Genomic DNA, 72089 nt, shown 5'->3' with positions numbered 1-72089 from the left:
ACATCCGTATGAACGAGCTCCAATTTCTCTAACTTAGGTGCATTCTCCGATTTCCCAAAAGTCACCTTCTTTTGCTTCCCATAGACACATGGTTCGCAAAACCCAAGTTCTACCTTCTTCAAATCTGGAATCCTCCCACTTGAAACAAGCATCTTCATACCCTTCTCACTCATATGCCCGAGTCTTCGGTGCCATAGAGTTGATTCGGACTCAACATTAACCGTAGCAACCACAGTGTCTTCATCAAACACTTCAACCATATAAAGAGTTCCCCTTTTATGTCCACGAGCCACTACACAACTACCCTTAACCACCTTCCATTGGCGGTTTTCAAAAGTAACCGCGTTACCTTCATCATCTAATTGACCAACCGAAATAAGTTTCCTTTTCAATTTAGGAATGTACCTTACGTTTTTCAAGATCCAATTAGAACCAAGAGTAGTCTTCAAAACAACATCTCCAATGCCCTCTATGTTGAGTTGCTTGTTGTCCGCCAATCTCACCTTGCCTTGATATGAACGAAAATTCTTGATAATGCTAAAAACGAACATATATTTCATAGCATTATTCCTCAAGAAAGACAAGCTTTTAGTTGCAATTGTTCTATTTACAAGTGATATTCGTTTAAATAATAAAAGGTGAAGACAAAAGACAGATTCGACGAATTGAAGACGCAAACGACCAAAAAGCTCAAAAGTACAAAAGACAATCAAAGAGGTTCCAATTATTGATAAGAAACGTCTCGAAATTACAAGAGTACAAGATTCAAAACGCAAAATACAAAATATAAAATTGTACGCAAGGACGTTCGAAAATCCGGAACCGGGACCAGAGTCAACTCTTAACGCTCGACGCAACGGACTAAAAATTACAAAGTAACTATGTATATAAATATAATATAATATATAATTAATTATATTAATTATATATATATTATATTTATATATAAAAAACCGTCGGCAGAGAAAACTCCAAGGACTGAGCTGTAAATACATCCTCCGCGACTCGCGGAGTTTGAAGGGGATTTTGCCGCGAGTCGCGGAGCCCCAAATTTCAACTCTGGCTATAAAGCAAACCGAATTCTGATCAAATTTCATATTCTAAATCTCTCTTCTCTCAATATATACGATATATATATATATATAATTTATATTTTAATTTTAATTTTAATTATAATTCTAATAATAAGGGTATGTTAGCGAATGTTGTAAGGGTGTAAGTCGAAATTCTGTCCGTGTAACGCTACGCTATTTTTAATCATTGTAAGTTATGTTCAACCTTTTTACATTAATGTCTCGTAGCTAAGTTATTATTATGCTTATTTAAAACGAAGTAATCATGATGTTGGGCTAATTACTAAAATTGGGTAATTGGGCTTTGTACCATAATTGGGGTTTGGACAAAAGAACGACACTTGTGGAAATTAGACTATGGGCTATTAATGGGCTTTATATTTGTTTAACTAAATGAAAGTTTGTTAATGTTAATATAAAGATTTACAATTGGGCGTCCCTATAGATTACCATATACACTCGATCGGACACGATGGGCGGGGTATTTATATGTACGAATAATCGTTCATTTAACCGGACACGGGAATGGATTAATAGCCACTAGAATAATTAAAACAGGGGTGAAATTACATTCAAGGGTAATTGGTGTAATTGTTAACAAAGTAGTAAAACCTTGGTTTACACGCAGTCGATAACCTGGTGTATTCATTAAACAAAGTATTAAAACCTTGTTACAATTCGAATCCCCAATTAGTTGGAATATTTAACTTCGGGTATAATAATAATTTGACGAGGACACTTGCACTTTATATTTATGACTAATGGACTGTTATGGACAAAAACCAGACGGACATATTAAATAATCCAGGACAAAGGACAATTAACCCATGGGCATAAAACTAAAATCAACACGTCAAACATCATGATTACGGAAGTTTAAATAAGCATAATTCTTTTATTTCATATTTAATTTCCTTTATTTTATATTTAATTGCACTTCTAATTATCGCACTTTTATTTATTGTTATTTAATCGCACTTTTAATTATCGTACTTTTTAATTATCGCAATTTTATTTTATCGCATTTTTATTATTCGCAATTTCATTATCGTTATTTACTTTACGCTTTAATTTAAGTCTTGTATTTATTTTATATTTTACATTAGGTTTTAACTGCGACTAAAATCTTAAAATCGACAAACCGGTCATTAAACGGTAAAAAACCCCCCTTTATAATAATAATATTACTTATATATATATTTGTATTTTTAATAAAAGTAAACTAATATAGCGTTGAGCTTTGTTTAAAGATTTCCCTGTGGAACGAACCGGACTTACTAAAAACTACACTACTGTACGATTAGGTACACTGCCTATAAGTGTTGTAGCAAGGTTTAAGTATATCCATTCTATAAATAAATAAATATCTTGTGTAAAATTGTATCGTATTTAATAGTTTTTCATAGTAAAATAATAACTATTTTATATACACCTCGCATAACGCCAAGTATTTTTGGCGCCGCTGTCGGGGAATTATCTTAAAAGCCGGAAGCGGAACGCTAATATAAAAAAAAAAAAAGATTTTTATTTTACTTTTATTAAAATTCGTTTTTGTAAAAATACGTTTTAAATATTCGAAAAATATAAAAAGAAAAACAAAAATATAAGCATTTTTAAGATTTTGTTAAATATTTAAGTTTTATAAGTTTCTTTATTTTTATTTTAGTTTATAAAAATATAAGTTTTAAAATCTTTTATTTATTTAAAAACAGAAAACAGAAAATAAAAAAAAAATATAAAGAAAAACGCGTAAAAATTATAACCTGTCAGCTGAATTCTGGAACCCCGCGACTCGCGGGGTTTGACGCTTTAATTGCCGCGACTCGCGGAGCCTTTCTGACAGGCGACAAAGAACCCTAAATCTGCATTAATTACGGGATTTAATTAATTATTATTATTATTTAAACCTAATTATTATTATTATTATTAGTTTTATTTTTACTTTTACTTTTTATTTATATATTTTAGTTAAATTAGTTTTATTAAATTGTAAAATTAGTAGTTTTATAAAATAAATAATATAAAAATAATATTTTTATAAAAATTGTACTTTTTACAACTTTTTGTATATTTTTATATTTTGTCCCTTTTTAATCGTTGTAGCGTAATATTTGTATTTTTAGCTCATATTTAATTTTAAACTTAGTTTTTGCTATAGTTATTTTTACTCCTAGATTTTTAGGCTTTGCCGTAGAATTCCTTAAGTGCTTTTTCTTTAGACTAAGATTTAGGTGCTTTAGAATTTTGCGACGCCTTTTTAAGTTTTAGTTTCTTTTTAAGTTATTTCCATTTGGAATTTAGTTTTTCCTTGTAAGCTTTAATATTTTTAGACACCTTTTACTATGTACCAATTATCATTCCAATTAATAATTTCAATTTGCGATTATAATTTTAAGTTAGTTGTAGTAATAAGGTTAGGTTAGTTAAGTATTTTTAAGTTTTTATAAGTTTCTTTTATTTTTCCGTCACCTTTTATTTTTCAACCATTTTTTCTTTTTCGACGAACTCTTTTTCTTTCTTATTTCTCGCTATTCTAGTTTTAGGACTTAGAATTTTTTTCTACTTCTTATCTAAATTTCTTAAAATTACGAAAATTTATTTTAAGTGGTTAAATTAATAGACATCAAAATTTTCTGGTTCGTAGTAATAGTTGGATTTGTACGTGGACCGGGTTATTGGAGCCAAACAGTCCTCAATTATATTGAGACCAAACGAATCCTGCCCCTCTGCTGCATCTTTTGGCTATTCGAAACGTGGGCAAAATCAGAAAAGTCTATTGATTGGATAACTTATTATAATTTTTCTTTCCTTTTAAAAACTAATAGGATATTCAGTGAATGCACCGAGCAAGACGTTCATCACCTTTTGTACGTTCACCACCTGTAACTAGATCAAGACATCGTTAAACAAATATAACTGCCGTTGATTTTTCTTTAGAATCGTCATCCAGTCAACCAAGTACTTCAGTTCAAATTTCCGATAATCCATTTTTTTAACCCAACCTCACAATTGAGAATCCGGAGAATATTCAGGAACGGTTCGTAGATCCTGAACCACTAAACTTTCCTCCGGAACCACCAATCATTCAAACAGAGATTGTTGAGGAACGAACCATTAAATCAGAATCATCTAGTGATACCGATTCAACAAATTCAATTATGGAGAATCTGGAACCTTTAAGTATGGAAGACCGAATGAGAGCTAAACGCACTGGCCAAGGTCACGCAATTACTCATCCAGACATTAATGCGCCAGATTATGAAATCAAAGGACAAATTCTACACATGGTGACTAATCAATGCCAATTTAGTGGTGCGCCGAAGGAAGATCCAAATGAACATCTACGTACCTTTAATAGGATCTGCACACTATTTAAAATACGAGAAGTGGAGGATGAACAGATATATCTCATGTTATTTCCCTGGACTTTAAAGGGAAAAGCCAAAGATTGGTTGGAATCGTTACCTGAAGGGGCGATCGATACATGGGATGTTTTAATTGACAAATTTCTTAAACAATTCTTTCCTGCATCTAAAGCCGTAAGACTTCAAGCAGAAATTGTTACGTTTACACAGAAACCAAATGAAACTCTATATGAGGCATGGACAAGATATGGAAAGTTATTAAGAGGATGTCCGCAACATGGTTTAGACACCTGTCAAATAGTACAAATATTCTACCGAGGATGCGACATCACTACAAGAAAAGACATAGATATAGCAGCTGGTGGTTCTATTATGAAGAAAACCGAAACTGATGCTTACAAAATTATTGATAATACTGCTTCCCACTCACATGAGTGGCACCAAGAAAAAGATATCATTAGATCATCTAAAGCAGCTAGAGCCGATTCTAGCCATGACTTAGATTCCATTTCCGCAAAGATAGATGATGTGGAAAGACGAATGGAAAAGATGACTAAGGATATTCACTCAATACGAATTAGTTGTGAGCAGTGTGGAGGACCACATTTGACAAAAGATTGTCTCAGTATTGAATTAACAATGGAACAAAGAGAGAATATTTCATACATAAACCAAAGGCCTGGAAATAATTATCAGAATAATTATCAACCGCCAAGACCGATTTACAATCAAAACCAGAATTATAACCGAAATATTCCATACAACAACCAACAAGGTCCTAGCAATCAACAAGTATCCAATAATACTTATAATCAGCAAAGACCGAATTTTCAAAACAAACCACCACAACAAACCGATGATAAAAAGCCGAATTTAGAAGATATGATGACAAAGCTAGTTGAAACTCAAACGCAGTTTTTCACATCTCAAAAACAAACAAATGAACAAAATGCTCAAGCATTTAGAAATCAACAAGCTTCTATTCAAAATCTGGAACAAGAAGTAAGTAACCTAGCAAGGTTAATAGGTGAAAGAAAACCGGGAAGTTTACCAAGCGATACAAATGCTAACCCCCGGAATGAAACAGCTAAAGCTATTACCACAAGAAGTGGTACAACACTTAAACCTCCTGAAATACCTGTAACTTCTGATGAAACTATTCCTACTCCACAAGAACCACAACCTGATCAAGATAAGGAAAAAGAACCGGTAGTTGAAAAGGTTAATGAAGATAACACAGTTAAGGATAAACCTTATGTTAAACCATATCAACCACCACTTCCTTACCCGAGTAAAATGAAGAAAGAAAAACTTGAAGCCGAGCAATCCAAATTCTTGGATATGTTTAAACAGATAAATGTAAATCTTCCTTTCATTGATGTGATTTCAGGAATGCCAAGATATGCTAAATTCTTGAAAGATCTAATCACGAATAGAAAGAAAATGGAAGAACTCTCGGCTGTTACTATGAATGCTAATTGTTCAGCAGTGCTGTTGAATAAGATACCAGAAAAATTATCTGATCCAGGAAGTTTCACAATTCCATGTTTTCTGGGTAGTCTTAGTTCAATAGAAGCATTGGCAGACTTAGGTGCTAGTATAAATCTAATGCCGTATTCACTATACGCTAAACTAGACCTTGGAGAATTGAAACCAACCAGATTAAGCATACAACTAGCCGATAGATCAATAAAATATCCTAGAGGGATAATGGAGAACATGCTAGTTAAAGTTGGTACTTTAGTATTTCCAGTAGATTTTGTTGTTCTGGACATGGAAGAAGATTCTCAAGTTCCTCTCATATTAGGAAGACCATTCTTAAACACGGCTAAAGCAATGATAGACGTGTTCGGTAAGAAACTGACCCTAAGTATAGAGGATGATAGTGTTACCTTTTCAGTTGATAGAGCTATGCAACAACCACAATCTGCAGATGATACATGTTATTATATTCAAACTATAGATGCACATGCAGAATTATTAGAAGAATTTCCAGAATTACAAGGAACAGGAGAATGTTCTTTAGGAGAAGGTAATGAACCAATTGATGAAGCTGAAATGTTAGCTACACTTATAGCTAATGGATAGAACCAACAACAGAAGAAATTCAAATGCTAAAAGAAGAAGACAGATATCGATATAAATCATCGATAGAAGAACCTCCGAAATTAGAGTTAAAGCCACTTCCAAACCATTTGGAATACGCTTATTTACATGGTGAATCTGAATTACCTGTAATAATATCGTCTTCTCTTACTGAAAATGAGAAATCACAACTCATTTCTGTGTTGAAAGCTCATAAACCAGCCATTGCATGGAAGATTCATGATATTAAAGGAATAAGTCCTTCGTATTGCACACATAAAATCCTTATGGAAGAAGGTCATAAAACGTATATGCAACGCCAACGAAGACTAAATCCTAATATGCAAGATGTAGTTAAGAAAGAGATTATTAAACTGCTAGATGCAGGTTTGATATATCCAATCTCTGATAGTCCATGGGTAAGCCCAGTTCAATGCGTGCCTAAGAAGGGTGGCATGACTGTCATTACAAATGAGAAAAATGAGCTTATTCCCACTAGGACTGTAACAGGATGGCGTGTATGTATTGATTATAGAAAATTAAATGACGCCACCAGAAAAGATCACTTTCCCTTACCTTTCATAGATCAAATGTTGGAAAGATTAGCCGGAAATAGTTACTATTGTTTTCTAGATGGATTTTCCGGATATTTTCAAATTCCAATAGCACCCGAGGACCAAGAGAAAACCACATTCACGTGCCCTTATGGTACTTTTGCTTACAAACGCATGCCATTTGGACTTTGTAACGCCCCTGCAACCTTTCAAAGGTGTATGATGGCAATTTTTCACGACATGATAGAAGAATGCATGGAAGTATTCATGGATGACTTTTCAGTCTTCGGTGATACATTTAAATCATGTCTAGTTAATCTGGAACGAATGCTAATTAGATGCGAAAAATCAAATCTAGTACTTAATTGGGAGAAATGCCATTTCATGGTTAAAGAAGGCATCGTTCTTGGACATAAAATTTCAAAGGAAGGAATTGAAGTGGATAGAGCTAAAGTAGATGTAATTGCTAAACTTCCACATCCCACCAATGTTAGAGGAGTTAGGAGTTTTCTAGGGCATGCCGGTTTTTACCGACGTTTCATAAAAGATTTTTCTAAAATTGCAACTCCTATGAATAAACTGCTAGAAAAGGATGCGCCATTCATCTTTTCAGATGAGTGTATCAAATCTTTTAATATTCTTAAAGAAAAACTCACTAATGCACCGATCATGATAACACCAAATTGGAATCTACCATTTGAACTAATGTGCGATGCAAGTGATTTTGCAATGGGAGCCGTTTTAGGACAAAGGATTGAAAAACGATTTCAACCTATATATTATGCTAGTAAGACGTTACAAGGAGCACAAACGAACTATACAACTACTGAAAAAGAACTCCTTGCTATTGTCTTTGCTTTTGATAAATTTCGATCATATCTCGTTCTAGCAAAAACGGTGGTCTATACCGACCATTCTGCTCTTAGATACCTATTTTCAAAACAAGATGCTAAACCAAGATTAATCCGTTGGATCTTACTCTTACAAGAGTTTGATATTGAAATCCGAGATAAAAGAGGAGCAGAAAATCTCGCCGCTGATCATCTTTCTCGTCTTGAAAATCCCGAATTAGAAGTTCTGAATGAATCGGCCATACAAGACAACTTTCCTGATGAATATCTATTGAAGATAGATTATAAAGAAATCCCATGGTTTGAAGACTATGCAAATTACTTAGTTTGTGGATTTCTTGAAAAAGGATTATCGTACCAAAGACGAAAGAAATTCTTCAGTGATATAAAACACTATTTCTGGGAAGATCCACATCTGTTTAAAAGTTGTCCCGATGGAATAATACGCCGATGTGTATTTAGAGATGAAGCTAGTAAAATTTTAAACCATTGTCACACAGGACCAACAGGAGGGCATTATGGGCCTCAACTAACAGCAAGAAAAGTTTATGAAGCTGGATTCTATTGGCCTACAATTTACAAAGACGCACACCTTCTTTGCAAATCCTGTGATGCATGTCAAAGGGCCGGAAAAATAAGTCAACGTGATGAAATGCCACAAAATGTCATCCAAGTATGTGAAGTATTTGACATTTGGGGTATTGACTTTATGGGTCCATTTCCAAAATCTCATAATAATCTATATATACTCGTAGCCATTGATTATGTATCTAAATGGGCGGAAGCACAAGCTCTCCCAACTAACGATGCACGAGTTGTAGTCAACTTTTTAAAATGTCTTTTTGCAAGGTTTGGAACACCGAAAGCTTTAATAAGTGATCGGGGTACTCATTTCTGTAATAATCAACTTGAGAAAGTTCTTAAAAGATATGGAGTAACTCATAAAATCTCCACCGCATATCATCCACAAACAAGTGGACAAGTTGAAAATACAAACCGAGCTTTAACACGTATTCTAGAGAAAACCGTAGGATCAAATCCAAAGGAATGGTCCATTAAATTGGAGGATGCACTCTGGGCTTTTAGAACAGCCTACAAAACTCCAATTGGAACCACACCTTTTAGACTTGTTTATGGAAAAGCATGTCATCTTCCAGTAGAAATTGAACACAAAGCATTTTGGGCTTTGAAGACATGTAATCTTGATTTACATGAAGCCGAACGTCTACGATTAAGTCAACTAAACGAATTAGAAGAATTAAGACATGAAGCACACGAAAATTCGTTAATCTATAAAGAAAGAACGAAGAAATGGCATGATAAAAGAATCAGAAGTTCAAAAGAATTTAAAGAAGGAGACAGAGTTCTTCTTTTCAATTCACGATTCAAGCTATTTCCTGGAAAATTGAAATCAAGATGGTCTGGACCATTCATAGTCAAAAGAGTTTTCCCATACGGAACGATAGAATTAATAAATTCAAATGGGATTGAATTTAAAGTTAATGGTCACAGAGTTAAACATTACATACATGGTCCGATGGAAGTCGACAACGAAGTTAATCACAATTTCGATACCACAGCTAACTAAGTGTGGGGAGAATCAAGTCTTTAAAGGATAATATGTATTTCTGTTAGAGTTAGATTGTCTGTTTTCGTGTAGTTCTCGAAAATGGAACACGTATGGTCTTTCCCTAGCAGACCCTAAAGAACTAGTCTTCTCCCCCCATTCTGAATTTTTATTTTTTTTAGGTTTTTACAAAATGAAGACTGCCTGTGAACTAAACCATGGTCTAATGCTACACGCTTTGATCACTAAACGTAATAATGACATACTACCGAGTGAATTAGTATCAGTAATCAGAGAAAGAATGGACGGAGTTAGAAAAGAATCCAGATGCGAAGATAATAAGTTACAATTTGGTAAAGGAAAATCAAAATCCGCAGCGAAAAGAAGAGCACGACACCTAGAAAGATGTCACAAATGCGGAAAATGGTCACATGGAGGTAAATGTTCAAATAATCAAACCTATTCAAATACCGAATTTGTTACTTTATGCAGAGACGTACCGTTCATATGTTTAGAAGAAAAGACACTGAATGCTCGAGGTTACGCCTATGCAGCCATGGAAAACTAATTAAACCGACTATCTTATGAATGGAATAGATTATATAACTAAGAAATCTATTTCACAGGTATGTCTGTACAGTTTTTATTTTTATTTTTATTTTTAACCTTTTGATAATAAACGCTAATTTGTTCGCTAAAAAGTATTAAATTGGTATTAAATAAAATTAGGTTTGGCGACCGAAATTATTGATATCATTCAAAAATTTATTACATCACTGCGAAATTTAACGTTTATTCTTAAGGTATAAATATCTTTAAACAATCAACCCAAAATATTTCAAAAATTCGTCATGAGTTAAATTAGGTCTTGGAACCGAAATTACTTTACCGAAAAGAGGGGCGCATATTTTTGATAATATTTGATTGATTAAAGTGGGATAAAAAGACAAAAAGATTTTTAATTTTATTTTTACCATGTTTTTAAAATTAATATTTAAATCTTAAATTAATATTGTAAACTTTGTAAAAACAATATATTTAAAATTGTAAATATTTGAAAAATTAATATAAGTTTGATATGAATTTATAAATTTTTAAATTAAGTTTGGTGTGAATTTTTAATTTTTAAAATATGAAATTTTAATTGTATGCATTTCAAATTTTAAGTTTGGTGTGAATTTTTAATTTTTAATTTTTAATTTTGAATTTTATATTTAAGTTGTGTGAATTTAAAAACAAAAATTTACTTTATCTCATTAAGTTAAGAATATGATTTTTAAAATTCGTCGTAAGTTGAAGACTAGGTCTTTGAACCGAAATTGCTTTACCCGAGGGAGGGACGAGAACTTTTATTATCATTATTTTTAATCTTATTGAATTAGAGTATGCCAAAAACATTGAAAAAACCCAAAAATCTTAGCTTTTAAAACAATCGCTACTAAAAGACAAATTTTAAAATTTTGTCGAAGGACGGACTAGGACATCGATCCGAAACGACCTCGTCCTAAATAACAAGGGAAACAAAATTTTAAAATTAATTACTTAATTGTTTTAATAAGTTAATGATTATATATATAAAAAAAAAAAAAAAGAGCAAACTCCGCGACTCGCGGAGTTTGAAAGGGAAATCTCCGCGACTCGCGGAGGGACTAAAAACCGGAAAAAAAATATAACTGCAGAACAGATCAGTCCCCAACCCCCAACACAAAAACACTGCGAATTTCACAGCGAAAAAACCCGAAAAAAACCCGAGAAAAAACCCCAAAAATCACAATTTTTAACCGTTAATCACCAAATTTTTTGCTAAAATCATGTTGAGAAGGATGCTATCTAAGAATTACTCAAGAAAAACGGTAAATTTCTACACCTAAACACCATTTAATTCGAAATTTGATGTTCTTGAGCAATTTTTTCCCCAATTTGATTTTGATGCTTTTTAGTGTAATTAGACTTAAATTGTTTATGTATTATGCTTGTATAACCTAGATTGATGCTGTTTAACATGATTAGAAGCCTTAAACTTCAAATTTTGAATAATCTAGGGTTTGTGTTCTTGAGCAATTTGGGGCTTTTTGATATAAACAGGTTATGGCCGATTTTTGTCATGAATTGTTGCTAAATTGAGTAGTGTAACATGTCTAGGTAGTTAAATGATCCAAACTTTGAGCCTAAACATGATTTTGAGAATTAAAGTGGACTTTTTCAAGTCTAAAATTCATGAACTTGATTTTTGAAAGATAATGCCATTTGAGACTTGTTTGATTGTTAGTAATGATTATTTTGACATGTTATTTGAGTTGAATGCTTATGAACTTGGCGAACATTTTCGTATATGCTTATTTGAAAAAGTGTAAATTTGATAAAAATGTGAAAATAAGCTTAAGTTTGATATAAATTGATAATGTCATTGTAATTATTTTGATTGATGATTTTGCTGACACTAATGCATATTTGGATGCACAAAATTTGTGTTTGATGTGTTTTGCAGAATGAAAGGGGTGAATCTTCATCCCAAGCCCGCAATGCTCCTGCTGAGAATTTGGAACAACAGGAGGTAGATAACTACTACAAGCAGGATGTACCTCATCCAGTCATGACCTTTTCCGATATGCACTTGGAAGAGTTGCACCCGAACCTGAGATTTGACAGACTTTGGATAGATTATCCAAAATATCAACGGGGTTTGCATACTCTTCACTCTAAGGTTGTTGAGGTACCGAGGGTCATAGAATGGGGACCCTTAGAAGCTGTAGAATTGGCCGGGCCAATTAGGGAATTACTTGTACAGAGGTATGGTAATTCTTCTTTTAATGACTGGATATGTTTATTCACCATACGCAGACCTGTATATAAAGTATGGTGTGAAGAGTTGTTATGTAGTATAGAGTTGAATGATCGGGTAGCTAGTTTAACCGATCGTTCTTTTATTAGATTTTTGTTAGGCGGTTCGATGCGCCACATGTCTTTACTGGACATGGCTCAGGCTTTACGTATATATACGCCTGAGGAGTTAGCGTCTGCCGATTGTAGAGGATTGATACTAAACGGTAGAAAGATAGATGAAAATTTTGATACACACGGTGTGTGGAGTCAAATGACAAGCCATCACCGTTTCAAAGGGGGAAACTACTCTTATTTGGATATAGATAGAGCCGAATTAAGAGTGATACATAGGTTTTTAGCTAATTCGATTACACAAAGGGGTAAAAACAAAGAAAAGGTAAATGAACAAGATTTGTTTTACCATATGTGTATTCGAGACCCACAGAGCGCTGTAAGTATACCATATTGTGTGGGTTATTATTTATCAGCTATGGTTCGGGGGATGCGACCACATAGCATAATAGGAGGTGGTATTTTTATTACTTTGATTGGTGAATATCTCGGTGTGGATATAAGTCGGGGGGGATTATTACTAGAAGAGCCGGAACCCCGCGACACTATAGGTTTAAATGTATACCATGGTGCGAAAGTTTTGAAGAGGCGGAATAACGCCGCAGTACGATACCATGGTAGACATCCACAGGTGGAGAGAAACCAGCAACAAGGTAATGTAGGAGGGGGGAATGAGATGCAAGAAATGCATAGGTTTATAGCTTCTCAGGAATACGAAAATGCTAGACAGAGAGCATTTGAAGATTGGCAAGTTCATCAGAACCAGATCATAGCTCATTGCCAACATATAGGTAGAAACTATATTCCTACACCGAAACCCGTCTTCCCTCCTTGGTCGATAGAGATGCAGCCACCATATCCTACGTATGACCCTGCCGAAGCATTCTATAGCACTTATGGTTATGCCTGGAACCCCTATTGGTACCAATATCATCCTTAGTTTACTTATTATTATTTTTTTTTTATTTTGTAATTTGTAGTTATTGATACATTTAATATTTTTGTTAATATTGTAATCATTTTTATAATTATCTAACTTTTATTCTTAGATTTTAATAATTTTTGAATGTGGGGTAATATACCAAACTTCAAAAATATGTATATATGTTTGCAGTTTATCTTATGTACACAACAGGGTAAAACAACGCATTTTCAAAGACTGGCATTAAGTTCAGCAAAAGCAACTAATTTTGACGACAAGATGCAAAATATATGTGAAATAACAACAAGAAGGAATGAACAAATGATGTGCACCATTTATCATTCAACAAACAAACGCCAATATATTTGGAAACTTTGGTAAAAATTTAATCATTTTCACACAAATCACCCTCAATAATTTAAATTGTTACTGATTTCTTGCAAATGAGGGCATTGCAAGATCTTAAGTGTGGGAAGGGGTTAAATTCTTTCGGATTTTAAAATTTTTATATTAAACACTTGGTTACCATTAAAAATACTAGTAAAGCAGTAGTTGTATTAGAATCTAGTGCTCTCTGATAAAAAAGAACAGCCCTAGTCTTATATACTGACTACCCAATTCTAGTAAAATTTTTCAAAATTTTCAATTAAATGAATTCAAAATCATGTTTATACATATTTATGAACGATAAAACTAGGTTTTAACACCGAAATTATTGTTACCTCGGAAAGGACATAAATTGAGAAACAAACTAAAATGTTAAAATTCATTTAAAATGGAATAGAGGACGATAAAAAGGAAAATAAAAGCCAAGTGTGGGAAAATTTATCAAGTTATTTTAAACATATGTCACATATATCTGTAACAAATAACTGAAAATACTTTTGCTTTGAGCTAAACTAAACTGTTTTACCCAATGTAAGAAAAGAAGAGATGGATCTACACGATGAATCAATTCCATCATTAAAAGGAAGTAAAGTCTTCCTAAAAAGAAACGCGCTTCTTGATTTAGGTCATGAAGTTGTCGTCCAGACCAGCTGTAGGTTGACGAAAAATCTAGAAAAGTCATCACTAAAATCAGCAGGAAATCCACGGACCTCAGCATTAAACAGGGTCGCCAAGTGGTCAGATTTATCCTAACCATGAGAAGGATTTATCTTGTACAATGGGGGGGCACCATGCAAATTAGCTGGATAAGACTAATGAATCAGATCCCCAGAAAGGATAATCTCCTTAAAGATTAAAAATCAGCTTTTAAGACTGATATTACTCAATCCTAGAGATTGACCTTAAAGATTGAGAATTACAAACTCATGGAATTCGATGATATCTAAACTCGAGCTTAAACGAGAAAATATTTTGATCAAAATTATAAACCGATTTGTTTTCTGAAAACCCTATTTTCAATGCGTTCATTACCATTGAACGTAAAATCCTAGGAATTCACCTGGAATTCATTAGGTCACCTGAACTAAATCGGGTGTCAACCGTAAGAACGGTGGTTGCATAGTGGTCAAAGACAGGACCTTGTGCCAGACCGAAAAATTATAAGGGTGAGCTTTACTATTGCTCCTACCAAGGATAGTAATTGCGTCCGACACGTTATAGACCATAATCAAAAGCATGTCACAGGACATTGCCTTAACAGTTGCTTGTTCAACGCTTTCCTTTACAACCGGACGGTAGTTTGCCGAAAGGTAATATACGGGACAAGTAAACTGGACGTGTTGCTTTCCAAATACAAGGTTAGCAAGTGGGTGACACAAAACCGCAAGTTTGAGCTAAAATTTTCAAATCTGAAACCCACCAAACCCACAAAAATATTTTGCAAACACCGGTAAAGGGTTATTCCGGAAAACTTATCTAGGGTAAAAACTAGATTTAATTTTCAAAAGATCAAATGTTTTCATAAAGATCCAATTTCCTTAATGGATCTAAATTTTTATAGTCATGTGGGACTGTAAACCATATCGTTACTACCATTGTTTATACCGCCGTATAGAAATCACTGATGTACAAAGTGTGAAGAATAAAGAAGTGATTCTAGTATTTCAAGACGATATTGCTTGAGGACAAGCAACGCTCAAGTGTGGGAATATTTGATAATGCTAAAAACGAACATATATTTCATAGCATTATTCCTCAAGAAAGACAAGCTTTTAGTTGCAATTGTTCTATTTACAAGTGATATTCGTTTAAATAATAAAAGGTGAAGACAAAAGACAGATTCGACGAATTGAAGACGCAAACGACCAAAAAGCTCAAAAGTACAAAATACAATCAAAGAGGTTCCAATTATTGATAAGAAACGTCTCGAAATTACAAGAGTACAAGATTCAAAACGCAAAATACAAAATATAAAATTCTACGCAAGGACGTTCGAAAATCCGGAACCGGGACCAGAGTCAACTCTTAACGCTCGACGCAACGGACTAAAAATTACAAAGTAACTATGTATATAAATATAATATAATATATAATTAATTATATTAATTATATATATATTATATTTATATATAAAAAACCGTCGGCAGAGAAAACTCCAAGGACTGAGCTGTAAATACATCCTCCGCGACTCGCGGAGTTTGAAGGGGATTTTGCCGCGAGTCGCGGAGCCCCAAATTTCAACTCTGGCTATAAAGCAAACCGAATTCTGATCAAATTTCATATTCTAAATCTCTCTTCTCTCAATATATACGATATATATATATATATATATATATATAATTTATATTTTAATTTTAATTTTAATTATAATTCTAATAATAAGGGTATGTTAGCGAATGTTGTAAGGGTGTAAGTCGAAATTCTGTCCGTGTAACGCTACGCTATTTTTAATCATTGTAAGTTATGTTCAACCTTTTTACATTAATGTCTCGTAGCTAAGTTATTATTATGCTTATTTAAAACGAAGTAATCATGATGTTGGGCTAATTACTAAAATTGGGTAATTGGGCTTTGTACCATAATTGGGGTTTGGACAAAAGAACGACACTTGTGGAAATTAGACTATGGGCTATTAATGGGCTTTATATTTGTTTAACTAAATGAAAGTTTGTTAATGTTAATATAAAGATTTACAATTGGGCGTCCCTATAGATTACCATATACACTCGATCGGACACGATGGGCGGGGTATTTATATGTACGAATAATCGTTCATTTAACCGGACACGGGAATGGATTAATAGCCACTAGAATAATTAAAACAGGGGTGAAATTACATTCAAGGGTAATTGGTGTAATTGTTAACAAAGTAGTAAAACCTTGGTTTACACGCAGTCGATAACCTGGTGTATTCATTAAACAAAGTATTAAAACCTTGTTACAATTCGAATCCCCAATTAGTTGGAATATTTAACTTCGGGTATAATAATAATTTGACGAGGACACTTGCACTTTATATTTATGACTGATGGACTGTTATGGACAAAAACCAGACGGACATATTAAATAATCCAGGATAAAGGACAATTAACCCATGGGCATAAAACTAAAATCAACACGTCAAACATCATGATTACGGAAGTTTAAATAAGCATAATTCTTTTATTTCATATTTAATTTCCTTTATTTTATATTTAATTGCACTTCTAATTATCGCACTTTTATTTATTGTTATTTAATCGCACTTTTAATTATCGTACTTTTTAATTATCGCAATTTTATTTTATCGCATTTTTATTATTCGCAATTTCATTATCGTTATTTACTTTACGCTTTAATTTAAGTCTTGTATTTATTTTATATTTTACATTAGGTTTTAACTGCGACTAAAATCTTAAAATCGACAAACCGGTCATTAAACGGTAAAAAACCCCCCTTTATAATAATAATATTACTTATATATATATTTGTATTTTTAATAAAAGTAAACTAATATAGCGTTGAGCTTTGTTTAAAGATTTCCCTGTGGAACGAACCGGACTTACTAAAAACTACACTACTGTACGATTAGGTACACTGCCTATAAGTGTTGTAGCAAGGTTTAAGTATATCCATTCTATAAATAAATAAATATCTTGTGTAAAATTGTATCGTATTTAATAGTTTTTCATAGTAAAATAATAACTATTTTATATACACCTCGCATAACATCAATTCTTCATCATGCTTTTGACATGAGTAGCATGAAACGAAGCTCCTGAATCCAAAATCCAAGACTCTATAGAATTTTCAACACTACACAAAAGTGCATCATCACTTTCCCCTTAGGCCAAGTTTACACCTTTCGCGGAACCATTTTTACAATTCCTTTGAAAGTGCCCTTTTTGATTGAAACCCCAACAAGTAACTTCACTTCTATCTTTTGATGAATTCCTCTTCTTAGACTTCTTCCTACCCTTCTTCTCACCGCGTTCAAATTTCCTACCCCGGTTGTCGGTACTTAACAAAGAACCGGACGTTGATTCTCCCGAGTTTCTCGTACGAGTATCTTCACCAAGAATCAAATCCCTTATTGCTTCAAACGCTAGCTTAGTAGTTCCCGTAGAGCTACTAACCGCGGTAACCGTACCCGACCAACTTTCTGGTAATGATGAGAGCAAGATAAGTGCTTTTAGTTCATCATCAAACTTAATCTCTACCGATTCAAGCCTTGAAACGATATTATTAAATTCATTGATATGATCCGTTGCACTCGTACCTTCCTTCATCTTAGTATTGAACAATTGACGCATGCGAAATACCTTATTTGCAGCCGTAGGTTTCTCATACATGTTAGAGAGTGCTTTCAAGCAAGCAAACGTCGTCTTCTCATTCACAACGTTGTATGCAACGTTCTTAGCAAGTGAAAGACGAATAGAACCCAAAGTTTGACGATCCAAAAGCGTCCAATCGGCATCGTCCATGCTTTTGGGCTTGGTCACTAACAAGGGTTGGTGTAGCTTCTTTTGATACAAGTAATCTTCAATTTGCATCTTCCAAAAGCCAAAGTCTCTCCCATCGAATCGGTCGATTCTAAACTTTCCATCTTCCGCCATCGTTCCCTTAACGAAACCTTGTGCTCTAGATACCAGTTGTTAGGATATTAGGACCCAAATAACGCTAGTAATTCTACAAGACTACAAGCCGAGTAGTGATACTATCAAGATCACTCAACCCATTTAATGAACGAAAGATAATATGCAAGAACAATAAAGAACGACACAAGATATAACGTGGTTATATGCAATCGTTGTGATTGCTTTAGTCCACAGACCAACTAGAGAGTGTTTATTTACTGAATATTTGTATGTGGTATTTTTCAATGACTATGAATGAGCTCTATATATAGAGAAACAAGAACACCAAGACAACTAGCTAGGAATCTTCAACATGCTTCAAGTAATCATCATGCTAGCCAACTAGTAAGCTTTCCACCCTTGTAATGGCATGATCACAGCCATAATTTTAGGTGTAAAGTATCCAACTTTGCACCTAAAGTGAAAGGTAGACAAAACATGCTCGGATGTAAAGTGTGCAAGTTGCCAAATTGCTGCTAGAAGGGTGATGCGCCGCACCTGGAAGTGATGCGCCGCATTACTACACCTTTCCACGTTTACAGATAAAGTTCCAGCACACGATGCGCCGCATCGTGATAGTGATGCGCCGCATCACTTAGCAAAAATGCGCCATATCCTTTGAAAGCCCCGCATCTAAAACCTTCGGCATAAAACACTCCATGAATGCGCCGCATCTGTCAAGTGATGCGCCGCATCGTTGCTCAGATCCATATTTCTTGTTTGTTTAACGTCTCCATACTCCAACAAATTTAAGTAAGATCGTCACAAACGGGGCTTCTATTCAATAATTTTAAACAGGAACTTTTCTAATAATTTAAATTAAATGCTTATTATGTAACATTATTACTTTTTAAAATTCTTTCAATACGAATGGTTATTCTGACCCATTTGTTTGAGATCTTGATTCATTCATTTATTTACTATAGAATTTGTAGAGCATGATCAAGCGACTAATGCACGCGATCAATTAATACGCAAGTAAAACACCACTGCCTACAACGAAACTCCATAGAGTCCAATAGAGAAGGTATCTCTGGAATTCACAAAGGAAGCTTAATATGTAAAGTTTGGAATTTTGACCGTGGATCTAAAATAGGTGACTCGGTTGGTAGAAAGTTAGTATAACCTAGAGTATATGTTTTGCGTATGTAGCGTCTATATATATTGGTTTCTTATTGACTGATGAACTAAGCAATATGCATCATGGCTACAAATGAGTTGGTGAGCAAATGAATTCAACTAGATTCGTCCAATCATTGTGCAACTTCTTTCAAGCGGATCTATGAAAGAAATAAGAGAAATCATGAAAGTGAAATGCGCCGCTATAAAGAATACGTATAAAGATTGTGATTCTCTTACTCATCTATTATATATAATGTTAGTTGTGTATGTATAGTCAAATAAAATGTAAATATAGTTCCATAACGTATAAGTTATTTCATCAAATTTTCTTGCATTAGCCCGCGAGATCACTGGTTTTAAACTATTAATAAATGTAATAAATAAATAAAATAAATGTAAAGACATACTCCCTATTCTTGATATATATGTAATGGATTTCATGAAATGGGTTTATTTTGTAAGAGGTCAAGACTTAAGGGGTAATATATGAAAAAAATTATAAAGAATCAGATTTGGGGATAAACTAAAAACGCAGTAGCGTTCCTCGTCTTCATTTTTCAGTAGGGAGAGAGATACATAATTTGAAACATAAAAACTAAAGCGTAGATTGTGTTGCATGTAATTTATTCGAATTAAGCACATAATCTTGTATGTTTAGAGATCAAATTCACACTTGATACTAGAAATCCTCCATTGAAGTGTTCTTGAGGTAAAGTCTTAAACCCTTCTTAATTTGTGAATTGATTTTTAATTAATGCATGTAGTGGTGGTCGAAATTATGCTTGATCACATACAGATGATAGTCCAAACAAGTTATTTGAAGAATTAGCAAGTACTTATAGCATCAATTTAAGCATATTTAAGGGAGGAATGAATATGGCAGTTGGACTTCCATTGACAGCAGCTGTTGCTCACCTCGACGATTATAATCATAATCATAATGATATTAATATTAATCTTAATAGTAATAATAATAATAATGATGAACAACAACATCATCTTCGCAAATGGCGTTTGGTGTTATCTTACGACGGAACTCGATTTTCTGGTAACTGCTGCTTCTTGTTCTTCAATTACTTACAGTTATCCCCAATTACTGATACTTTAGTATTTATTTATTTATATTTATATTAATATTAATATTAGGTTATATAATCATTATTATTATTATTATTATTATTATTATTATTATTATTATTATTATTATTATTATTATTATTATTATGCCCTAAAAGCATAAAAGTAATGGACTAATGAACAATATCTTGGAGATTATTTATATATTTATTTATGTATATAATTTGTTACTGTAAAAGGTTGGCAATATCAGTCCTCAACACCAACATTACAATGCACATTGGAAGAAGCCTTAACTCGTGTTACTAAACTCGATCGTAAGGTTCTCTCTTTAGTCGGTGCAAGTAGGACCGACACCGGTGTTCATGCTCTAGGTCAGGTCAGCTCTGCACACCTTCATCACACATTATCTATTTAATACCAATGATTATATTAATGATTATGCTTATGATTATAGTTATTGACCGGACATTGGGATTGGGATTCATTTAACAGGTGGCACACTTCGTTACACCTTTCAATTACGACCAACTGGAGGATATGCACGCAGCACTTAACGGTGTTCTTCCTCCTGATGTTCGAGTTAAACAAGTTAGCCCTGCACTCCCCCAATTTCATGCTCGATTTTCAGTCACCGGAAAAATTTATCATTATAAAATATATAACGACACTGTTATGGACCCGTTCCATCGACTATACGCGTATCACAATCTTTCAAAACTCAATATTTCTGTCATGAAGGAAGCTGCTAAGTATTTTGTAGGGAAACATGATTTTTCTGCTTTTGCAAATGCACAACGCAATGATCGTACAGTTAACCCTGTCAAGAACATTTCCCGAGTGGATATTATTGAAAAGGTCATTACTCTCATTCAAATGCCTTTTCTTGTGCTCCTAATACAAAACACACACACACACAAACACGCACGCACAAAAAAAAATTAAAAAATATTTTTTTTAAAAAAAACCTTGCACAAGTTAAGTCTCAATTGCTTGTTACATTTCTTTACAGGGACCTGTAATGCAGATTGAGGTTGAAGGATCTGGGTTTCTATATAAGCAAATCCGAAACATGGTACGTTTCCTTGTGAAGTTATTTACTAAATATTTAAATATCATTTACACTAATTAATAATCGGAAAATATACTTTTGTAGGTTGCGTTACTTGTACAAATTGGGAGGGAAGCAATTCCACCGGACATTGTTCCGAAAATTTTGGCAACTTGTGATCGAAAGGAACTTGCGAAAGTTGCGCTTGTAGCTCCACCTCATGGTCTTTGTCTTGTTAAAGTCAACTATAAGGAGGAACATCTTCAACTTCCTGAGGATGGGCCCGCAACTAGTTTCGGTAGGCATCGTAGCATAAGCAAATGTAAGGTTCAATATTACTGAACATGTTGTTTCAAGCAACTAAAGGCTGTTAGTAAGATGGATGGTTGCACATTTAGAAGAATCTTTATTTAATTTTGTTATTTATTTCTTTTTATTAAATGCTTCAAATGGTTAAAATTACGACAAGAGCTATTATAACTCTGCTATTTATTAAGGACACATCATCTAATGAAATCTCATCAGGAGCATTCAACTAGATATATATATCAGAGTAGTTATTCTTTAAAATTTATGCTCTCTGTTTCAATTATCATTATTATTATTATGTAGGAATTATGAATGCTACTGCTGGTGTGTTTGTATGCAGTATAAAGTGTAGTGTTGCTTTATTGTAAAAGATGATATTGTAGGTGGTTATTTTCTTAGATATAGTCATAGCAGTATGCATAGATGTATGGTTCGGGCCACTTTTACTGGAAAAACTATTAACTGAAGCGCCTGATAAATACGTATGCTTCGGGAGAAAATGAAAGCTGGCATTGTGTACTACATTTCTTCATCTCTTTTAAGTAATGATCTTTTGCATAGACGGAAAAATTAGGTGAATTTTATTTGAGAGGTCCCTAATGGGCCAGGCTAACATGTGAATAACATCTTTATTTATTTCATTTTTTAGTCACTTATTTAACCGTCTGACCCTTTATGGTTCAAATCTCAACTGTAACTTCCAGTTTTTGTTTTTGTCGGTGCTTCATTGCTATTTTCCTTACACATGTTGGCCGTTAGACCGGTTGGTGTGCGGCAGGGTTGGTTTTACCCTTTTTTGGTGCTCCATTGTTTCTTGAATCTTCACTGTTACACCCCTTAACCATAAAATGTCTTGTTTCATGTTTGGCTAATATGGAAAATCGACTCGCAGCCTATTCCAAAGCAATCATGGTTGTGTTTTATGTATACCTGGCAATTGAGATCCATTATCTCAAATTTGGGTCAAATGGGTCAAACTTTCGGATCAATTGGGTCTTGAAAAAAAAAAAAAAAAATTAGGCCTGACAATGTAAACCAAAACTTAAAAAAAATGTTCATTGAGTTTTTCTTCAATTTCCTATTGAGTTATACAAAATATAAAACTTTTATGTTTAAAATAGACCCCGCCCCTTGTTCTACCAATTTTAATAGCCTCAAGATAACTAAAAAACGGATCATTAACTCGTTCTTTCAAGTATAACACAACTCTTGTGAAAGTACTAACTCGATAGAAAGAGGAGTAACCAAACACAGTTGCCTATCCAACCAAAAAATATATATAGTACAATGTACCCACAAAAAATAGAACAATTACGGAGTAATATATAATTCTACTAAATACCCAATAATGAAATGATGACTATAAGTCTATAATATTCTACAAAATCTGAATCACTTGGTTAAATAAAGTCGCACACAAATACCATAACTCAGTGAGAAATGGCAGTCTCTTCTACCTTGCTAAAAGCATCCCAATTAACTTCTCTTAGCAATTTGAGTCGTTGTTCGAGTGTAACGAACCCAACTTTTGGAGACACGATTCCACTAGTCCCCGCTTCATGGATCAAGACTATGGTCTCTCCCATGTCAGGTCCGTGTAGTTTTCCTGTAAGCAAAACTCTCAGGGGCATGAATAGAGATTTACCCTGCCACCATTCACATCATTAAGCATTAATTAATCTAATAACATCATTATTTAATGATTAACAAAACCCATACAACCAATTGCTGCAATAATAGTTTAATGATATAACCTTGCGTTTTAATGATTTTCCAAAAGCTTTAACCCACTTCTGCCACCCAGATTTTCCTTGTTCAAGTGCACCTAAAAGCTCGCCACTATCATATGCAGCTAACAGACTTTCAGCAACCACAGCGAGACCATCTTCTAACATTTCTCTACCTTCAGAGCTGTCAATGCTTTATGATTTTAGTGAAAAAACATATTTTCACACGATAAGTCAAAACTCGGGGAATACTTGGTCAAACCCGGACAAAGCTCGGGATTACTTGGAAAATCGGTCAAAGTCAAAATTGGTCAACATCAGAGTACTCCTCGAGTAGCAATTTTTGCAACCTTGACGATAATCTAGCTTTGATCCTACTTTCAATTGCCCCTTTTGTATAATATATTGAAGACCATGCAATAATAGTTCATAAAGAGCATTTTTGTCTCATGTGTGGGGTTGTGTGTGTGTTACTACATCAAGAACATATTCAATTTGTTTTCAGGTGTTTCCCTTCAAATTCATTTCCATTCGTCAAAAATATGTTGCGAATAATGAAAAACTTAAGTAACCTTGATAGAGTATCATGAAATGGATAAGATAGCAAATCCGAAAGTAATTTGTCGGCATCTGTTATCACGTCCATCCCGCCCTCCAGGAGCTTAAAACTCTCCTGTATACATCAAACAATCACGCAAACTGTCAAAAGAAGAACACATAGTACATAATCAACAACGATTTTGAACTTTGTCAAAACGTGTAGCAGTCTTGTTCTTCAAAAAACATAACAGATATGCAAAGCTTATGATAGCAAAAACGATTCAGCTACAAGACCAGTAACTAGAAGGCAGTTATGATTAAAAGTCGTTTGATCTTTTATTCCATTTCCTCTGACTCAAACACGTTCCAAGGGAGTCACTGATTTCCAAGTCATGGTCCGAGTCAGGCATACATACAAGCCAACAACTGAGTTGACTGTTTTTAGGTCCAAACTAACTCGATTCCTACAAGTCTAACAACTCAGCCATTCGACCAATTTAAATCTTTTATGATAAACAACGCCCCAAAGCTACAAATTTTTTAAGTATTTGGGTCAAAATTGCCACCCCTATTGCCAACAGCAACTAATAACTTATGTTCAGTTATCAAAAGTATGTGATGGTAGAACACTTTTTATGAAATTTAAAAAACTATGTATCGTCAACAAAATTTTGTCAAGCAAAATTAGAAACACCATAGTATACTACATATATGTCTTACGATACAGTAATTTTTTAAAATTAATATATTGATCTGCTCGATAATTGGTATTACAATTACTTACTTCTATAAAGGGCCCGTGTGATTCATTTAATATGCCTGCACTCTTCCATTGCTCACCGATTGTCTTTATCAACTCTTGTGTAGGAAGAGCTTTCAAATGCAGCCCATTCATCCACCTAATAATATATATATTTTCAAACAATACGATATAAAGATGACCTGTATATATCAACATGTAAACCCTATGTGATCAAGAACATATGGTGAACGAAAAGTAAAGGAACAATGATAATCTCTTGACTCTTCAATAAAATCTAAAATGGTGAAGTTAAGGTGTTTTGCAACATTAGTGATAGATAGGCATTGGTCACCTCAATTTGGTGGAATCAAATATGGCTCCACTTTTGTTCACACGGTTAATCGAAAACTTTTCAACTGTGACATAAAATATTAAAATCAGATAAAAAAGAATCTAATCTAATTAAGTGAAATTATAAGCTGCATAAAATGTACATAATGCAATACTAACCTAGTTGCTCTAAGGTAAAAAATTCATCGTTAGTCCCATCGCTCCAACCCAACAACGCTAGGTAATTCACAATTGCTTGAGGCAAATACCCCATTTCGTTAAACTGTCACACTCAAAAGTTAATTAACATGAAAAAGTAATAAAAATATGGTAACACGAGGTAATACTTTTAAATTGATACTCATTAGTAAGAGTAAAAAATATTAACCCTCGTGAAAAGATGACAACTTTAAATTTACTGATGAGAAAACAAACTAAAACTAAGATTAACAATTACCTGCCCTACTGAAGTTGCACCGTGTCGTTTAGACAGTTTGCTTCGATCAGGTGCAAGAATCAATGAAACGTGTGCAAATGAAGGCATTGTAAACCCTAAAGCCTATCACAAAACATGAGGTGTCAATTTCAACCCATTTACTTATAGATAGGGTAACTAATCTTTATGAAGAATCTCTGATGAGTCAGTTGATAGAGAAAATAACCTTTGTAATCATAATTAAACAAAAAGATTAACTATGTGTACAAGAGTATCTTGGGTCAACCCGATTTGAACCCAATAAAAGAATGCCCATTCTTCCACCTCTTAATAAATTGTGCGACATAGGAAAGTAACAATGTAGAGAAAGTACTTTATATATCAATGCTTGTCGTAGTGTATTAGGTAAGTGCTCTTCGGCCCTAGAACCCAAATTTTCAACAAATGTCACACGTTAGATAATATTTATAAATATAATGCACTGAAACCTGAATATTTGTACTAAACAGTCATTAAATTACCTTATTACATGTGTAATAGCCATAGTAGCATCATCAATAGTGACACAAAAGTTATAAACTGGTTGTCCATTACTTCTCATAACAACAAAATCGCCAAGCGTATCTAAATTCCAGCTAACCTGCACAATATTAGCAAAACATATCAACACACTAAGTTCAGTCAAAGTCAGGTGAAAGTCAGTCTGAGTCGGTCAAAGTCAAGGTTGGTCAAACTGAAATAAATACCTCTCCCCTAATCAAGTCATTGATCTTCAAGGTCCCTTCTTTTGGAACCCGAAATCTGTAAGTACACGGGGTTCCCTTCGCTAATTCTTGTTGAATTTCGTCGTCTGTAGCGGTGGCCCACTTTCCAGAATATACAGGAGGTAGTTGCTTTTCTTTCGCAATCTCCTTCATTTGCTCGAGTTCCTAAAACAATGTTGTAACATATGAAACAAAATGGAAACATTAAATCGATTCAACAAAACGAAAAAAGTTTGTACCTGATTAGAGCAAAAGCAACGGTAAACTTGACCCGATTGAAGAAGTTTGAGAGCATATTGTTTGTACAATTCATTTCTTTCCGACTGACGATACGGACCGTAATCGCCACCGATGTCGGGACCTTCGTCCCATGAAAGACCGAGCCAATTAAGGTCGCGTAAAACGGCTTCCTCGGATTCCTTAGTTGATCTCTCCAGGTCAGTGTCTTCTATTCTCAGTATAAATTTACCCCTTTTAGACCTACCATTTTACCATTATTATTAATTAGCTTCAAAAACAAGCTCAAAAAAATCAATCAACAACAACGATACCTAATCCAGTGAATACAATTCGTACAAAACAATTAAATCAAATACATATTGCTAAATCCAGTGAGCAATTAACTATAATAAAGATGATAATAAGAAAGAAGGATGATGTACCTAGCGAAAAGGTAATTGAAAAGGGCAGTTCGGGCGCCACCGACGTGAAGATTACCGGTTGGAGATGGTGCAAAACGCACGCGAACTTGTTGTTTATCATCTGATGATGATGATGATGATGATGATGATGCAGAGATCGAAAATGTTCGGGTGGGGGAGATAAGTGTGCTTCTTCTTCTGGTTGTTGTGAAAATGTTATGTTTGTTGGATTTGGTTAAATTAAAACAACAATGATGATGATAATGATGATGGTGATGAAGAAGAAAGGATTTTGATTGTGGTGAAGAAAATTCGAAACGGATTCCTCCTAACCCAATCCCATAGGCTATAGTCGCCATTTTCATGATCCACTCAGAATGTGATTTTCTTACCCTAATCGCTGCACACCAAAACTCAGTATTATTTATACCATACCACTAGTAATTATAATTATAATATAATTATAATTATAATTATAATTATTATATTATAATTATAATTATATTACTGCCTCCGTCTCATTCCAATATGCTAGTATTCCATTTTGGTTTGTCCCATTCTGATAGTCCACTTCCATAAATAGAAAGGAAAGATGATATTTCATTGGTGGATTTGGAGAGAGAATATATTTCATTGGTGGAGAAATGAAGTTAGTGGGATTTCCTAAAACTGCGTGTTTTTTATCTGTGGACTATTGGAATGAGACGGAGGTAGTAATAAATAGTCCGGATCAGCGCCCTCACGTTGAGGCTTTCTGCCTGTATGTTCGTATTTTACGTAGCGTTGGGTATGTACAGAGTGACGAACGGCTCATCTGTTAAGACCCGTTTAGACGTCGGTGTGGTTAGCGTTTTTGAAAATGTATCCGTTTCGGACGTAGTTAGTCTCGTTTTTTTCGTAAAATTATTTTAAGTTTAATGATAGTAGCGGTGAAAATTAATTCGTGATGAGTAGGAAGATAGAGGCCGTTGAAGTTTGTGGTGGGTTTTTTTTATTTAAATAAAAAACTGAAGTTACGCTTTTAACCCCTGCAGAATTTAAGAGTCCGAGATAGTTGAAGGGGACATGCTGAAAAATCAAGTGTGAAAGGCGACTTTTAAACGACAAAAAAACATGGGAACGACATTCATTTCCATGTGTTCTAGGAACGACATTCATTTCCATGTGTTCTAGTCAGTGTTGTAAATCTTCCGAGATCTCCCCGAGATCTCCTTCGAGATCTCGTTTTTAGAAGGCAACCGAAACGAGATGTTCATCTCCCGAGATTTCTCGGTCAACGGGGTCAAACTTAGTCGAAGGCACGATTTCTGGGATTTTCTTGCTAATTTGTAAGATTTTCTTGTAAAATTCATAATTTCTAAGATTTTCTCGCTCATTTCTCGGATATTTTTGTAAAATCCGGTAAAAAAGTATATAAATATACATATATTTATGTTTTTATGTATATTTTTATCAAAAAAACTATAAAATCAACGTAAGTCAACGTCCGAGATCTCTTCGAGATTATTCCGAGATGCCGAAATCTCCCTAAAAAAGTCCAAACGAGATCTCCCCGAGATCCGAATTCTCCAACCTTGGTTCTAGTATATATATAAAAAATTAAGGATTAATTTTTAATTTTTCACTTTCACTCCTATCCTAGAAGAGATATACAGTTTCAGCCTGAAAGGCAGCATTGAGAAAGACAAGATTGGGTAAATAATCATTAATTTAATCATTAAAATTAAAATACTCTTCGATATTTATGAATCGTTAACCAATTTTTTTTGTGTAAAAAAAAAAGTGTAGATTGGCAGGGACACCTTAACCCTGTGTTGCCTTTGGCAACCTACCAAGCCAACCCCGTAATAGCCGGATGCCTGTAAATCACCTCCACCGAATACCCCATGAGTGGCAAGCACGAGCCTAACCCGAAGGCATACTCTGAGGGAATTGCTCCCCCCGGGACTCGAACCTGCGCCATTTTTGTGTAAAGCTTCCAAACATGGGGCCCCAGCTTTAAAGGGACGGGTACCGTTGAAGCACTACTTCTTTAGGTGACCAATTTTTTATTCGAAGATTAGGTGGACAATAGCTTTAACAGTAGGCTTTTGTAATATACTCAAAACCATCATGGTCCATGAGTAGTTGTGATATATTATTTGGCGTCATATCAAAGAGGTGATTAAAAAAATGTCGAAAACGATTAAGGGAGATATTAACACCTTGTGATCTTTGGAGAAGATTATTACGAGCCCTCTCCCAGGATCTTTTTTTTCCTTGTTTTGAAAATTTTTTCACAGTGGATCAAGACAAGAATGAATCCAGTAATTCAAGACAAACTCATTAATTTTATTAAAATAGTTTCATTAGCTCCCGAGATATTATAAAATGAGATCACGATTATAGTTATAGTAGGCTATCTAAAAGAAATAGATTAAGATTCATTTAGTAGATTTTGTCTCACATATGTACCTTTCAAAATTCATATTCATAAACAAATGTGTAAAAAAAATGTTGATTATATCTAAATTTGGAGGCACCAATGATTTTAATTAATCATGAGTAGTGATACTATTGTTATTCATAGTTGACTGTGTTAGTAACATAGACATAACGACTTTGTTTTACTACTCGAGGTGGTGATAACTTTTATATATTTACCTAACTTAATTAGTTAGTGCTCTTCCTATTTGTTTTCTCGGCTTTCTTCTGCCGAAACGAACGAAGATAGTTTCTCTCCCCTCTGTACCTATTGCACTGAGACCGTCTATTATGTTATCGTGATTATGACGTGAAAGCAAACTTAGCGTTTTTACGATGTTTTGGGGAATTTTTGTTGTGACTTGACGGTGTCTTACGAGTGTTAAATTTTAGTAAAATAATTTTGGATGATTGCAACAAATTTGGGATATAATCTTTCTTATAACACTCACTGGATAGCGCTATGTCTTGTATTTTAATTTTGGTAATGCAAAAGGTATCTGAATCCGGTTAGCTAAATACGCATACCATATTTTATATAAAAATGAGCTCGTATATGTTGTTTAGGACTTCCAAATAATGGTCTGGAAGGCGTATCGTTATATTTGATTGTTAAATACTTTTTTTTTTTTTTTGAAAGGCAAAGCATAATAAATATAAAATCAAAGGTCGAAAGATTACAATACTAGGCGCCAATCAATAGGTAGATCGGCCCAAAACGAAAGCAAAGTTACCCGTGTGCAGAGAGAGCACCCGAGCAACACTATTACAAACTTAAAAATACAAAAGGATTAACAAGCCAAGTATTCCAATCGATGTTCTTCCCTTTAAGTCGATTCGAGATCCATTCGAAAGCTTTTACTTGGATTTCATTCACTAAGACCGGAGCACACCACAACTCGTTACGAAAGACTTTCATGTTTCGATTCTTCCACAAGTAATATGCACAAACCCAAACCACACCTTGCCAAATTTTCTTTCCCGTCGGTGTTGTAGCTTGTGAGAGATTACCTTCAAGGATATCAACACTCGAAAATGAGCAAGGTCCCAAATTCCACCAATTGTAGATACGAGTCCCAAATTCCACCGATTGTAAATACTTTTTAAAAAGAAGTTTTAACGGAGAGATATTGGAGACTAAATCCATATTTAACTAATAATCAAAACGTTGTTCAGTTAATCATAAACGGGTTAGACTAAGTGAATGCTATACTTATCAACTCCGGTGACCCACCGTGACCCACCTAAGGCACCATTTAAAGTTAAGAAGCAAAAATAATAAATAAATAAATAAATAAATAAATAAATAAATAAATAATAATAATAACAATTTGATTATGGAGGATGGGACTCGTTTTGGGCTGCATCTCAACGTTGAAAAAACAGAAATTTTCTGGCCTACGGAGGACCCTCGCAGCAGGCAAGTAGGTGTCTTTCCTCCTAATATTGCTCGGCCTTTAAATGGTGTTAAGTTGCTTGGGGCCCCCGCAAGTTCCGATCCTGGTTTTAGTAGTGAACTGGTGATGCAAAGGGTGACCAAGTCCATTGCGCTTATGGATAAGGTTGCTAAGCTTGATGATCCTCAGTGTGAGTTGTTGTTGCTTAGGGCATGTACGGGAGTTTCTAAACTCTACTTTTCCTTGCGTACTTGTCCTCCTAGTATATTTGAGGCGGCTCAACGCGCTTTCGATGGAGCCCTTCGATCTTCCTTGGAGCGTATTGTTACTGCTTCAGGGCCTGGGTTTGGTGATTGGCAGTGGCGGCTTGCCACCTTGCCATTTGCATTTGGAGGGCTTGGTGTTTATTCTGCGGGAGATGTTCGTCATTATGCTTTTCTGGCTTCTCGATTACAGTCTGCTGGATTGCAGACCAAGCTCCTACGTCATGCGGGTATTGTTGGTCTTGGTCGTGCTTTTGAAGATGCATTGGGTCTGTTTAATGAAACGGTTGGGTTTGATATTTTAGGTAATCCGAGTGAGGTCGCTGCCCCAATACTCATGAAGAAATTGGCAGATGTTTATTTCACAAAGGTTACCGCTTCTGCAGAATCCACTTTTTCGTTATCTCCCCGACAATCGGCCTTATGGAAATCACAGCAGAGTGATCACACCTCTGCTTGGCTAAGGGCAGTCCCTATTTTGGGGTTGGGTCAGACGATGAACGCAAAGACTTACCGATGTGTGTTGTGCTACCGGTTAGGTGTTCCATTGTTCTCTATCTCGACGGCATGCTCTGCCTGCTCAAGGGTTTTTACTGGGGATATTTTCGGGGATCACGCGGTGTCTTGTGCTGGTATGGTGGGTATTAAGCATCGACATAATATTGTCCGGGATTCCCTTGTTGATGTTTGTTATCGATCTGGGATTTCAGCGAGAAAGGAGGTTGACATTGGGTTGTCTGGAGGGAACGACAGGGCCCTCAGACCTGCAGATGTGTTACTTTATTCCTGGGATTGTGGTCGCGATGTTTGTGTTGACTTGACAGGGTCTTCTCCTTTGACACAGTCTGGGCTTTCTGACTTTGTCCCTGGACGTGCTGTGATTAATGCGGCTCGTCGGAAGCGGGTCAAGTACGAATCTAGTTGTCTGGCGATTGGTTATGGTTTCATTCCTTTCTCATTTTCTTCCCTTGGGGAAATAGAGAAGGAGGCTGTTTCTTTGCTAAAACGGGTTCAGAAGAGTTCGATGGCGCAAGATATTGGTGCCGGTGCTGCTGCTCATATTTTTACTAGGATAGGTTTTGCTATTGCTAGAGGTGTGGGGGCCCAGATTGTCTCTAGGCTTCCCACTAATTTTTTGTAAGTTTTAAAACTTTTAAGTTTATAATAATAATAATAATAATAATAATAATAATAATAATAATAATAATCATCATCTTTAACTTAAAGTTAAGGAACAAATTTACCTAAGTTAAGATTTAACTGTTTGAATAATAATAATAATAATAATAATAATAATAATAACCAGTTCATGGGGCAACAATTGGATGAATTTATCAAGGATATTTGATTTCGGGTTCACTGGGTTCGTCTGGTTGTCGATGTATCTTTTGGATGGTTTCTAATTTTCCACAAGATATTGTAGATTGGTTAGCCTCTTTACTTTATTAATGTGATTGTTTGTGGTTTTTTAGGTTGTCCCTTGCCGTTTGCCTTTGTTATTGTCTTGAGCTTCCGTTAGGTTGTAGTTTGCTTAGCTAGGTCGTATGTGGACTTTGTACGTTTTAGAGCTTTCAACATTTTGATGAAAGCCTATTTGTTTATAAAAGTTTTTGTTTATAAAAGTTTTTCGTTTTTTCGAAAAAATGGGATAGACTGAAACAATCAGAAAGTTCAGGGGTGTTTTCCTGACCTTGAAGCCAAAGGTAGATAACTGTCAAACTGAATAAACAATTAGAACGACTTTTCTTATAAATAACGTACAATCCACAACTAGTTGACATATGCTCAGTCAAGCTCTAAAACGTGTCACACAAGAACTCAACTTCAATATATATTTCCTACTTGGTTTGAACTTTATCATTCTGTTTGTACCACCACAACAAAGTTCCTTGATCTCAAACTAACCGAAAAATGGAGAACAATCAATCTGAATGGCTCGTCACAATTGCAGACGAGCTCGAGAAAGCGCGAATAACTAACGAAGCAATTTTCACACGAAAAACTTGCATTTACAGAGTTCCTAGATACCTACGAGAAGCTGACGAAAAATCTTATACTCCTAGTGCGGTTAGCATCGGGCCCTACCACAAACAAAATAGCCACCTACTGTGTATGGAACGTCACAAGTGGCGTGCCTTTTACCAGACTATTAATCGCAATCACCATGACTTCAAGCGTTATCTTGACTCGATCCAAAACATCGAAGAAAAAGCACGTGGGGCATACGAGGGCGAGATTGATCTTGATAGCAACGAGTTTGTCAAGATGATGGTTCTTGATGGTTGTTTCATCCTTGAGCTATTTAGAGGAATGAAAGAAGGATTTGAAAAACTTGGTTACGCTAGAGGGGACCCGGTGTTTTCGATTTGTGGGGCCCTAGATTCAATTCGGAGAGACATGGTGAAGCTAGAGAACCAGATTCCTATGTTCGTACTTGAATCGCTCTTAGCCGTTCAAACAGGTGAGGATCATGACCCACACGAGCTAGCCAGAATGGGAATCACATTCTTTGCGCCGTTGATCCCAACTGACGAACCGTTTAACAAAGGTAACGTTTCTGACGAGTTCGATCCACAACCGCTTCATTGTCTCCATCTTTTCCGAGAGAATCTCGTCAACAAAGGCTTAATTTTACCGAAAAGAACGAAAAAGTTATGGAAGCGAAAGTTGAGCCGTAACGTTGTGGGCAAGCCTACGACACAGGTAACATATTGTGTGTCGCAACTTCGAGAAAGTGGTATAAGGTTTAGGAAACGAAAGACCGACCAGTTTTGGGACATAAAGTACAAGGATTCGGTATTGGAGATACCTCGGATCTTAATTCACGAAGGTAGTAAATCCATTTTTCGTAATCTTGTGGCATTCGAGGAGATTCATCCCGAATGCAGTAACGAGATTACAGCGTACTTGGTTTTCATGAATAACTTGATAGATTCGGCTGAGGACGTAGGCTACTTACATTATAAAGGGATCATCGAGCATTGGTTGGGGAATCATGATGACGTCGCTGATCTATTTAACGGACTATGTAACGAGGTTGTTGCGGATCTTAACGGGAGTTATCTTTCTGGGTTAACAGATAAGATTAATAAGAGTCGTGATAACCGGTGGACTACATGGAAAGCAGACTTAGTGCACAAGTACTTTCAAAGCCCGTGGGCTTTTATCTCGTTCATCGCAGCTATCTTGTTGTTGCTGATCACTGTTATGCAGTCGTTTTACGACATTTATTCCTATTACCATCCTACTTCTTGAGTCGCGTACATACACATGTAAATGTATAAACATAAACATAAACATGCTTTTGGTAAGTACATTATTAAAGTAGGTACAACTCTTGTATGGGTAAAAAAACATATATCTTTTTCCCTTGGGTCAATCAGCATTGCAAATTTCCGAACCAATTTTAATCAACAAACACGAAAGCTAAACAAAATTGAAGCCAGAAATAGAATTAAAACTAAAAAAAATTACAAATAATCTGTAAAATACACCACCTATTTACTTTGTATTAAAGATTTCAACACTTCCATTAATGAATCCTGGAATTTAAATTCTTTTTTTTGGCATTTTCAGTATTGACTCTAGTTTGTATTGAATATGTCTAGTTACCGACTCTTTCTCCAGAAGTTCTGGCGGATAAACGGGCATCTGCATTTCGAGGTTCGTGTTTTCTTTTGCTGCGTGAACTGCGTCTTGATTTAGGTGTGCGGGTTTTCGTTGCACGCTTCTCGGGATTTTCTTGGGTGCTGCCACTGATGATTTTTTCAGTGTTCGATGGGAGTTCGGGGGGAACTTCGGGCCATGGTGTACGTTTCGCTGGGACCGTCACCTCTAATGGAGGATCAATGGTCCATCTGTATTAGAGAACAAAGTCAATTGCTATGATGGATACCTCAAAAATTATGGCATCAGAGATTTAGTGAGAAAATTATAAAATTGTCATACAGCATAAAGAATTAAACAAAGAAATTACATTACATTATTGATTAAATAGCATTCTTTCTACAATCATATCATATTTAACACTTAAAACTACAACTAATTTCAAAGATATGGGACAATAAGATTTTCAGGTCGAAACCAACCTGAGCAGTTTCAACCAATTCCAAAATATCACAAATAATGAGTCAATGCCCATCCAACCGAACAACACAATTTTGTCAGTATTAGTAAAACAACGCGATATCGGATTGGGTGAATCACAATTTTATGGCACAATTAATCATTCCTGAGACTAGATCTTCAGATTTAGTTCATTAGGGTCTGCATAATCCATACGTGTACATATATACATATATACACAATATATTACATGAAGCATATATGCTGTAGATCAACAAAATGGCTATGAGTGTATGACATAGATTCTACAATTCTCAATGGGAAAAACATAATGAACCTAGTTGTTATATTTTCTTAAAATTAAAAATAAATAGGATCATTTTCAAACGACCTTATTAACCAACTTGATATATAAAGTTCAGACACTAAAATTCTAGGACAGCAAAGAATTCATAAATCATAGCAATTTAGACAAGCTCAATAGTAGCACTACACATAGGCAACAATGTAGATTGTGTTAAAGACATGGGCGATTAAGCAATAAATAATCAAGAAATTTAGAAACATTATAAAATAATTAAAACTTTAATATTTAGGAAACATAAACTAACCCGGCAGGGAACTTGCTATCCGCACGAGCCTCAGCACGAAGCCACCAAACCATCACCTTCTTTCCACAACTACCTAAAGGTTCCACCATAGAATAGTCTTTAAGCAAAGAAAGAGGACTCTCAATCTCATTATCTCCATCACCAAACACAACCGTATCCCAATCTTTAATCCAATCAGGCTTAAATTCAGCTTCACTCCATACCAACCTCGAGTTCATCACAAACCCTGACCACTCTAATTTCCTTGGCAACACAACCGCCATATCACCAATATAATTTGCATTCCTCCCCTTGTATAAAACAGAGTTAAACGTATGCCACCCGATTAATCGATCGGATGAGTTACAAGCCGGACCTTGAATCGGCAATGATGACTTCTTTTCATCATTTTCTTCAATAGTTTTTTGAACCTCAAAGGGATCTTCATCCATACGACTCGAATGAGCGAGAATTCCAACCGAAACCGCACCGATCCATTCCACCTTTTGGATCTCATCAAACAGTTCTAAACTATGCATATTACTATCATCAGCAAACATAATGATTCCGTCGAGCTTCTCTTCTCTTACAAGTCTAAAACCAAAAAACGAACAAAAAAACGCATTAACATTAACAATCTAATCAAATATATCACAAATCAAAACTCTGTAACTTAAGAAAACCCTACCTCAAACCACGCAACCGCATCTGCGTTTCCATCTTGTGTCTAGCTTCCCAAAAAATCGGCATCCTCTTCTCAAATCCAATGTGCTTAACTGCAAGTTTCGATTTCACAAGCAATGCAGCCGTTTCATTCGTAGCACCACCAGCTTCCACCACAATCCACACCACATCATAGTTCAAATTCATTAACGTATGCATCAATCCGGTCATATGTAACGTTTGAAAAGTCCGAACATATGTAGGCGTAATAACAATCAATGACCTAGGGTTTTTAATTCCATACTGAACCTTTTGTTCTCTCTGAACAGCTTCAATTATCTTATGAGCTTTCATAACCTCAACAGGATCCGGATGTGGCCACGGCCGGATCCGGATCCCATGCCGCCCGACCACAACTCTACTAGATGTAATCGTACTACTACTATTATTGACTGTTACAACAGGCGGTGATAGGTTACGATTAGAAGTGGTAAACGACAGCGTTTCAGCTATATCGTTAGCGGTGCCAAACGACGTCGTTGTAGTGGTGTACAGATTATTAATCGAAGAAGTTGAAAACAATAAGTAGAATAGTAAACGAGAGAATCTAAATCCAAGTATAAGACTAATTAAACAGCATAAACAATGAAGGATTAACCAAAATATACTTGCCGGAGATTTAACGGCGTTAGCTCCATCTAATGCTGAATCTAACGGCGATTGGTTTCGGAAACTGTTGTTCCGGCCACGATTTGCGTAGCTCTGTTGTAACGCCTGTAACTTCATTTTTTTTTTTTTATTTTGTAATCGTGAAATTAATTATTATTGGTGTTTAATAAGCTAGGGATGTAGAAGAAAAGGAGTATTATTATAATGTGTGTGTATATGTTAGAGATGGTTGTTGAAGTGATGATGGCGGTGGGTTGAACTAACTTGAAAGTGAGCTGTTAAATCAGGGAAGATGAAGAAGAATGCTTTGAATCTAAGGGTGGATGTAATAATTTGGTGATTTGAAAAATGAATTTAGAGAGTCATTTTCGTTGCAGATAAAAAGGAGATTCCTTATTTATATTTTAATTTTATTTTTTATTTTTTTTCCTAATTTTTTTTTTAGGACATGAGTAACTTGTTTGTGGGAGGAAATCCAGGTGTCTAATTGACTAAAGTTACAGTATACACCCTGCTAGTTCTAGTTATTCGAATAGTTCTTTTATAGTATTGACAACATATCTTGGAGTGGTTGTAGAAATTGTTCGGAAACATTCACGAAATAATTTAATAGGATAACGTACACGTAAGTAAAAATTAATTTCCTTTTCTCCGGATAATCTCAACATTGTTGTAAATTTAGTAGTTAAATATGGATGGTAATTAGTCAAATATGGATAGTAAAATTTGTACTATATATATGTGCATAATGTAAGTTACAAAAACACACATATACATTAAATACACCACACCTCTCTTCAACCTCTTTCTCTCCTATATCTTCTACAACACATCTCTCTTTTATTGGTTCTTTCAATTTGAATATATTGAACCAGGCCACTAAAGGTAGTTATAAGCCCACTGAAATATAACACGTTATCAGCACGAAGTGCTCCGTATAATCAAGGTTTATCTAAGCAAGCACACGTCACTAATCAAGGTAAGAAATTATCTAACTTTTATTAACTTCACTAACATTTATATTTATGTTATTTAAGTTATATATGGTCGGTTATACCGCCTGAATTATATTTCTGTAATCTAACTTTTATTAACTTCACTAACATTTATATTTATGTTATTTAAGTTATATATGGTCGGTTATACCGCCTGAATTATATTTCTGTAATCTAACTTTCATTAACTTCACTAACATTTATATTTATGTTATTTAAGTTATATATGGTCGGTTATACCGCCTGAATTATATTTTCTGTAATCTAACTCTTATTAACTTCACTAACATTTATATTTATGTTAATAAGACCTCATGATTGTACGCAACACGTCATTTGACAACACGGTACTTTATGTACGCAACACGTCATTTGACAACACGGTACCATGGGTCGAGATTAATTCCGATCAATACGAATACGATGGGGTCTTTATATGTTATCTAACATTTATGATTACTTATGCAATTAATCATTATTTATTTCATGCATACTAATGTTTATTCTTAAAAGTAAATCTTAAAAGTTAAAATAAGAAAAAATAGTTTGTATTTTTATTAAAAGTAAATTTTAAAAGTTAAAATAAGAAAAAATAGTTTGTATTTTTATTAAAAGTAAATCTTAAAAGTTAAAATAAGAAAAGTAGTTTGTATTTTTATTAAAAGTAAATCTTAAAAGTTAAAATAAGAAAAGTAGTTTGTATTTTTATTAAAAGTAAATCTTAAAAGTTAAAATAAGAAAAAGTAGTTTGTATTTTTATTAAAAGTAAATCTTAAAAGTTAAAATAAGAAAAAAAAATCGTGTCCTTTATATTACTCATACGCGTTTTGATATAGTGACTTTATTCGTTAACGTCAACTAACGACGTTACAACGGTCATATATACATAACGGTTGTTAACGTCAACTGACGACGTTACAACAACTATATTTTTCAAATATAAAATAAACATCTCCGTTTTCACATTTCCACAAATCAATCTTCATTTTTCAGATTACTACTCTCAAAAAGTTTTTGTAAAAATGATTCACACAAGGATGATTTTTCCTATTGTATTGGTCATATTAACTATCATCATTGTTGCTAATATACCACCGGATGAACCTATATTCTATCCTGCCCTTGTGGTTTTATTATTTGTAATCATACCATTATTCTGTTGTTTGCTACTTATGAATTTAAAATGATTCTAATTTCATTTTATTATTTGTCTATGAATAGAAGTTGATTATGATTATGATTTATGTTATTCATCTTTTTGATAATAGAAAATATCGAATTTGAAAAGGCTTAAATTTGCTCATTTAGAACAAGTGGGAACAACTACTTAACATGGGTTATGAATGTAAAAAAACATCTCGAATCAAACGGTATTTTAGAAACCCTGAATGAAAATAACAATTATTCCGAACAAGAGAAAGCAATAGTAAGTATTTTTCTTAGCAAACATATTGGCGAGTCCTTAGAATCTACATATTATATGATCGAAAATCCAAGTGTATTATGGAAAATACTCAAAGATAGATACGATATTAATTATCAAAAAAAAAATAATAATAATAATAACGGTGATCCATGAAAGAATAAAATTAAAGATATTAGTAGACGCTCTTATAAGAATTCCGGAGATTCTTATTAATGATCTGGTAACGTGGATCATCATTCTAGTATTTCTTGAATACATGAACATCTTGTTTAGCTCTACAAATAAGTCCCAAAAGAAAAGAAACGAGAGTGAATCTGTTGACAAATCTTGATTAAATTAACCCCGAGCTACCTTGAGACTTGAATGGTTTGAATTTTCTAAGATGCCTAATTTTTTTTATGTATCACTCATAAATAAATGGTTTTAGACCATAACGCATATGTTTTATTAAGTGTTATCTTTTATGTACTTCAGATTATAACTTGTTTGCAGGTAATATAATTTGATTATCTTGCTGAAATATAACTCATTATTTGCTTATCTTATTTGAAGTTTTAGTATGAATCCTGCAGAAATACAACATCAATTAAATGGTAAAGACCTATGTATTGCAGATAGTAGTAACATACACACTATGATCAAATCTAAGAAATATTTCATTGATTTAAATCAAATGAAGGAATTATAAATACTATATCAGCTCTTGCAAACTTGATATAAGAAACGAAAAAGGCAAAATTTCATATTACCAAATGGTACGAATTTTTTGGTAAACAATGTCTTGTTTTCTCCCAAATCAAAGAGAAATTTGTTAAGTTTCTCTGATATATATCATAATGGATATGATTATCAGTCAATGATAATCGAAAATGAGAAATATCTATGTAGCACCGAAAAGCGCATAGGATTAAAAGCACATATGATAAAAAGCGCATATGATGAAAAGCGCAGCGCATATGATGAAAAGCGCATCGCATATAATTAAAAGCGCATATAATGAAAAGTGCATATGACGAAAAGCGCAGCACATATGATTAAAAGCGCATATGGTGAAAATGATATCTGATGAAAAGCACATATGGTGATTAATGAAAATCACATATGGTGATTAATGAAAAGCACATATAGTGATTAATGAAAAGCACATATAGTGATTAACGAAAAACACATATGGTGATTAATGAAAATCACATATGGCGATTAATGAAAAGCACATTGAGAAATAATCACCAATGTTTCTTGAAAGAATTCAAGGGTATATATATGGACCAATTCATCCATCATGTGGACCATTTTTCTAATAGACGCATCTAACGCATGGTCTCATGTTTGTGTGTTATCAAGTCATAATATGGCATTTGCAAAGTTTCTTGCACAAATTATTAAATTAAGAACACATTATTCTGATTACACCATTAAAAGAATGAGACTTGATAATGCTGGTGAGTTAACATCTCAAGCTTTTAATGATTATTATATGTCTACAAGGATTGTTGTTGAACATCTAGTTGCTCATGTGCATACACAAAATTGGTTTAGCTGAATCAATAGATAAACGCTTACAGCTAATAACTAGACAATTAGAAATGAGTACAAAACTCTCAATATTTATATGGGGACATGTAAATTTACATGATGTGACATTAATTCGCATTAAATCAAGTGCAAGTTATAAATATTCTCCATTACCAACTTAATTTTGGTAGAGACCAAATATTTTCCATCTTAGAACATTTGGTTGTGCAGTGTATTTTTAATTGAACAACCACAACAAATGGTTCCTCAAAGAAGGATTGAAATATATGTTAGATATGAAACATCTTCAATCATAAGATATATTGAACCCAGGACGGGTGATGTTTTTACAGCAAGTTTTGTCGATTGTCACTTTAATGAAACATTGTTCCCTATATTAGGGGGAGAAATGAAATATAAATAAAATGATGTTTCATGGTGTGAACATCAATTAAGGAATATTGATCATCGCATAAAAGAATGCAAAAAGAAAGTTCAAATATAATGCATATGCAAGAACTTGCAAATTAATTACTTTATGCATTTAAAGATACAAAAAATAAGTGACTAAATCATATATACCAGCAGTAAATGCTTCAACTAGAATTGAAATTACAAAAGCTGGCAATAATGTCACTCATGAGTCTTTGCTACGGCAGAAACGTGGGAGACCAATTGGTTCCAAAGATAAAAATCTTCGAAAAAGAAAATCAGCTGATAATGAGGTAAAAGAAAGTGTTCAATAAGAACCACAAATCAATACTCCTTCTGCAGAGGATATTGATAAATGTAAATACATAAATTGCAATAAATTATGCAATATTATGAAACTGAAATGAAATGAAAAATCTTGATGAGATATTTTCATATAATGTTACAATGACATCATGAATAAAGATGATGATCTGGAACCAAAATCTGTCATTGAATATCAAAATAGATGTGATTGAACTCAACGGAAAGGAGCAATACGAGCTGAATTAGAATCGCTCAATAAAAGAAAAGTTTATGGATCAATCGTTATCACTTTTAAAGATGTGAAACAATGGGATACAAATGAATTTTTATCCGAAAAGAAATGTGAAAATGAAGTTACAAGACAAAACTAGACTTGTAACTCAAGATTTTCCACAAAGACCAGAAATGAATTAGGAGAAAAATTTATCCTCCTATAATGAATATAATTACTTATTAGATACTTAATCAACCTGGTAGTTATTTAAATGCATCTCATGGATGTTGTTACTACTTATCTGTATGGATCACTTAATAGTGATATATATATGAATATACCTGAAGGGTTAAGGTATCATAAGCATCTAATGCAAAACCCAAGGGAATATATTCCATTAAATCACAAAGATTTCTAAATGGGTTTATACAATCGGGACGTATGTGGTATAATCGATTAAATTACTACTTGATAAGAAAAGGGTATACATATAAACTTATTTGCACGTGTGTTTTATAAAAACAATGTTCGGATATGTGATCATAGCTGTTTATATCAATTATCTTAAATAAAGAAATCTATGAAGCCATTCAACTTCTAAAGAAAGATTTTAAAATTAAAAAAAATCAAGTATTACGTTGATTTACATATTGAGCATATAACTAATGACTTACTTATACATCAAACAACTTATACCGAAAAGATTTTAAAATATTTTAATATGGACAAGACAAAAACCATTAAGTACTCATATGGTTGTTAGATCTTAATATTGATACTAATCCATTTCATACTCTAGAAGATCATGAAGATCTTCTTGGTTCAGAAGTTCCATATTTTAGTGCAATTGGGGCTCTTATGTATCTTACAAATTATACAAGATCTGACATTTCTTTTGCAGTTAATTTGTTGACAAGGTTCAGCTCAGCCCCTACCAAAAGACATTGGAATGGGATCAAACAAATAGTTTGATACCTTCGGGGAACTACTGATTTATAATTATTTTATTCTAATAACTCGAAACAAGATTTGTTTGGTTATACAGATGCAGATTATTTATCTGATCTACATAAAGCTAAATCTCAAACTGGATATGTATTCCTAAATGGAGGCACCGCAATATCATGACGTTCTCAAAACAAACACTTGTTGCAACATCATCAAATTATGCCGAAGTGATTGCATTACATGAAGCTACTCGGGAATGATTTTAGTTAAGATCAATGATACAAATCATTATTGATTCTTGTGGACTAGAACGCTATAAAAGCCCAACAACTATCTATGAAGATAATACAGCTTACATAGTACAAATGAAAGAAGAGTATCAAAAATGACAGAACAAAATATAAATGCTGACGAGGCGCTAAAGCTATAAACGGTCTTAACGATCATAAGTTTGATGGAAAAGAATGGTATATTGGTAAGGCTCAGAAAAAGACTGAAAGGGAATAGGAATTGAAACAACAGTTTGAGCAAACCATGAAGGAGACTGTAGACAAATCACAAGGGTCAAACTTGTACATAAAAGATTTAGATGATACAGTTTCAGATGAAAACCTCAGATTCTTCTCATATACTCAAGATCTCATAAAAGACAACCAGATTAAAATGAGATACGTTCAATCAACAACTCTGCTGATCTTTATACCAAAGCACTGCCAATCGCTGTTTTCAAAACATACGTTCACAATATTGGCATGAGGCAAGTTCAAAAGATGTGACGACTCAGCGTTGTCTACTTTAGGGGGAGTCAACTCTATGCTGCACTCTTTTTCCCTTAGCTAAAGTTTTATCCCACTGGGTTTTCTTTAGCAAGGTTTTTAACGAGGCAGTATTAATTGCTCTTAAAAAAAAATTACCATCCAAGGGGGAGTGTTGTAAATTTAGTAGTTAAATATGGATGGTAATTAGTCAAATATGGATAGTAAAATTTGTACTATATATATGTGCATAATGTAAGTTACAAAAACACACATATACATTAAATACACCACACCTCTCTTCAACCTCTTTCTCTCCTATATCTTCTACAACACATCTCTCTTTTATTGGTTCTTTCAATTTGAATATATTGAACCAGACCACTAAAGGTAGTTATAAGCCTACTGAAATATAACAAACATGAAAAACTTTATTTGATTAACCGTTATGTATTTAGAAACATTGTTAGTGTATCATTTGCTTTGATACATAACTATGATATCCATCAATGTCTATCTTGATTCTTGTACACATTTGATCCTTCATCTTTGTCTAGCTAAAAAGTAAACTATTTGTAGCTAACTATACTAAGAAAGTTTTCTAGCGATTGCTATACGATAAAGTGTTGGAATTACACCCACATACTCTGAATACCACATTAACTTAGAAGTTAATGGGTGGTTTCAAGTCATTAAATAAATAATGGCCATTAAGCCAATGATTAATTGTGGCTCAATATGATTAAATGGAGACTTATGATTTTCATTCTTATGGCTATATAAAGAGAGTTCATCTCTTTGTTGAGATGCACAAGCAAAAAGAGTGAAACACACACACAATTGAGTTGAGAGAAACGTGGTAAATCCATGAAGACATCTTAGGTTGTGAGACTTGAAAGCCTGTCGTTCGTGATTTCTTTCTCGACCGGTAATCTAAACTTCGATCATACTCGTTTTGACTGCTCGTATTCGGTATGTCTCGGATCACTATCATTCATACAACATTGGTATCAGGAACTTGATGTTTATTTTTCGGTTACATACTATATTTCCTTCATTATAGTTGAAGTTACATGCATTTTTTTCTCATGTTTTATTTAATAACATGGTTTGAATGCATGAATAGTTTTGATTCAATGGCTTATGTGAGCAACTATCAGGGCCGGTCCCGAGAATTTAAGGGCCCTGAACGATTTGAAAAAAGGGGCCCTTAGGCCCTAACGAATATTAGAAATTATTTAAAAAAACTCCTTCGGCTTTGCTAAAATGCTAGTGGACTTTAATTTCTTTTATTTCTCGGGCCTTAATTGTTGTTATTGAGCCTATTGTGCTTTGTCTTCGATGTTTCATTTGAGTTTTTCTAGTTCTCATACTTCTCAAATCTAGATTATATCTCTGTATATATAAAAGAATTTGGCCCCAAAAAATTATGGACCATGAACGGTCGATCACTTTGCTCCCTCTCCGAGCCTCCCCGGGCAACTATTATGTTTATAATTTGTTTATATTTTGTGAATAAAGTCTGCACTAGCTCCTTTTTTTATTCGTCCAACATATTTTGATCGAAAGTAAATTTCATCATATAGTGTTGACCATTTTATTTACATGTAATTTCTATATTTTGCATGTTCATGATACACATTATATGATATACGTGTAAATAGATACATAAGGTAGTATTTAATTATTACATGTGAAATAGGTTAGAACTGATTCGAAACAACATTATATTATTTGTGTACAAAAGTAAAGTCTTCATGTAAAAATGAGATGAGCCTATTTATATCATACGTTTTTTATTTTTTATTATTTCGTGTGTCGCTAATAGTTTGTTCCTGTTGGAGTATGATACAAATTCAAAGCGAGCGGAAGCATTTTTAAAACTTTACAAAATCATACTCTTCCACGGATCATTGTACAAAACTTTAGCAAACAAAACAAAATTAACGAAATTAAACAAGAGAAGATTAGAATACAACCTTTGTAGCCTTTTGAAGATCGAATCTGAAAAACCCAAAGAAGAGTTCCTCTAAACGGTAGACACCCAAAGTTCCAACCTTGTTTCAATCTATACCTTCTACTTAACGGATCTTTTCTTTTTTCCTTATTTCCACCAAAACCGAACCCAATTATAGATCTCAAGTATTTTGGTTACTTGAAAAAGAGAAAGAGAAATATCATTTTGTATGTGTGTTTTTGTATCTCAAGTTTCTATATATTTTCAATACCAAGACTTGGTATTATATAGAATAAAATTGATACATATAATACAAATATAAAGATTTGGAAAGATTTTAAAAGATTTTAAAAGATTTGCAAAATCAAATCTTTATATAAAATAAGATTTACAAATCAAATCAAATCTTATTTATATCAAATCAAATCTTATATATTATATAAAATATGATTATAGTACAAATCTTTATATAAAATAAGATTTACAAATCAAATCAAATCTTATTTATATCAAATCAAATCTTATATATTTAGATTTGTAAGTATATGTACACACATAAAAAAAAACTTACTTAATTTATTAAACCATTAACTAATGATTAATAAATTAATTTCCGATTAGAAGGTATATCAAATAATTTACGATTGGCCTTTGTGTGTGACCGAATAGGATAAATGGACTTTTATTATTTAATGTCATGGGCATATCTTCGGAATATATGTACCACGGTCAAACCACGGTCGAACCATAGCCAACCCGAGAACATATTTCCAACAGACTCCCACTTGCACTGACATTAATAATATTGGCTAGTCTTAAAGACACACCATGTGTAACAACTAGTCTGCTACGTTACACTCCTATATTTTTATTTATATCAATCATCCTTTTGTTCTAGATATCTTTATGAACGTGTGACATGGTTAAGTGTCAATCATCATCGTTCAAGATTATATTTCCCGATAGAGATTTGTGGTGATCAAATAGACTGCTATTGCATCAATTCAGTCGTAGCATGGCCATGCATTTAATGCAGCACAAATCAACGAGGGGCCCAGAGATATCGCTTCAACTTGCTATGAGAAGAAGGAACAAATTGCTTCAACTGTATAGACATCCACCATATCCCATATTGTACCTGATCTGCACCCTTATGACTGGCATTTACGCACAGCGTTAAATACAGGTCAAAGTAGAATATAGTTTGTGTCAGGATTCCTCATACATATCCACTCTAGGATAAATGATATTGCCATCTTAGAGCTTACTTGTGACTTAAAACCATGAAATAGCATCTAAGTGTGGTCATTCCAGAACCTTGAATCAACTATCAAGTTCCTCATGAATGTAGTTTCATATAAGCCTATATTACTACACTTCATAGCAGCCTTAATTCAATTCTCTCTTCCTTAGAGAATGACCGACTGTGGAAGTTTATGAAATAGTATTCATTGGAAGTTAAAACATGCAAAATGAAACATGGCAATATACAATGAAATGATCGCATCGTGCGTATAATATAATCTCAATATATTAATCATCAGATCAATTGCAACATATATTATTGCCCAATGTTTAAAGTTTCAAACTTAACATAATAAATACAATCAAACTTTATCATCAATGACACGAATGCCAATAGACATGCTATGAGCATCATGCTTAGTCTGTGGCAAAGGCTTGGTGAAAGGATCAGCCAAGTTCTTAGTCGTGTCTACTCTACTTAACAATATGTCATTTTCTGCTACAAGTTGACGGATGTAATGGTACTTTCTGAGTATATACCGTGTGCGCTTTTGTGACCTCGGTTCTTGAGCCAAGACAACCGCACTCACATTGTCGCAGAAAATCTCAACAGGATCATGGATTGTAGGAACCACTCCTAGATCCCCGATGAATTTCTTTATCCACATGGCCTATTTAGCAGCTTCATTTACCGCTATATACTCGGCTTCTGTCGTAGAATCAGCAATAGTACTTTCCTTGCCACTTCTCCATGTGATGGCTCCATCGTTCAACATAAATACAAATCCTGATTGTGAAGAGCAATCATCTCTATCTGATTGGAAACTAGCGTCTGAGTATCCTTTGACGCTCAGCTCGTCATTCCCACCATAGACCAAGAACATCTCTTTAGTCCTCCTAAGATACTTTAGAATGTTCTTGACTGCTATCCAATGAGCTTCACCAGGATTGGCCTGATAACGACTAGTCATGCTTAGTGCATACGACACGTCAGGCCTAGTGCATATCATCGCATACATGATCGATCCTATAGCTGAAGCATATAGAGTCCGACTCATGGTAGCCGATTTCAAGTCAGAATTAGAACATTGAGACTTGCTCAATATCATTCCAGGGTTCATAGGAACGCACCCTTTCTTGGAGTTATGCATACCGAATTTCTTCAGTATCTTATCTATATATGCACTTTGGTTTAGCCCAATTAATCTCCTTGACCTATCTCGATAGATCTTTATTCTCAAAATATATGATGCATCTCCTATGTCTTTCATGGAGAAACATTTCCCTAGCCAAGCTTTGACATCTTTCAGTGTCAGGATATCGTTTCTCATGAGTAATATGTCATCGACATATAGTACAAGGAAGACTACAACACTCCCACTAGACCTAACATAGACACATGGCTCATCTTCGCCTCTAATAAAACCAAATTCTTTGATCTTCTCATTAAAGCAAAGATTCCAGGTACGAGAAGCTTGTTTAAGTCCATAAATGGACCTTTGAAGCTTGCACACACTATTAGGATACTTAGGATGTACATAACCCTCAGGTTGTGTCATAAACACATCATCTGTTAGTTTACCATTAAGGAAAGCTGTTTTTACATCCATTTGCCATATCTCATAGTCATAAAATGCAGCTATGGCAAGAAGTATTCTAATGGATTTCAACATAGCTACTGGTGAAAAAGTTTCATCATAGTCTACACCATATTGTTGCGTGTAACCCTTAGCTACCAGTCTGGCTTTGAATGTGTGTACATTTCCATCCATATCGGTCTTCTTCTTGAAGACCCACTTACACCCAATAGTTTTAATACCTGGTATATGATCAATCAAGATCCAGACTTGATTATCATGCATGGATTGGATCTCGTTGTCCATAGCCTCCTTCCATTTGGCAGACTCGGGGCCTGTCATCGCTTCCTGATAGGTAATAGGTTCATCAGAATCTATATTTTCGTCATCACCCTCAAATATGTGTAAACTATATTTCTTTGGTGTTCGACTCACTCTATCAGATCTACGTATGGGTGGTGGCTGTAGGTCAGTTTCTCTTTCAATTGCAGGCTCGTCGACCTCTTGAGGAGAATCGATTCCAATATCGGTTTCCATGTCGGTTGATTCTTGAATTTCTTCAAGGTCAATTTTGCTCCCACTGGTTCCTTTCGATATGAAATCCTTTTCAAGGAAGACTCCCCTTCGAGACACAAAGACTTTGTTCTCAGTAGGGTTGTAAAACAAATATCCAAAAGAATCAGTCGGGTAACCAACAAATAAACACTTTTCAGATCTGAGTTTAAGTTTATCTTGAGCTTCACGACGAACGTAAGCCTCACAACCCCAGATTCTTAGATATGAGAGAGATACAGTTTTACCATGCCATATCTCATAAGGTGTTTTGGAAACTTTCTTGGTTGGGATGAGGTTAAGGATCCTTGCGGCAGTTTATAGGGCGTAACCCCAAAAACTGATTGGAAGCATTGTGCGGCTCATCATGGATCGAACCATATCAAGTTATGTTCAATTCCTCCTTGCAGCAACACCATTATGTTGTGGTGTTCTAGGAGGAGCTAATTGTGAGATTATCCCACAACCCCGTAGATGATCACGAAATTCATCATTAAGATATTCACCACCTCTATCAGATCGGAGAATCTTAATTCTTTTGTTCAGTTGATTTTCTACTTCGTTTTGGTATGCCTTGAACACTCCAAAAGTTTCAGACTTTTGTTTAATTAAATAAACATAGCCATATCTACTGAAGTCATCAGTAAATGTAACGAAGTATCGTTCCTTGTGTCTAGTAGGCGATCTGAACGGACCGCACACATCAGTGTGTACCAACCCCAACAGATCCTTTGCCCGTTCACAGCTTCATGTGAAAGGTGCCTTTGTCATTTTTCCTGATAAGCAAGATTCGCATTCATCATACGATATTATATCAAATGATTCTAGAATTCCATCTGACTGGAGTTTGGCTATGCGTTTCTTGTTTATGTGGCCTAAACGACAATGCCATAGATACGTTTTATCCAAAACATCTTTGGATGAATCAACATTGTAGATTGAACTATCATTTAGCTTTGCTGTGGTTTCTAAGATGCCTTTACAAGGACTAGCCTTGAAATAAAACATCCCATTTTTGTGAACAAGTATTGATCCATTATCAAAACTAAAATTAAAACCATCATTAAATAAAGTATCAAAAGATATAATGTTTCTTGCCATTTCGGCACTGTAGCAAACATTAGATAAAACAATACATAAACCAGAATCAAAAGAAAGCTTGTATTCTCCAATCATGTCAACAGAGGCAACATTCTTATTCCCCATGATTAGATTAAGCTCCCCGGTCTTCAGCTTCCTACTTCTTGTGAGTCCCTGCACATTTGTACAAATGTGAGTACCACATCCCGTGTCCAATACTCAGGAATTAGAAATAGTAGTATTGTTTAGTTCAATCATGAACAAACCTGAAGGTACGGCGACTCCCTTAGCCCGTAGTTCATTAAGTTCCTTCAAGTACTTAGTAAAATTGCGCCTCTAATATCCTTTATCCCCACAATGAAAGCATATTGCTTCTTCAGGAGACTTGGTTTGCGGGATCTTTAAAGTAGAAGAGTTAGCAATGCCCTTAGGTTTAGGTTTGAAGTTGGACGTGCTAACCTTACCCTTGCCCTTGTTCTTGCCCTTTGCTTTGTTTTTCTTCTTCTTAATCCCACCTTCACGAATGGCTAGAACGGTAGTTGCGGGTTTAGCTTTGGCCATGTTAGCCTCAGCGGTTTTTAACATGCCATGGAGCTCCATGATTGTTTTCTCCATATTGTTCATATTATAGTTCATAATGAATCCTTCATATGCACTAGTCAGCGAGTTCAGGATAAAATCCGTTGCAAGCTCCTGACTTATGGAAAAACCAAGGCGCTCCAACCGGTCTATGTACCCTTTCTTTTGTAGTACATGGACACTAACACTACTTCTCGTTGCCATTTTGCAAGATACGAGAGCTTTCACGGTGTCAAACCTTTCTTGCTTTGCTTGTTGTTGGAACATGTCCTTGAGTTGGTTAAGCATTTCATATGACCCTAAGCTCTCCATGCCCTTTTGGAGCTCTGGAGACATGGTCGCCAACATCAAGCATGCTACCTCATTAGACTCAGAACGCCATTTTTCAAACTCGTCCCTAGCCGCTTGAGTAGCTCTCGATCCGGGTTCTGCCGGTAAGGGTTCCTCAATAGCCCTGATCTTTCCTTCCATCCTAAGAGCAATTCTTAGGTTGCGAAGCCAGTCCATGTAGTTCAAACCCGTAAGCTTGTCCTTTTCGAGGAGCCCTTTAAGGCAGAAATTAGTGATTGATGACGGAGTAGGATTTGTGTTTGTTACAGACATCTGTCATATTTTTATTTTTAAAGTAAGTTGTATTAGTTAGTTTGATATGTTTAAACCTTGTTAAGATAATTACCCAAGTGTGTTTAATATTCAAACAATTATAATTAACAAGGCTAAGATCCATATTTCACTTATGTTAACGACGGGTTCGCCGCGGATCGCCAACCATAAGCTATTTAGGTAGGTAACTATATTACCAATTTCATCCATTATGAAATTCTTAGGTTCTGCGGGATTTAGTGATAATCAATTATTTCACTTGGCATGTTTAATCCCTTCTACGCTAATCCTTCCTCGTGGCGGGTTTGCCGCAAACCACGATTTCGGATTGTAAACCGTCCGTGATAGATACACGTGAAATCCGGCCCAAGACTCTCGGGTATCGCAAAATTCACCTCACCCTTCCCAACACCCAATTAAAGTCCGGCCCAAGACTCTCGGGTATCGCGAACTCTAACAGGTAGAAGGTTCGGATGTGTGTACTACTCATGGATAGCGTAAAGTTTACATTTAAAACGGGTTTTTGTTTTCTTTTAGCAAAAGTAGTTTACACCATTTTAAAACATTTGCTAATTATGTATTGCGTGTTGCGTTTGTTAAACTAATTTTAACCAAACCGTTTTATATGATTATTGTCCCTTTTGTTTTTTTTTTTTAAAATATTTTCTAGCTAGCATGGCATAGACAAATAATAAAACAATAATAATCATGACACACAATTATCGGTAGTATGCCTCGAGTCCTATGTGTTTTTCCGGTGAGCCAACACACGGAAAAACATGGTCAACTAGGGACATAACCTTGTGTGAGAATTGGCTCCCACTAAAACCGCCATCTCCATTATATGCTCGGATGGGCCGCCTTGTGAACATCGTCTTCTTGATTTCAATCTTGGTTGCATTATCTTACAAAATAACTATTCTATTTTCTATACTATTACAAATACAATATAAATAGAAAGACGACATGCAAGTCGTTTAATAAATTATTACATTCATCCCGAATAAATAATAAATTAAATCATACAACCAAACATCCACACAAGGGTCTTATTGAGGCAAATACTACCGATTTCATACAACAATCACATACATAACAAATGGAGTGCCAACCGTCCATTTTCATATAACATGTTTCGATAAGGATTGATTTAAACAACACTTAATGGCACTTATAATATTCAATCCTTGTTTACATAACATATGTATGTAAACCCACTTCATATTTTGTAAGTATGGTTTTCATGCCAAAACCATCCAAATAAACATATTAAGTGAATCATAATATGTTGGAGATTTATTCACCTTACCAAAGCATAAAGTCTAAAATTAATAATTTTAATTTTCTCATTTCATGTAAAACATGAAAAGAATTCATGTACTTTATTTTCCTAAACATTGAATCTTTAATAGTCAACTTGCAAGTTACCATTAAAATTTTCGGATTTTGACAGATTCATACATGTAACTTTAAATGGTCATATCTTACTCATTTCTAATCCGTTTTTGATGAATTGTTTTTTCAAATTTAAGTTCTTTCAGTTAGCTTTCAAATGCAATTGGTCTCATACAATAATATTGAGTTTAATGTAGTGACCCGAACTTTTCCATGTTTATATATTAATTGAGATTTATATTTACATGATTAAATGTTTCCAACATGTTAAGCAATCAAACTTGTTAAGACTTGATTAATTGAAATAGGTTTCATATAGACAATTGACCACCCAAGTTGACCGGTGATTCACGAACGTTAAAACTTGTAAAAACTATATGATGACATATATATGGTTATATATATAGTTAACATGATATTATGATAAGTAAACATATCATTAATTATATTAACAATGAACTACATATGTAAAAACAAGACTACTAACTTAATGATTTTGAAATGAGACATATATGTAACGATTATCGTTGTAACGACATTTAATGTATATATATCATATTAAGAGATATTCGTACATCATAATATCATGATAATAAAATAATTTAAAATCTCTTTTGATATTATAAACATTGGTTTAACAACATTTAACAAGATCGTTAACCTAAAGGTTTCAAAACAACATTTACATGTAACGACTAATGATGACTTAACGACTCAGTTAAAATGTATATACATGTAGTGTTTTAATATGTATTCATACACTTTTGAAAGACTTCAAGACACTTATCAAAATACTTCTACTTAACAAAAATGCTTACAATTACATCCTCATTCAGTTTCATCAACAATTCTACTCGTATGCACCCGTATTCGTACTCGTACAATACACAGCTTTTAGATGTATGTACTATTAGTATATACACTCCAATGATCAGCTCTTAGCAGCCCATGTGAGTCACCTAACACATGTGGGAACCATCATTTGGCAACTAGCATGAAATATCTCATAAAATTACAAAAATATGAGTAATCATTCATGACTTATTTACATGAAAACAAAATAACATATCCTTTATATCTAATCCATACACCAACGACCAAAAACACCTACAAACACTTTCATTCTTCAATTTTCTTCATCTAATTGATCTCTCTCAAGTTCTATCTTCAAGTTCTAAGTGTTCATCATAAATTCCAAAAGTTCTAGTTTCATAAAATCAAGAATACTTTCAAGTTTGCTAGCTCACTTCCAATCTTGTAAGGTGATCATCCAACCTCAAGAAATCTTTGTTTCTTACAGTAGGTTATCATTCTAATACAAGGTAATAATCATATTCAAACTTTGGTTCAATTTCTATAACTATAACAATCTTATTTTAAGTGATGATCTTACTTGAACTTGTTTTCGTGTCATGATTCTGCTTCAAGAACTTCGAGCCATCCAAGGATCCATTGAAGCTAGATCCATTTTTCTCTTTTCCAGTAGGTTTATCCAAGGAACTTAAGGTAGTAATGATGTTCATAACATCATTCGATTCATACATATAAAGCTATCTTATTCGAAGGTTTAAACTTGTAATCACTAGAACATAGTTTAGTTAATTCTAAACTTGTTCGCAAACAAAAGTTAATCCTTCTAACTTGACTTTTAAAATAAACTAAACACATGTTCTATATCTATATGATATGCTAACTTAATGATTTAAAACCTGGAAACACGAAAAACACCGTAAAACCGGATTTACGCCGTCGTAGTAACACCGCGGGCTGTTTTGGGTTAGTTAATTAAAAACTATGATAAACTTTGATTTAAAAGTTGTTATTCTGAGAAAATGATTTTTATTATGAACATGAAACTATATCCAAAAATTATGGTTAAACTCAAAGTGGAAGTATGTTTTCTAAAATGGTCATCTAGACGTCGTTCTTTCGACTGAAATGACTACCTTTACAAAAACGACTTGTAACTTATTTTTCTGACTATAAACCTATACTTTTTCTGTTTAGATTCATAAAATAGAGTTCAATATGAAACCATATCAATTTGATTCACTCAAAACGGATTTAAAATGAAGAAGTTATGGGTAAAACAATATTGGATAATTTTTCTCATTTTAGCTACGTGAAAATTGGTAACAAATCTATTCCAACCATAACTTAATCAACTTGTATTGTATATTATGTAATCTTGAGATACCATAGACACGTATACAATATTTCGACCTATCATGTCGACACATCTATATATATTTCGGAACAACCATAGACACTCTATATGTGAATGTTGGAGTTAGCTATACAGGGTTGAGGATGATTCCAAAATATATATAGTTTGAGTTGTGATCAATACTGAGATACGTATACACTGGGTCGTGGATTGATTCAAGATAATATTTATCGATTTATTTCTGTACATCTAACTGTGGACAACTAGTTGTAGGTTACTAACGAGGACAGCTGACTTAATAAACTTAAAACATCAAAATATATTAAAAGTGTTGTAAATATATTTTGAACATACTTTGATATATATGTATATATTGTTATAGGTTCGTGAATCAACCAGTGGCCAAGTCTTACTTTCCGACGAAGTAAAAATCTGTGAAAGTGAGTTATAGTCCCACTTTTAAAATCTAATATTTTTGGGATGAGAATACATGCAGGTTTTATAAATGATTTACAAAATAGACACAAGTACGTGAAACTACATTCTATGGTTGAATTATCGAAATCGAATATGCCCCTTTTTATTAAGTCTGGTAATCTAAGAATTAGGGAACAGACACCCTAATTGACGCGAATCCTAAAGATAGATCTATTGGGCTTAACGAACCCCATCCAAAGTACCGGATGCTTTAGTACTTCGAAATTTATATCATATCCGAAGGGTGTCCCGGAATGATGGGGATATTCTTATATATGCATCTTGTTAATGTCGGTTACCAGGTGTTCACCATATGAATGATTTTTATCTCTATGTATAGGATGTGTATTGAAATATGAAATCTTGTGGTCTATTATTATGATTTGATATATATAGGTTAAACCTATAACTCACCAACATTTTTGTTGACATTTTAAGCATGTTTATTCTCAGGTGATTATTAAGAGCTTCCGCTGTCGCATACTTAAATAAGGACGAGATTTGGAGTCCATGCTTGTATGATATTGTGTAAAAACTGCATTCAAGAAACTTATTTTGTTGTAACATATTTGTATTGTAAACCATTATGTAATGGTCGTGTGTAAACAGGATATTTTAGATTATCATTATTTGATAATCTACGTAAAGCTTTTTAAACCTTTATTGATGAAATAAAGGTTATGGTTTGTTTTAAAATGAATGCAGTCTTTGAAAAACGTCTCATATAGAGGTCAAAACCTCGCAACGAAATCAATTAATATGGAACGTTTTTAATCAATAAGAACGGGACATTTCAGTTGGTATCAGAGCGTTGGTCTTAGAGAACCAGAATTTTGCATTAGTGTGTCTTATCGAGTTTGTTAGGATGCATTAGTGAGTCTGGACTTCGACCGTGTTTACTTGAAAAAGGATTGCTTAACAAATTTTGTTGGAAACTATATATTTTTAACATGTGAATATTATGTGATATATTAATCTCTTAACGCGTTTGATATTATGTGATAGATGTCTACCTCTAGAACAAGTCCCATTGACTCACCTAATAATAATGAAGAGTCAAATGTAAATTGGAATGATTCGTGGACTGATTCACAAGTTCCCGAAGAGGAACCGGAAGAAGAGTCGGAACCGGAAGAAGAATCGGAACCGGAAGAAGAATCTGAACCGGATGAAGAAATAGAACCGGTGGGGGAAATAATAAAACGGTTAAGTAAAAGAAAATCCTCAACCAACCAACCAAGGTTAATTATGGTCAATGGTGTTTCCGCCAAGGAAGCAAAATATTGGGAGGATTACCAATTCTCCGATGAATCGGATTCCGACGAGAATTTCGATGATGTTATAGAAATTACCCCAACTGAATTTAAAAAGGCAAAAGAAAATAATAAGGGAAAGGGCATAAAAATAGAGAAATCTAATTCCAACCCCGATGAACTTTATATGTATCGTCAACCCCCGAAGTCCTTAAGTTGTAACAATGACCCGGGAACCTCTAAACCACCAGGTTTTTCTAAACCAATGTGGATTACGACGGCTCGTATTAGGGGAACATCATATATCCCTAGAAACTTGGCAAAACGAACCAAAACCGAAGAAGAAGAAACAAGCGAGTCGGAATAAGATAGTTGTATTCGTGTGGTGTAATATATGTAATATAGTGTGCTTATGCTTTATGATATATGTAAAAATTGCTTGTATTAATAAGTATTTTTTTTTATGAATCTAACTCTTGTCTATTTTACAGTATAAAAACACAAAATGGATAGACAACCCAATATTTTAAGAGACCTACCCGGAGACATGATTGATGAAATCTTGTCTAGAGTCGGTCAGAATTCTTCGGCACAACTATTTAAGGCGAGATCAGTTTGTAAGACATTCGAAGAACGTTCCAAGAATGCCTTGGTTTATAAAAGGCTTTCGTTCGAAAGATGGGGGATATCACATTGGGAAATCCATAAGTTACGATGTGTTTACTTTGACGCATATATTGCGGGGAACCCAAATGCTATTTTACGCAATGGGTTAAGAAATTATTTTGACTCAATATATCCGAATATTGGACTTCGTGATTTAGAAAAAGTGGCAAACATGCAACATAAAGAAGCATGTTATGCTTACGGATTAGTAATGTTTTTCTTCTCACCAAAGTGAGAACAAGAACATCGGGCTACAACTATTAAACAAAACGTTCCCACAAGTGACGGAGTCGGTAATTGGGGTAAGAAATGAGGTTTTTAGATTGTTACGGGACTGTTGGACATTACGTAACCCTCGCCCCTTTGACGACGTTACAACACGCTGTCTTATCAACGGCCATAACGGTTATGTTCCACAAGACCAAGGATGGGAAGTAATCCTAGTAAAACCAGAATGCATGACTTGTTTCTGGACGTATGAATTACGTGTCTTTATTGCCTTTGCTGAACGACTTGTGTACTAGCTAGAATTATCTTCACAACCATCTTGTATCAAATTTATTGTGTGCTATATTTCATGCTATATGTAAAATAAGCGGTATTGTAAGTTTGTAAAATATTGTGTAAAAGTTTGAACGCGAAATATTATTATAATCAGTTTTTCATATAGAATTGTAGTAGTTGAATTGTATATTAGCTACTAAGTATGAACTTAACGGGTAGGTACTACCCGAATTTAAACTTATAAAACGCTAATATGAAGAAAAAGCTTTTATAAATGAGTTCATATTATGCTACGAAATACTATTAACTACTCTTAATATTCTGTATGATTAACTTGTTCCATTTGACTATTTTGAAGGAAATGGCACCGACTACTCGACACACCGTGAATATGAATGAAGAGGAATTTCGTACTATTCTAGCTTCAAACATAGCCGCAGTACAGGCTGCGCTACATACCAACAATAACCTTGGATCTAGCAGTACAGGAAATCGTGTAGGATGCACCTACAAAGAATTTACTGCCTGCAAACCTTTGGAATTTGATGGAACCGAAGGACCGATCGGATTGAAACGGTGGACCGAGAAGGTCGAATCGGTGTTTGCCATAAGTAAGTGTACTGAAGAGGACAAAGTGAAGTATGCTACGCATACCTTCACAAGTTCTGCGTTAACATGGTGGAATACCTATCTAGAGCAAGTGGGACAAGACGATGCGTACGCACTACCGTGGTCAGCATTCAAGCACTTGATGAACGAGAAGTACCGTCCCAGAACCGAGGTCAATAAGCTCAAGACAGAACTTAGAGGGTTACGAACCCAAGGATTTGATATTACCACGTACGAAAGACGATTCACAGAATTGTGCCTATTGTGTCCGGGAGCATTCGAAGATGAGGAAGAGAAGATCGACGCGTTTGTGAAAGGATTACCGGAAAGAATCCAAGAAGATATAAGTTCACACGAGCCCGCCTCCATACAACAGGCATGTAGAATGGCTCACAAACTAGTGAACCAGATTGAAGAAAGAATTAAAGAACAGACTGCTGAAGAGGCCAATGTGAAGCAAGTCAAAAGAAAGTGGGAGGAAAACGGTGATAAGAATCACCAATACAACAACAACAGCAATTACAACAATAATCGCAGCAATTATCCCAACAATCGCAACATCAATCGCAACTACAACAAACGGCCCAACAACAACAACAACAACAGCAACTACAACAATCATCCCAACAACAATAATAACCGCAATAACAACAACAATCAGAAGCAGCTATGCCAAAGGTGTGAAAAGTATCACTCGGGGTTCTGCACCAAATTTTGCAACAAGTGTAAAAGAAATGGTCATAGCGCGGCGAAGTGTGAGGTCTACGGACCAGGGGTTAATAGAACGAAAGGAACAAATGGTGTCGGAACGAGTAATGGCGGAGCAAGTAGTGTCGAAGCAAGTTATGCCAATGTAGTTTGTTATAAATGTGGAAAACCGGGCCACATTATTAGAAATTTCCCGAACCAGGAGAACACGAATGGACAAGGCCGCGGAAGAGTTTTCAATATTAATGCGGCAGAGGCACAAGAAGACCCGGAGCTTGTTACGGGTACATTTCTTATTGACAATAAATCTGCTTACGTTTTATTTGATTCGGGTGCGGATAGAAGCTATATGAGTAGAGATTTTTGTGCTAAATTAAGTTGTCCATTGACGCCTTTGGATAGTAAATTTTTACTCGAATTAGCAAATGGTAAATTAATTTCAGCAGATAATATATGTCGGAATCGAGAAATTAAACTGGTTAGCGAAACATTTAAGATTGATTTGATACCAGTAGAGTTAGGGAGTTTTGATGTGATAATCGGTATGGACTGGTTGAAAGAAGTGAAAGCAGAGATCGTTTGTTACAAAAATGCAATTCGCATTATACGAGAAAAAGGAAAACCCTTAATGGTGTACGGAGAAAAGGGCAACACGAAGCTACATCTTATTAGTAATTTGAAGGCACAAAAACTAATAAGAAAAGGTTGCTATACTGTTCTAGCACACGTCGAGAAAGTACAAACTGAAGAAAAGAGCATCAATGATGTTCCCATTGCAAAAGAATTTCCCGATGTATTTCTGAAAGAATTACCGGGATTACCCCCACATCGATCCGTTGAATTTCAAATAGATCTTGTACCAGGAGCTGCACCAATAGCTCGTGCTCCTTACAGACTCGCACCCAGCGAGATGAAAGAACTGCAAAGCCAATTACAAGAACTTTTAGAGCGTGGTTTCATTCGACCAAGCACATCACCGTGGGGAGCTCCTGTTTTGTTTGTCAAGAAGAAAGATGGTACATTCAGGTTGTGTATCGACTACCGAGAGTTGAACAAACTTACCATCAAGAACCGCTACCCACTACCGAGAATCGACGACTTATTTGATCAACTACAAGGCTCGTCTGTTTATTCAAAGATTGACTTACGTTCCGGGTATCATCAAATGCGGGTGAAAGAAGATGATATTCCAAAGACTGCTTTCAGAACACGTTACGATCATTACGAGTTTATGGTCATGCCATTTGGTTTAACTAATGCACCAGCTGTGTTCATGGACCTTATGAACCGAGTGTGTGGACCATACCTTGACAAGTTTGTCATTGTTTTCATTGATGACATACTTATTTACTCAAAGAATGACCAAGAACACGGTGAACATTTGAGAAAGGTGTTAGAAGTATTGAGGAAGGAAGAATTGTACGCTAAGTTTTCAAAGTGTGCATTTTGGTTGGAAGAAGTTCAATTCCTCGGACACATAGTGAACAAAGAAGGTATTAAGGTGGATCCGGCAAAGATAGAAACTGTTGAAAAGTGGGAAACCCCGAAAACTCCGAAACACATACTCCAGTTTTTAGGACTAGCTGGTTACTACAGAAGGTTCATCCAAGACTTTTCCAGAATAGCAAAACCCTTGACTGCATTAACGCATAAAGGGAAGAAATTTGAATGGAATGATGAACAAGAGAAAGCGTTTCAGTTATTGAAGAAAAAGCTAACTACGGCACCTATATTGTCATTGCCTGAAGGGAATGATGATTTTGTGATTTATTGTGACGCATCAAAGCAAGGTCTCGGTTGTGTATTAATGCAACGAACGAAGGTGATTGCTTATGCGTCTAGACAATTGAAGATTCACGAACAAAATTATACGACACATGATTTGGAATTAGGCGCAGTTGTTTTTGCATTAAAGACTTGGAGGCACTACTTATATGGGGTTAAAAGTATTATATATACCGACCACAAAAGTCTTCAATACATATTTAATCAGAAACAACTGAATATGAGGCAGCGTAGGTGGATTGAATTATTGAATGATTACGACTTTGAGATTCGTTACCACCCGGGAAAGGCAAATGTGGTAGCCGATGCCTTGAGCAGGAAGGACAGAGAACCCATTCGAGTAAAATCTATGAATATAATGATTCATAATAACCTTACTACTCAAATAAAGGAGGCGCAACAAGGAGTTTTAAAAGAGGGAAATTTAAAGGATGAAATACCCAAAGGATCGGAGAAGCATCTTAATATTCGGGAAGACGGAACCCGGTATAGGGCTGAAAGGATTTGGGTACCAAAATTTGGAGATATGAGAGAAATGGTACTTAGAGAAGCTCATAAAACCAGATACTCAATACATCCTGGAACGGGGAAGATGTACAAGGATCTCAAGAAACATTTTTGGTGGCCGGGTATGAAAGCCGATGTTGCTAAATACGTAGGAGAATGTTTGACGTGTTCTAAGGTCAAAGCTGAGCATCAGAAACCATCAGGTCTACTTCAACAACCCGAAATCCCGGAATGGAAATGGGAAAACATTACCATGGATTTCATCACTAAATTGCCAAGGACTGCAAGTGGTTTTGATACTATTTGGGTAATAGTTGATCGTCTCACCAAATCAGCACACTTCCTGCCAATAAGAGAAGATGACAAGATGGAGAAGTTAGCGGACTGTATTTGAAGGAAGTCATCTCCAGACATGGAATACCAATCTCTATTATCTCTGATAGGGATGGCAGATTTATTTCAAGATTCTGGCAGACATTACAGCAAGCATTAGGAACTCGTCTAGACATGAGTACTGCCTATCATCCACAAACTGATGGGCAGAGCGAAAGGACGATACAAACGCTTGAAGATATGCTACGAGCATGTGTTGTTGATTTCGGAAACAGTTGGGATCGACATCTACCGTTAGTAGAATTTTCCTACAACAACAGCTACCATTCAAGCATTGAGATGGCGCCGTTTGAAGCACTTTATGGTAGAAAGTGCAGGTCTCCAATTTGTTGGAGTGAAGTGGGGGATAGACAGATTACGGGTCCGGAGATTATACAAGAAACTACCGAGAAGATCATCCAAATTCAACAACGGTTGAAAACCGCCCAAAGTCGATAAAAGAGCTACGCTGACATTAAAAGAAAAGATATAGAATTTGAAATTGGAGAGATGGTCATGCTTAAAGTTGCACCTTGGAAAGGCGTTGTTCGATTTGGTAAACGAGGGAAATTAAATCCAAGGTATATTGGACCATTCAAGATTATTGATCGTGTCGGACCAGTAGCTTACCGACTTGAGTTACCTCAACAACTCGCGGCTGTACATAACACTTTCCACGTCTCGAATTTGAAGAAATGTTTTGCTAAAGAAGATCTCACTATTCCGTTAGATGAAATCCAAATCAACGAAAAACTTCAATTCATCGAAGAACCCGTCGAAATAATGGATCGTGAGGTTAAAAGACTTAAGCAAAACAAGATACCAATTGTTAAGGTTCGATGGAATGCTCGTAAAGGACCCGAGTTCACCTGGGAGCGTGAAGATCAGATGAAGAAGAAATACCCGCATCTATTTTCAGAAGATTCGTCAACACCTTCAACAGCTTAAAATTTCGGGACGAAATTTATTTAACGGGTAGGTACTGTAGTGACCCGAACTTTTCCATGTTTATATATATTAATTGAGATTTATATTTACATGATTAAATGTTTCCAACATGTTAAGCAATCAAACTTGTTAAGACTTGATTAATTGAAATAGGTTTCATATAGACAATTGACCACCCAAGTTGACCGGTGATTCACGAACGTTAAAACTTGTAAAAACTATATGATGACATATATATGGTTATATATATAGTTAACATGATATTATGATAAGTAAACATATCATTAATTATATTAACAATGAACTACATATGTAAAAACAAGACTACTAACTTAATGATTTTGAAACGAGACATATATGTAACGATTATCGTTGTAACGACATTTAATGTATATATATCATATTAAGAGATATTCGTACATCATAATATCATGATAATATAATAATTTAAAATCTCTTTTGGTATTATAAACATTGGGTTAACAACATTTAACAAGATCGTTAACCTAAAGGTTTCAAAACAACATTTACATGTAACGACTAATGATGACTTAACGACTCAGTTAAAATGTATATACATGTAGTGTTTTAATATGTATTCATACACTTTTGAAAGACTTCAAGACACTTATAAAAATACTTCTACTTAACAAAAATGCTTACAATTACATCCTCGTTCAGTTTCATCAACAATTCTACTCGTATGCACCCGTATTCGTACTCGTACAATACACAGCTTTTAGATGTATGTACTATTGGTATATACACTCCAATGATCAGCTCTTAGCAGCCCATGTGAGTCACCTAACACATGTGGGAACCATCATTTGGCAACTAGCATGAAATATCTCATAAAATTACAAAAATATGAGTAATCATTCATGACTTATTTACATGAAAACAAAATAACATATCCTTTATATCTAATCCATACACCAACGACCAAAAACACCTACAAACACTTTCATTCTTCAATTTTCTTCATCTAATTGATCTCTCTCAAGTTCTATCTTCAAGTTCTAAGTGTTCATCATAAATTCCAAAAGTTCTAGTTTCATAAAATCAAGAATACTTTCAAGTTTGCTAGCTCACTTCCAATCTTGTAAGGTGATCATCCAACCTCAAGAAATCTTTGTTTCTTACAGTAGGTTATCATTCTAATATAAGGTAATAATCATATTCAAACTTTGGTTCAATTTCTATAACTATAACAATCTTATTTTAAGTGATGATCTTACTTGAACTTGTTTTCGTGTCATGATTCTGCTTCAAGAACTTCGAGCCATCCAAGGATCCATTGAAGCTAGATCCATTTTTCTCTTTTCCAATAGGTTTATCCAAGGAAATTAAGGTAGTAATGATGTTCATAACATCATTCGATTCATACATATAAAGCTATCTTATTCGAAGGTTTAAACTTGTAATCACTAGAACATAGTTTAGTTAATTCTAAACTTGTTCGCAAACAAAAGTTAATCCTTCTAACTTGACTTTTAAAATAAACTAAACACATGTTCTATATCTATATGATATGCTAACTTAATGATTTAAAACCTGGAAACACGAAAAACACCGTAAAACCGGATTTACGCCGTCGTAGTAACACCGCGGGCTGTTTTGGGTTAGTTAATTAAAAACTATGATAAACTTTGATTTAAAAGTTGTTATTCTGAGAAAATGATTTTTATTATGAACATGAAACTATATCCAAAAATTATGGTTAAACTCAAAGTGGAAGTATGTTTTCTAAAATGGTCATCTAGACGTCGTTCTTTCGACTGAAATGACTACCTTTACAAAAACGACTTGTAACTTATTTTTCTGACTATAAACCTATACTTTTTCTGTTTAGATTCATAAAATAGAGTTCAATATGAAACCATAGCAATTTGATTCACTCAAAACGGATTTAAAATGAAGAAGTTATGGGTAAAACAAGATTGGATAATTTTTCTCATTTTAGCTACGTGAAAATTGGTAACAAATCTATTCCAACCATAACTTAATCAACTTGTATTGTATATTATGTAATCTTGAGATACCATAGACACGTATACAATGTTTCGACCTATCATGTCGACACATCTATATATATTTCGGAACAACCATAGACACTCTATATGTGAATGTTGGAGTTAGCTATACAGGGTTGAGGTTGATTCCAAAATATATATAGTTTGAGTTGTGATCAATACTGAGATACGTATACACTGGGTCGTGGATTGATTCAAGATAATATTTATCGATTTATTTCTGTACATCTAACTGTGGACAACTAGTTGTAGGTTACTAACGAGGACAGCTGACTTAATAAACTTAAAACATCAAAATATATTAAAAGTGTTGTAAATATATTTTGAACATACTTTGATATATATGTATATATATTGTTATAGGTTCGTGAATCAACCAGTGGCCAAGTCTTACTTTCCGACGAAGTAAAAATCTGTGAAAGTGAGTTATAGTCCCACTTTTAAAATCTAATATTTTTGGGATGAGAATACATGCAGGTTTTATAAATGATTTACAAAATAGACACAAGTACGTGAAACTACATTCTATGGTTGAATTATCGAAATCGAATATGCCCCTTTTTATTAAGTCTGGTAATCTAAGAATTAGGGAACAGACACCCTAATTGACGCGAATCCTAAAGATAGTTCTATTGGGCTTAACAAACCCCATCCAAAGTACCGGATGCTTTAGTACTTCGAAATTTATATCATATCCGAAGGGTGTCCCGGAATGATGGGGATATTCTTATATATGCATCTTGTTAATGTCGGTTACCAGGTGTTCACCATATGAATGATTTTTATCTCTATGTATAGGATGTGTATTGAAATATGAAATCTTGTGGTCTATTATTATGATTTGATATATATAGGTTAAACCTATAACTCACCAACATTTTTGTTGACATTTTAAGCATGTTTATTCTCAGGTGATTATTAAGAGCTTCCGCTGTCGCATACTTAAATAAGGACGAGATTTGGAGTCCATGCTTGTATGATATTGTGTAAAAACTGCATTCAAGAAACTTATTTTGTTGTAACATATTTGTATTGTAAACCATTATGTAATGGTCGTGTGTAAACAGGATATTTTAGATTATCATTATTTGATAATCTACGTAAAGCTTTTTAAACCTTTATTGATGAAATAAAGGTTATGGTTTGTTTTAAAATGAATGCAGTCTTTGAAAAACGTCTCATATAGAGGTCAAAACCTCGCAACGAAATCAATTAATATGGAACGTTTTTAATCAATAAGAACGGGACATTTCATTTAAAGCCCCGAAACAGTCCATCAAATACGGACTGTCCAGGCTGGAAAAAAATTTCTTAAATGAAAAAATGAATTTAACCCATTTTACATTTTGCCAAAATCCAAGATTCAAATTAGTATTTAGGAAACATAAAACATAAATTATGATACTTGTTTTGCATGTTTGTTATGCATGATCATCTCCAAGAATCATGCACAACGCATCCATCAAAACTAAATATCATAAGAAAAGTTTGTTAAAACTTGTACAAGATGGCTCGGATACCACTGTTGGAGTATGATACAAATTCAAAGCGAGCGGAAGCATTTTTAAAACTTTACAAAATCATACTCTTCCACAGATCATTGTACAAAACTTTAGCAAACAAAACAAAATTAACGAAATTAAACAAGAGAAGATTAGAATACAACCTTTGTAGCCTTTTGAAGATCGAATCTGAAAAACCTAAAGAAGAGTTTCTCTAAACGGTAGACACCCAAAGTTCCAACCTTGTTTCAATCTATACCTTCTACTTAACGGATCTTTTCTTTTTCCTTATTTCCACCAAAACCGAACCCAATTATAGATCTCAAGTATTTTGGTTACTTGAAAAAGAGAAAGAGAAATATCATTTTGTATGTGTGTTTTTGTATCTCAAGTTTCTATATATTTTCAATACCAAGACTTGGTATTATATAGAATAAAGTTGATACATATAATACAAATATAAAAATTTGGAAAGATTTTAAAAGATTTGCAAAATCAAATCTTTATATAAAATAAGATTTACAAATCAAATCAAATCTTATTTATATCAAATCAAATCTTATATATTATATAAAATATGATTATAGTACAAATCTTTATATAAAATAAGATTTACAAATTAAATCAAATCTTATTTATATCAAATCAAATCTTATATATTTAGATTTGTAAGTATATGTACACACATAAAAAAAAACTTACTTAATTTATTAAACCATTAACTAATGATTAATAAATTAATTTCCGATTAGAAGGTATATCAAACAATTTACGATTGGCCTTTGTGTGTGACCGAATAGGATAAATGGACTTTTATTATTTAATGTCATGGGCATATCTTCGGACTATATGTACCACGGTCAAACCACGGTCGAACCATAGCCAACCCGAGAACATATTTCCAACAGTTCCCAACTATTTCTTTTATTTACAAACTCATCTTTTATCATTTATATAACCAACCCGTATTCCACAATATGTTTGTAGAATTGCATGATTACTTACAATCATTTGTGTTATTGATTTAATAATCACTTCGAATGTATTTAGTTGGAGTACTTGATATAGGATCTATATGCTATATACGGTGACTAATATTTGCATGATCATTAGTTAGTGTTGTTAGTTGCTTAATTACATATTTGGAAATGCATGAATGTTATCTTTTGTGCTATATCACTAATACCAGTGAAATGAACCGTGAAATCACGGGTTTGTTTAAACGAAACAGTTTAATAATATGTTTTAGGTATTAAGATAATGTAAATGTTAAAGTCATTTAGTTTAATGACTCGTGGAACAACGAATTCCGACTAAGAAACTTGTCGTTGTTTTTACAAATATATTGATGTACTTAACTTGGTCAGAATAAATGAACTATCATGATGTACTTAACTTTGTCATAAAAGCCTACATTACAACATTTTATTGAGACATTTATTTCGCATACATATGTAACATACTTAATCTCGTAAATAACACCCATATTTGAATAATAATAATATAATAACTATAATCATAATTATATTTATAATAAATAATAATAAAGTTTGTTTAAAAATTGAGTATTTATATTTTTAATAATAATTACTACTAATAACAAATGCCTCTTAATAAATTTTTGAAAATAAAAATACAATTATTATATGAAGGTTATACAATATGCTTCAAAGTTTGTACACGTGTTTATGAGGTTATTTGTAAAAGATTGTACAATTTGTTTTAAAGCTTATACATATGGTCATGTGAGTGTTTTATCATAAGGTTGTACATAATACTTCAAATATTGTACATATGGTCCTGAAGGTGTTTTACCATAAGTTAAATAATGTTTCAAATATTGTACGTTTTGTCATGAATGTGTTTTATCATAAGGTTGTATATAATGCTCCATATATTATAAATTAACATGTTAATATTTTTACTAAATATAATGACATCATCATCATGAAGGCTTAGAATTTTTTTCTTTATTTTTGAATTTTTTTTAGCGTAGATAATTCTTATTTATGATATTATTAAGTAGATTTAATTTAATTGTAAAAATATTTCTATATATGACATCACCTACATGCCCTCACAAATTTTTTTTTTTTTGATTTTTTATAGAAGGAAAAAAGGTAATCATTACATCATTATTTTAGCATTTTAATAGAACTTATAGATAGATACACGATTATTTTTGAATATATATATATATATATATATATATATATATATATATATATATATCATGCAAAAATCTTTTTTTTTTTTGGTACTTATATAATCGATAATGTGAAAACGTTTCACCAATAAGTGTTAATACGGTTAATTTACTTTTGGTTATTATAATCGAAACAATAATTAAAATATAATTTATATTAATTCATGATTAACATAATTAATTAACTTTTAGTGCCTTCCGCGTTTCCTAAGCAGACGTTTTGATCGTTGGAAGTACGATGTACTGTCTATTGTGGTGAGGTGCGCCAAGGAATATAAGCGGGGGGGGGGGGGGGGGGAAGATTGTCTATCACTATCGAAGGATGATATAGACGTGAGATTTCGGTCTCGGAGGTTTGGCTTAGTGGGATCGTAGAACGTGATCCCGAGTTGTAGGCAAGTAGATGTGTTGATACTGAAGTACATACCTTTTTGGTATGTGGCGTAGATCGCAGGGACGTGATCCAGATTAATTGGGGAGAGTTGTAACACCCTTATTTTGAAATCAGATGAAGGGCGTGATGCGCAGGGATGTTGTGCACCGTGCAACTGTGCTGAACAATTTTACTGCAGTTATGTAAACTTAAGATGAAGGGTGCGCTGCACAGGGATGTTGCGCACCGTGCAACTGTGTTGAACAGTTTTACTTCAGTTATGTAAACTTTTGAAGTTTAAGGACCAAAATGTATTTTTGCATGGACGGGTTTTAGCCCTAATTCAGACCTGGAAACTTCATTGTCCAGTGCGCCGCAAAGTATGGTAGGAAATGAAAGCCGTAGCTGGGAAAGTAACTAATGTCTGTTTTCAGTCGTACTGCGCGCTGCGCAAATCTGGGCGTGCCACGCATACAACGTTGTCAGATGTCAGTCAGTGTTTATAAAAAAATTGGGTCGTTTTTCGTAAACGTATTCGATTTGTTTCATTAATGCGTAAAAGGGATTCTTATATAAAAAAATAACAAAAAAGGTAATATTTGTCCACACGTGTTTCCATATAGACGTCACTTCGTCGAATCTGACGAGGTGATGCCACATCATCATCTTCTCCAATGAGGTGGTCGCCATAAAATCGAAGTTTTGGCCATATAATGTCTTCGTAAAAAATTTTGGCAGAAAAATTCGATGACGTGGCGCCACCACATCGGATTCGATGTGGTGGCATCTATATATGTGGAAGCATATGTGGATGAATATTACTTTTATTGGTATTTTTTCAAACCAGAATCCTTTTTACGTATTATTCAAATCCCTCTTCTTATTAAAAGAAAAGCCAAAATAAATAATATTGTTTTCAATAAAAAGATCTTGACCATTCATTTAACCAAATAAATTAATTGCAACCCTTGGATCAAAATATGAAATAATTATTACTTAATACAAATTTCATTTTAATTAGAGATTACCACACTACCCCTATTTGATTAAAATTCGTTTACTAACCATTCGATACGGAAATAATTACGAAAACACATTTTTTTAAGAAAAAGTCAAACCACTCAATTACGGAAATAATTTTTGTACTTATATCTTCCGATTTTCATTCATCATCTCTCAAAACCCTCAAAAAAATCTCCCTTATTCGTTCAATCACTCATGCCATATCATACGAAATTGCAGGAATAAAAATCTCCAAATAATCCGCGTTCATGAAATTGTGACCTAATTCGTATCTTCCCAATAAAGCTCACGATTCCTAATCAATAAATCACTCATAATTAGTTGAAAAAGATGAAGAACAATTTCAATCCCTTCTATCTTAACCCACAGATCTACATTTCATCCATATGAGTTTCTACGACAGTTCCATCAACTGATTCCGATGTATCTGACACCATAGGTAGAACACACCAACGCAACACTAAAAAATTGATACCAATAATCACCGTTTTCGGATTTGATTTTAATCAGTACTCAATCATCGCAGTCGCAACCAGTTGTAACTGGGCAATCGAGGCTGCACATCTGCTTCTATGTAATCTGGGATTTGAAATTGCTACAGTGATGTCGTTAAATCCTAACTGAATCTTCACCTCTTAAAATTAGGGTTCTTATTCCCTCTTAAACTCTAATTCTGCACCATAATGTTTTCAGGTTTTATATGTAAATAGGATTGGTCATTAATGTGTAACTGAATTTTTTACTCTATTGCTATGTATATATCGATTGAATCTTTATGAAACGGAGAAAAAAGTATTCAGAAAACATCACATTTATGTTTTTTTTCGTTGGCATTGTAGATATGGTTTGGAGAAGGATTTCATAGATATGTTTCGTTGCATTACAACAAGGTTAACTTTCTCACATACAGAGAAATATCACCACTATTAAGTTTGAAAAGGTTTGATCATACACATTGACTCGAGTTAGAGCTCTAATTTTATTTTATATCGTAGTATATCATACTGTAATATACTAATGCCAGTTAGTTTATTGTCAGCGTGTTTCAGTATAAAAGGAATTCAACCATCAGATCTCAAATTTTGAAAGAAATACTTGAACAACAGGTATGTTTTTTTTGTTAGCCCTAAATTCTTATTGTATCCACTTTAGATATCCCAATACAGTTCTGATATGATTCGTATTGGTACCATTTTAGCTTACTTTATGTAGATTGAAATAAGGACCTAAGGGGTACAATGAGTTTAGCAACTTCATGACCCAACAGACAAACTTAAAGATTAGTTAAGTAATTTAGTATATAAAATCTACTGTATTATTTTGATTGAATATTTACATTTAGATTTTCTTGTCCTGATGATGTGATTTTATTATTTATGTACCTCATCATGCAAGTGCTCATTAGGTAGTGATTTTTGCAGCCATTCAAGAGTATTGAAATGGCTATGATTTACACTTTAGTTACCTTGGCTAACGAATGTTTTGGTGAGAGATTTGCTCAAAACATTGACAATGACAATAACCATGAGGAAACAACAGACAATGATGAGTTAGACTTCTTCTATGACATGGGCATAGGTATAAAATTTACATTCTGCATATATTGTTTTATATTATATATGGAGTACTTAAGTTAAATCTAATGATTTGTCCCATTTGTCTTGGTTGTGATAAAACACAATTTAATTTAATCCATTTATAATTAATCGGTCGATAGCACCACATGTATCTTTCATCATTGAGAAGTAGCAAACAAATAATTTAGTTATAGTTGTTAAAAATGAACATTTCTCTTATTTTCATTTATGTCTCAAATTTGGTTCTCTAAAGAAGTTAAATTAACATTTTGACTCCATCACAGGTCTTGAAACATGAAAGGCTCTTTTCTTGCTCCAGATTGACAGTAAAAAGATATATAATATTTATCTCAAATCATAGGCTATATGTTCATTTGAGGGTAATTTTGACCGACTTACCATTTAAGTTTACTTTTATAAATATTCCATAATACTGGCATCATCATAATCGTGCATTAACTATTTTTTTTATAGGTGGCAAGATGAGTGGGTTGAGTGGTTTGGGTCACTGGTTAAAATGGGTCCTTTTATTTTATACTACATATACAGAAAAATGTTGAATTCTCTATTTATTCATATTCTATATTGGAAAATGCCATGTTGATTTGTTCTTTTATTTGGTTTCTAACATGTTAA

At 34.1% G+C, this 72089-nt stretch overlaps 4 protein-coding genes across 4 annotated transcripts; 2 read left to right on the top strand and 2 right to left on the bottom strand.

The window, feature by feature from the left end:
• Window positions 1–19995: 19995 nt before the first annotated feature.
• LOC139867357 (uncharacterized) lies at window positions 19996–22062 on the top strand. The gene is made up of 6 exons (XM_071855724.1): window positions 19996–20146; window positions 20234–20485; window positions 20754–20893; window positions 21010–21372; window positions 21527–21589; window positions 21671–22062. The coding sequence occupies exons 2-6, from the start codon at window positions 20308–20310 to the stop codon at window positions 21905–21907; spliced, it is 981 nt and encodes a 326-aa protein (XP_071711825.1). The 5' UTR covers window positions 19996–20146; window positions 20234–20307; the 3' UTR covers window positions 21908–22062.
• A 1060-nt stretch (window positions 22063–23122) lies between these two features.
• LOC139868807 (glutamate--tRNA ligase, chloroplastic/mitochondrial) lies at window positions 23123–29017 on the bottom strand. Its single transcript, XM_071857149.1, has 13 exons — window positions 28925–29017; window positions 27076–27491; window positions 26653–26893; window positions 26396–26578; window positions 26171–26289; window positions 26023–26071; window positions 25671–25772; window positions 25394–25496; window positions 25236–25299; window positions 24926–25040; window positions 24174–24274; window positions 23629–23785; window positions 23123–23520 (listed from the first exon to the last, which is right to left on the bottom strand). The coding sequence occupies exons 1-13, from the start codon at window positions 29015–29017 to the stop codon at window positions 23305–23307; spliced, it is 1959 nt and encodes a 652-aa protein (XP_071713250.1). The 3' UTR covers window positions 23123–23304.
• Window positions 29018–33054: 4037 nt separating this feature from the next.
• LOC139865597 (UPF0481 protein At3g47200-like) lies at window positions 33055–34736 on the top strand. Its single transcript, XM_071853666.1, has one exon. The coding sequence runs from the start codon at window positions 33089–33091 to the stop codon at window positions 34430–34432; it is 1344 nt and encodes a 447-aa protein (XP_071709767.1). The 5' UTR covers window positions 33055–33088; the 3' UTR covers window positions 34433–34736.
• On the bottom strand, window positions 34605–37553 carry LOC139865598 (beta-1,4-xylosyltransferase IRX14-like). The gene is made up of 3 exons (XM_071853667.1): window positions 36521–37553; window positions 35854–36426; window positions 34605–35034 (listed from the first exon to the last, which is right to left on the bottom strand). Exons 1-3 carry the CDS (start codon window positions 37279–37281, stop codon window positions 34782–34784), a joined length of 1587 nt encoding a protein of 528 aa, XP_071709768.1. The 5' UTR covers window positions 37282–37553; the 3' UTR covers window positions 34605–34781.
• Between the last annotated feature and the right edge of the window lie 34536 nt (window positions 37554–72089).

The sequence above is a fragment of the Rutidosis leptorrhynchoides genome, chromosome 9, assembly GCF_046630445.1.
Source record: "Rutidosis leptorrhynchoides isolate AG116_Rl617_1_P2 chromosome 9, CSIRO_AGI_Rlap_v1, whole genome shotgun sequence".
Lineage (NCBI taxonomy): Eukaryota > Viridiplantae > Streptophyta > Magnoliopsida > Asterales > Asteraceae > Rutidosis > Rutidosis leptorrhynchoides.
This window is presented reverse-complemented; position numbering and strand designations above follow the sequence as displayed.

Excerpts from the sequence above, each read along its gene's own strand:
- LOC139867357 (XM_071855724.1), top strand. The coding sequence starts at position 20,308 with ATGAATATGGCAGTTGGACTTCCATTGACAGCAGCTGTTGCTCACCTC. Across the intron at positions 20,486-20,753 it reads CGACGGAACTCGATTTTCTG|GTTGGCAATATCAGTCCTCA; the intron begins GTAACTGCTGCT and ends TTACTGTAAAAG. Across the intron at positions 21,590-21,670 it reads ATAAGCAAATCCGAAACATG|GTTGCGTTACTTGTACAAAT; the intron begins GTACGTTTCCTT and ends ATACTTTTGTAG.
- LOC139868807 (XM_071857149.1), bottom strand. The coding sequence starts at position 29,017 with ATGGCGCAGGTTCGAGTCCCGGGGGGAGCAATTCCCTCAGAGTATGCC. Across the intron at positions 25,773-26,022 it reads GACAAGCATTGATATATAAA|GCTTTAGGGTTTACAATGCC; the intron begins GTACTTTCTCTA and ends GTTTTGTGATAG. Across the intron at positions 23,786-24,173 it reads TTTCATGATACTCTATCAAG|CTCTGAAGGTAGAGAAATGT; the intron begins GTTACTTAAGTT and ends AAGCATTGACAG.
- LOC139865597 (XM_071853666.1), top strand. The coding sequence starts at position 33,089 with ATGGAGAACAATCAATCTGAATGGCTCGTCACAATTGCAGACGAGCTC.
- LOC139865598 (XM_071853667.1), bottom strand. The coding sequence starts at position 37,281 with ATGAAGTTACAGGCGTTACAACAGAGCTACGCAAATCGTGGCCGGAAC. Across the intron at positions 36,427-36,520 it reads ATGCGGTTGCGTGGTTTGAG|ACTTGTAAGAGAAGAGAAGC; the intron begins GTAGGGTTTTCT and ends TTTTGGTTTTAG. Across the intron at positions 35,035-35,853 it reads GATAGCAAGTTCCCTGCCGG|ATGGACCATTGATCCTCCAT; the intron begins GTTAGTTTATGT and ends TCTCTAATACAG.